Genomic DNA, 72,089 nt, shown 5'->3' on the forward strand with positions numbered 1-72,089 from the left:
ACACCAAATCTCCATAATATGGGCTGCCTATAAGAATCTCAAAAAATGTAATTTCTGTTCAAAATGGAAGAGATGGGGATTTGGGGGGAAATTGATTCGAATTTTGGTGGTTGCAAGTGGTGGCGCAATGGGGGTGAGATTGAGACTAGGTGGGGCGACAAATCGAGGAGGGAGTTGGTTGGAGGGGGGGGGTTTAGGTTACGACAAGGGAGGTGGTTGTGCGCGGTGGGTTCAACGTGGCATGAGAGAGAATGAGAAGCAGGGGAATTGGGGGAAAATTGGTTAATTTTTGGTGGTTGCAGGTGGCGGCGCAACGGGGGTGAGAAATTTGGGGCTAGGTGGGGCGGCATATCGAAGAGGGAGTTGGCTGCTGGAGGGTGGTTTTAGGTTGTGGCAAGGGAGGTTGTGGTGGTCGGGTTCAATGTGGTAGGAGATAGAATGAGAAGCAGAAAGGGGGAGTGGGTGGGTGGTTGCTTGTGATGGCTTCAGTGTTCGGCGTTTGTGGCTGCGGGGTAATTGTTGATGGTTGCAGGTGGCGATGCAGTGGTGGCTATGGTGGATTCTAGTGAGGAAGAGAGAGATTGTGAAGGGGAAGGAAGAAGGGAAGGGGAGTTTTTTAATACAATATAAAAATACATATCCAAACCTATAAGAAAGCGACATGTGGTATTTTTTAATCTTTTTTTAAAAAATTGACCTGCTACTAAGGTTGTAGGTAAAATGACCTGTTTTGGGAAGAAGCCCCATGAACGTTGGATTATTCATAAAATACTCATAACTGGGATTGTTTTTAGAAGAACGCTCAAAGGTTGGCTTACTTTTTACAAATTTTCCTAAATTTTTTAAAAATTTAACATGCTATTTTGAAATGTACTTATTTTACTTATTCATTGATTTTAAACTTTACTTATTTTTTATTATCACTTACAATATTTCTTCTATAATATACATACATTTTTCTCTTATTTTACTTTCATGGATTCTACTTTCTCTTCCTTGTTTTTTTCTTTTTACTTCCTGCTCCTTTCTGGTTTGATTGGTGACAATGACGATCTCCTACGACTATTCATGTTAGCCGACCCAAATCATTTTGGGACTAAGGCTTTGTTGTTGTTGTTGTTGTTGTTGTTGTTGTTGTTGCAAATGCACGGGTACTATGGTAGTAGCTCAGTAAATATGTCTCCTTTATTTATATATATTGGATTTTCGCTTTCATGTTATTTTTTACAAAGCTAATGTTACTTTTTTCATAAAAAACGAACATGACTTTATTTTAACGCGCAAGAGTATCTTCCTCCCGATTCACTCGAGTGTACCTAACAATTTGCGAGAAAAGAGAAGATGGCATACCGGATAAGCGATGGTGTTTTATGACATCGGTGAAGGAGCAGGAGGAGTCGGCGAGGATAAATCGGGAATTTCCTGAAAGAGAAAAGTAGTTGGGATATTGAAACGCGCGAGCATGCGAAGGAGGTAATAGTTAACACGCGTGTGGGAGACTGAAGCGTGCTAAGGAGGAATATTGTCACGGGTTTAGCATTAGCACATGGGAAGGGAAAGGCCCTTGGAGACTTGGAGTAAGGAGTGTACTAACAGTATAACACTATCCCTGAACCAAAGTCCAAATGGACCGAATATAACATGCCTTTTGCCCATAACCTCCCTCTTGTTTCCGAGTATTTTTTTTTTTTGGTGCAAATGGGTCATAATGGCGGGGATGAGAATCAATCCGAAGATCACCTGAAACCGGGAGGGAAGCTCTAACCAACTGAGCTATCACATACTCTTTGTTCCCGAGTATTCAAAGTGGCTCATTTGGTAGCGGGTAATAAATGACCCGAATGAGAATAAATCCAAATGACGGGAGTAGTTGGGTACACCAACATTTGTTGAATGAGGTAGTAATGAAGCCCAAATAGAAGGCCCAATCGAACAAAGTAGCAGCCAGCAATAGCCAACAAAATCAGCCTAGGATCATGTGATCTTTTGTCATCTAGTGTAGTTGTCTTTTCTAGGAATTAGTGTAAGCTTCCTATTGGTTGCCTAGTTTACCTAATTTTGGGTGACTCCATATATAAAGGAGCACTTGTATTAAGCAACACACAATTTTCAGAAAATCAAATGAATGAAAGAAAATACGGCTGGTTGCTCCATTCCTCTTGCTGATTGAATGCAAAAAGTCTTCATGGTATCAGAGCAGGTTCGAATAAATCAGCTCTATTTCTTATTTATCTCATTGTTTTCAGCATGATATGTGGAGCAACTAGTATAAAGCTTCAATTTTTTATATAAAGCATTGATTTTTAGAACTGTTAAGAACTTCTGTTTGCACAATGGTTACAAAAATAGAACCAACTAGTCCCCTATATCTGCATCCATCAGATGGTAGTAATGCTATTGCTGTAGAAAAATTAGTAGGATCAGCTAACTTTAGATCTTGGCAAAGAACCATGGAGATTAGTCTAGCATCTAAAAGAAAGTTAGGCTTTGTGACTGGGTTAGTAAAAAGAGATCCTACAGATGAAGTAAAGCAGGAAGCTTGGGATACGTGCAATAGTATGGTGATATCTTGGATAATGGGAAATGTTTCTGAGTCAATAAAGAAGTCTATCATGTTTGTCAATAGCTGTGAGCAAATATGGAAACAACTGCAACAGAGATACACTGTGACAAATGGATCCAGAAAATATAAGTTGAACAAGGAAATATATGAAACAAAACAAAAAGGGAAGCTTATTTCTGATTATTATACTGATCTCAAAGTAATGTGGGAAGAGCTGGAGAATTTGAACTCTCTTCCACCAATTACAAGCCTCACAACAGAGATCAATGCCTTTGTACAAGCTCTTCAACAACAACAAGAGGAGCAGAAATTGTTCCAATTTCTGAATGGTGTAGATGAAGTGTTTGGACCTCAAAGAAGTAACATACTGATGATGAGTACCTTGCCTACAGTTGAGATAGCATGCAGCATTTTGCAACAAGAAGAGTCACAGAGAGAAGTCCTAAATCCTGTAGCAATGAGAGAAGAAACTGATGTAACTGCACTGTTTAGCAAAAGCACAGAGATAAATTGCACAGCTTGTGGTAAAGCAGGACATGTCAAGGAGAAGTGTTGGACAGTAGTAGGCTATCCTAGCTGGCATCCAAAGGGTCAAGGAGATCAAAAAGGAAAGGCAAAAGCATTTAGTCCATACAACACAAGAGGTGGAAGATGGACAAGAGGTGCAGGAAGAAATGGAAGAGGAGGAAGAATGGCTGCACAGGCACAAGGGGGGAGTGAATCCAGTTCTCAATCTGTGAATTCACCTTTCTCAGTTCAGCAACTTGAAGCTCTCATGAAGATGCTTCCATCTCCTTCACAGAAGAATGACAATGGGGGATCAGCCACAGATGAAGAGTTGGATACAAGCTATGATTGCATGGTGAGTTGCCATTATGCAGATACAACAAGAAATGAATGGATAATAGATTCAGGAGCATCAGATCATATGACTGGAAGTCATGAAAACTTAACTGAAGCTGTGAGAATGGGAAATGAGGCACAAATCAACTTACCTACTGGACAGACATCCACAATATCACACAGTGGGGTAGTATGTTTGAGAAACAATATGAAACTCAAGAATGTATTGTATGTGCCAGAGTTTAAGCACAATCTGCTCTCAGTTCAGAAATTGGCTCAAGATGATGGATGCAAAGTAGATTTTTACTCTGCTTATTGTGTGATTCAAGATGTGAGCAGTCAGACAGTGAAAGGAATTGGGAAAGCTGTGAATGGTCTCTATTATTTGGTGAATGAACCTATGGAAACTGTTGTGAGTGAACTGAAAAAGAAAGTAAAGGAAGAAAAGAAAGAAAAAAGGAGTGCAAACACAACAGAAATCATGAAGATTCCCTCACTAGTGAGTGAAGCTCCTGTGTTGAAAGAAACAACTGTGTGGCACCAAAGACTGGGGCATGCTCCAATTGACAAAATTCAGAGAATCAACAATTTGAAAGGGTTCAACAAACTTCAAACTGACATTTGTTTGACATGTCCTCTTGCTAAGTTCACTAAGCTTCCTTACACTGTGAGCAAGAATAGGGCAAGGGAAGTGTTTGATCTTGTTCACATTGATATTTGGGGACCCTACAAGGTCAGTACAAAGGGTAATCACAGATACTTTCTTACTGTTGTGGATGATCACTCAAGAACCACTTGGGTTCATCTACTCAAGTTTAAATCAGATGCATTTGAAGCAATTGAAATGTTCTCAAATATGTGCAAGAACCAATTCAGCAAGCAGATAAAGGTGTTAAGATCAGACAATGCCTTGGAATTTGATGATGAGAAATGCAGACCTTTCTTCTCCAAACTTGGGATCATACATCAGACATCTTGTGTGAATAGGGCTCAGCAAAATGGAAGAGTGGAAAGAAAACACAGAAACATACTGGAAATGGCTAGATCTTTGAGGTTTCAAGCTGGTTTGCCACTGCAATTTTGGGGTGAATGTGTTCTTACAGCAGTATACATCACCAACAGATTGCCTATACCCCTTCTGAATCACAAGTCACCTTTTGAGGTATTATTCAAAACTAAACCTGAGTATTCTCATATGAAAGTGTTTGGTTGTTTAGCAATGGCAAGTAATCCAAGTAGAATAACTGATAAATTTAGTGAAAGAGGTGTACCATGTGTCTTTCTTGGATATCCTCATACACAAAAAGGTTACAAACTTCTAAATTTGCTAACCAGTGTGCAGTTTGTGAGCAGAGATGTCAGATTCTATGAAAACATAATACCTTACAAATGTTTCAAGCCTGATTCTGCACCTTGTCATAAAAAACCTAGTGATCAAACCCCTCACACTGTCTTTGACAACTGTGAAGACACTGATAGCACAGGTGAAGTAAATGACAGAGAAGAAGAAACTCACCAAGTTGAACCTGTAGTAGAACCTCAACCTCAAACTATATCACAACCTGATATTAGAAAATCCTCCAGAACCCACAAAACTCCCTCTTGGCACAAAGACTACCATACATCAAACAATGTGTTTGTTTTCCAGCCACACAAAATTCAACAAGCCACCTATACCAATCTCACTTCTAAATTCTTCTGTTTTTTAGCCAAAATCACAGCCAACCCTGACCCAGTTCACTTCAAACAAGCCACAAAAAATCCCAATTGGGTGACAGCCATGAATGAAGAGCTTGATGCTCTTGAGGAGAATCAAACCTGGAAAATCACTGATCTTCCACCTGGAAAGACAGCCATAGGGTCTAAATGGGTGTATAGAACTAAATATGATAAGGATGGAAATCTTGACAAATATAAGTCTAGACTTGTTGCTCTTGGAAACAGACAGACTTATGGGATTGATTATGAGCAAACTTTTGCACCAGTGGCAAAAATGACTACTGTCATGTCTTTACTTGCTGTGGCATCTATTGAAAACTGGTATGTGCAACAAATGGATGTTAAAAATGCCTTTTTGCATGGTGATTTACAGGAAAGTGTGTATATGAAGATGCTGTTAGGTTATGATACATATGACATTTACATAGATCATGCGGAAACAACCATTAACCCAGGAAACATATTATTTACACATAATCATATAGCATAATTAGATGCATACTCTTTGTTGCGTGCCTTCCCTAGCTGCGCCCGAACCGAACAAGAACAAGTCTTTTAGGACTCCAAGTGTCGTCCCTCCGTAGAAAGTCCACAGCACGTCCGGATCCGCCTTAAGATTGACCAACTAGAATCGCCCTTAAGGTACTCAGAAAATTCGGCACTTTTGGGGCAAGATGGGTGTTAGAATTTTCTCTCAAAAACTCACTTTTGAATACTTTAAAACTTGTGTATAAATTATGACCCCTAGGCCTTTATTTATAGAGTTATGGAAAAGGAATCGTAATCCTAGTAGGATGCGAATTAATTGGAATTAGAATTCTACATGAATTCTACTTAATCAATTTATCCAATAGGAATAGACATTTAATCATACACTGACTCTTGCAGATTCAGGAATCTCGCATGAGCTCAAACTCACACACACACGGCAGCCACAAGGGCTGCCCACGCATGCGAGCAGCAGCCCACGCAGCGCGGCCCACGCATGCGCGGCCTTGTGCGCGCTGGGCTGTGGCGTGCGTGCTTGCTGGGCGATGGCCTGGCTTCGTGCTGGGCCTTCGTCCGGCAGGCCTCGTCCGATGCTAATTCGTACGATACGCTTCCGATTAAATTTCCATTTCCGGAATCTATTTCCGATACGAACAATATTTAATATTTCCGATTCCGGAATTAATTTCCGTTTCGAACAAATATTTAATATTTCCGTTTCCGGAATTATTTTCCGATTCCGGTAATATTTCCGATTCTGACAATATTTCCGTTTCCGGCAATATTTCCGATTCTGGTAATATTTCCATTTCCAACAATATTTTCCGATACGTACCATGTTTCCGTTTCCGGCAACATCTACGACTTGGATAATATTCATATTTCCGATACGATCCATATTTCCGTTTCCGGCAATATCATCGTTTCCGGAGTATTCATTTCTTGCCTGTGACGATCTTAGCTCCCACTGAAACCAAGATCCGTCGGTTCCGAATATTCATAGATGGAGTATTTAATGCCTTTAAATACTTGATCCGTTTACGTACTATTTGTGTGACCCTACGGGTTCAGTCAAGAGTAAGCTGTGGATTAATATCATTAATTCCACTTGAACTGAAGCGGCCTCTAGCTAGGCATTCAGCTCACTTGATCTCACTGAATTTATTAACTTGTTAATTAATACTGAACCGCATTTATTAGACTTAACATAGAATGCATACTTGGACCAAGGGCATTATTTCCTTCAGTCTCCCACTTGTCCTTAGGGACAAGTGTGCATTTCCTAATTCCTTTGTCGCTCGATGCTTGCTCTTGAACATAAGGTAAGAGTTGTCATCCTTATTATGTCCAGAGGTGTTCCTCGGTTTCAGAGTTCAACTGATCAAATAAACAGATAATCATAGCCTATGATTCATCCGAGCACGGCCATGCATTTCACAGTTTCTAGCTCTCCGAGTGGCCTTGTACAACTTTTAAGCATCTCATCCCGATTTATGGGAGGACAATCCCAATCTTGCGATCTTGAGATTAGACTTCGTTTGATAGGTGATTACCTGAGCGTTGCCTTTATAGCCTCCTTTTACGGTGCGACGGTTGGTCAACGTCAAAGCAACCAGTTCTCAAACAAGTAATCTCAAATCACTCAGGTATTGAGGATTTAGTGTCTAATAATTTAATGAAATTTACTTATGACAGATTTTCATCTCTTACAGTAAAGTTTCATAGGTCTTGTCCGATACTAGTCTTCCCAAAGTAAGTATCTATGCAAATGATTATGACATTGCCATGTCCACATAGTTCAAGAAACAGAACTACTAGTCATCTTGCATTCTAATCGTCTAACGTTTTCTATGCGTCCAATTTTATAGAAAACTCCGATTAGGGACCATTTTCAACCTTTGACATTCAAGTTCACTTGATAGACATTTCTTAGTCACAGGACTGGTCCTGACAGTCTATCTTGAATATATCGTCAAGTTGAAGGGACTCATCATTTAATAAACCACAAATTAAATGGAAAAATGAATTCCTTTCATTTATTGTGAATGATTAACCAATAATGTTTTACAAAGATTTAAACTCTAAAACTTTAAAACATTAAACAGAGACATCAAAGCCATTCTCCAATATGCTTGATTCCCATAGCTGCAGTGTGCGAGTTGTGCTTCGCTTGCGGCAGAGGTTTAGTTAATGGATCTGATATGTTGTCATCAGTTCCAATTTTGCTTATCTCGACTTCTTTTCTTTCAACGAACTCTCGTAGAAGGTGAAATCTACGAAGTACATGCTTGACTCTCTGGTGGTGTCTAGGCTCTTTTGCCTGTGCAATAGCTCCGTTATTATCACAATACAGGGCTATTGGTCCTTTAATGGAGGGGACTACACCAAGTTCTCCTATGAACTTCCTTAGCCATATAGCTTCCTTTGCTGCTTCATGTGCAGCAATGTACTCCGCTTCAGTTGTAGAATCCGCAATGGTGCTTTGCTTAGCACTTTTCCAGCTTACTGCTCCTCCGTTGAGGCAGAAGACAAACCCAGACTGTGATCTGAAATCATCTTTGTCGGTTTGGAAACTTGCGTCCGTATAGCCTTTAACAATTAATTCATCATCTCCACCATAGACCAGGAAGTCATCTTTGTGCCTTTTCAGGTACTTCAGAATGTTCTTGGCAGCAGTCCAATGCGCCTCTCCTGGGTCTGACTGGTATCTGCTCGTAGCACTGAGTGCGTACGCAACATCCGGGCGTGTACATATCATAGCATACATTATTGAACCAATCAATGATGCATATGGAATCCCATTCATTCGTCTACGCTCATCAAGTGTTTTTGGGCACTGAGTCTTGCTTAGAGTCATTCCATGAGACATGGGTAGGTAGCCTCGCTTGGAGTCCGCCATCTTGAACCTATCAAGCACCTTATTGATATAAGTGCTTTGACTAAGTCCAATCATCTTTTTAGATCTATCTCTGTAAATCTTGATGCCCAATATGTACTGTGCTTCCCCTAGATCCTTCATCGAAAAACATTTCCCAAGCCAAATCTTGACAGAGTTCAACATAGGAATGTCATTTCCGATAAGCAATATGTCGTCGACATATAATACTAGGAAAGCAATTTTGCTCCCACTGACCTTCTTGTATACACAAGATTCGTCCGCGTTCTTGATGAAACCAAAGTCACTGACTGCTTCATCAAAACGTATATTCCAGCTCCTGGATGCCTGCTTCAATCCGTAGATTGACTTCTTTAGCTTGCATACCTTTTTAGCATTCTTTGGATCCTCAAAACCTTCAGGCTGTGTCATAAACACAGTTTCTGTTAAAACGCCGTTTAAGAAAGCAGTTTTGACATCCATCTGCCATATTTCGTAATCGTAATATGCAGCGATTGCTAACATTATTCGAATAGACTTTAGCATTGCAACTGGTGAAAAGGTTTCATCGTAATCCACACCGTGGACTTGCCTGTAACCTTTCGCAACCAATCTAGCTTTGAAAACTTCAAGTTTTCCATCCTTGTCCTTTTTCAGTTTGAAAACCCATTTGCTTCCAATGGCTTGGTAGCCATCTGGCAAATCGACCAAATCCCATACTTGGTTTTCAGACATGGAGTCTAATTCAGATTGCATGGCTTCTTGCCATTGCTTGGAGCTAGGGCTCGTCATAGCTTGCTTGTAAGTCGCAGGTTCATCACTTTCAAGTAATAGAACGTCATAGCTCTCGTTCGTCAAAATACCTAAGTACCTTTCCGGTTGAGATCTATATCTTTGCGATCTACGCGGGGTAACATTTCTAGATTGACCATGATTCTCACCAGATTCTTCTAAAGATCTCTGAGTTTCATCCTGAATGTCATCTTGAGCATTCTCTAGAGTTTGTTGTTCGACTCGAATTTCTTCGAGGTCTACTTTTCTCCCACTTGTCATTTTGGAAATGTGATCTTTCTCCAAAAAGACACCATCTCGAGCAACAAACACTTTGTTCTCAGATGTATTGTAGAAGTAATACCCCTTTGTTTCCTTTGGATAGCCCACAAGGATACATTTGTCAGATTTTGGATGAAGTTTGTCTGAAATTAATCGTTTGACGTATACTTCACATCCCCAAATCTTAAGAAAAGACACATTTGGAGGCTTTCCAAACCATAATTCGTATGGAGTCTTTTCGACAGCTTTAGACGGAGCTCTATTTATAGTGAGTGCAGCTGTATTTAGTGCATGTCCCCAAAATTCTAATGGAAGTTCGGCCTGACCCATCATTGACCTGACCATGTCTAGCAAGGTTCTGTTCCTCCGTTCTGACACACCGTTCCATTGTGGTGTTCCAGGAGGAGTCAATTCTGATAGAATTCCACATTCTTTCAGATGGTCATCAAATTCATAGCTCAGATATTCACCGCCTCTATCAGACCGCAGTGCCTTGATCTTCTTGCCTAATTGATTCTCTACTTCACTCTGAAATTCCTTGAATTTGTCAAAGGATTCAGACTTATGCTTCATTAGGTAGACATAACCATACCTACTGAAGTCATCAGTGAAAGTGATAAAGTAGCTGAAACCACCTCTAGCATTTGTACTCATTGGTCCACATACATCTGTATGGATTAAACCTAATAGTTCATTTGCTCTTTCTCCAGCTTTAGAGAAAGGTTGCTTTGTCATTTTGCCAAGTAAACATGATTCGCATTTACCATAATCCTCTAAGTCAAATGGTTCTAGAATTCCTTCCCTTTGAAGTCTTTCTAAGCGTTTCAAGTTTATATGGCCTAATCGACAATGCCACAGATAGGTGAGATCTGAATCATCCTTTTTGGCCTTTTTGGTATTTATGTTATATACTTGTTTGTCGTGATCTAATAAATAAAGTCCATTGACTAATCTAGCAGATCCATAAAACATCTCTTTAAAATAAAACGAACAACTATTGTCTTTTATTATAAAGGAAAATCCCTTAGCATCTAAGCAAGAAACTGAAATGATGTTTTTAGTAAGACTTGGAACATGGAAACATTCTTCCAGTTCCAAAACTAGCCCGGAGGGCAACGACAAATAGTAAGTTCCTACAGCTAATGCAGCAATCCGTGCTCCATTTCCCACTCGTAGGTCGACTTCTCCCTTGCTTAACTTTCTACTTCTTCTTAGTCCCTGTGGATTGGAACATAAGTGTGAGCCACAACCTGTATCTAATACCCAAGAAGTTGAATTAGCAAGTATACAGTCTATAACGAAAATACCTGAAGATGGAACGACTGTTCCGTTCTTCTGATCTTCCTTTAGCTTTGGACATTCTCTTTTGTAATGGCCTATTCCATCACAATAAAGACAGCTTGATGTGGACTTGTCCTGCTTTGATTTAGCATTGCCCTTGGACTTTCCACCTTTCTTGAATGGTCTCTTTCTAGCCTTGAGTAAATCTTTGGCTTCACAGTCCAGTACTATTTCAGCCTTTCTGACAAGGTGAATAAATTCTGCAACTGTTTCTTCTCTTGGTTCACTTAGGTATTGTTGCTTGAAGCGACCAAACCCACTGTGTAGTGAATTGAGCAAGACAGAGACTGCCATCCTTTCGCTTATTGGTGTTCCTAGTAGACTTAGGCGATCAAAATATGAACACATAAGATCCACATGGAACCTCAGTGGGACGCCTACCCTCTGTTTAGTGCGAAGGAGCTGAACATGTGTTTCTTGGACCTCCATCCTATAACACCTGTTGGGAGAACTAACCTTTAGCCCAGACATTGATTCAATCAACTCATGGACGTTCAGGTCCCTGTCCTCCGTACTTCCACGACAGATATCCCTCAGATTCTTGATGAGCGTAAAAGGTTCATAGGCTACAAACCTTCTAGCCCAATCATCAGGGATATTGTTCAGCATGAGACTCATAACCTTTTTGAGATCCGCATCCCAGGCGTAAAATCTCTCAGGGGTCATGTCTCTGGCATAGTAGCTTGGCATGGGATGTGATAGTACATACTCAAGTCCATTGAGTTTGACTATTTCAACTAGCTTAGCTTCCCATTCAAGAAAATTTGTCAGGTTCAGCTTGACCATAAGCTCAGAACCCATGATGATGTTTTGATTGTTGTTTGCCATATTAAAAACTACAATTGAAAAGAATAAACAAATAAATAACCATTCACAGTTTCTCTTAATAAACTTAAATTCTAGCATACATGCATAATTCAATGTTTATTAAGCATTTTATTCAAGTTATGTGTTCCGGCAGGTGTGAATAAAATGATTCCAAGATCCTAAAATCATTGAAGAACTAAGCACAGTTTGTCGACTTAATCCTAGAACATCTTAGGTAAGCAAAAGCCTTTTGCTAATAGTCTAGAAACTATTCTTGGTTGATAGGTACGTCTAAGAACTTATTAGGTAAACCTATCGAATTTGCCACGACATAAAAGGACTCCTTACTTATATCGTTGAGTTTCACCAAAACTAACATGTACTCACAATTATTTGTGTACCTTGCCCCTTTAGGACCAATAAGTAACACCTCGCTGAGCGAAAACTATTACTAGATTGATGTAAAGGATATCCAAGCAAGTGTATATTTTGGCATGGCACCTTTTAACTCAATTTTTAAGTTTGGAACTTAAGGCTCTTACTATGTTGGTTAGATTTTAAGTGAACTAAAATCCTTAATCATGCAACATAATCAAGCTTTTGATCTCATGCATTTTAAGACATATTTAAAGCAATAAATAACTTAAAACATGCATAAGATATTTGTGATCTAGTATGGCCCGACTTCATCTTGAAGCTTTGACTTCAAAGTCCGTCTTGAAAATCTCCGTGGGAGGCACCATTTTCTTCAAATAGGATAAGTTATAACTAATTACAACTATTTGATGGTACGCAGACCATATTTGAATTGAAAAACAACTTTGGTACTTTAGACCAATTACATTCAAATTAATGGTACGCAGACCATATTTTCTATCCTATTTGGGCCATACTAGTCACTTCATAACCTGCAAAACAGTACATATACAATATATACCATTCACCCATTCATTATCATGAATGGCCCACATAGCTGGTTAGTTAAACACATTATGCATCACGTAAACATTTGCAGCAATTAATCAAGGGCACCAATAATCTACCAATTATTCAGTCCTTATTAATTCTAATCGAGTTGTTTTAACCTTAAGGATTTGTAGACCTAATCAAGAGTTTATGACTAAAAAGTGCTCCCACTCAAACCAATAAATTCATATGCTTTACTAATTTTAAACATAAAATTGTATTTCTAGTCTAACCGGAAACATACAAATTTAATTAAAATTTAAAGCTCATATAAATCTATAATTGAATCCAAAATTTAATTTAATTTCAGTCGCATTTAAATTAATTCATGATTTTAATTTTAGTAAAATAATTAGAATAAATTCCATTTATTATAATTATAATATTCAAAATTAAAATCCAAGAAATTAATTTAAATTATTAATTTTAAAATTAATTAAAATTACATGAACTGAAATTTTCAAATTAAACATTCAAAACGATCTAATCGAAACGCAAACACCCTACGCGTTGCACGCCCATGGGCTGTACGCACACAGCCATTGCTGGCCATGTGCGCGCAGCCCATGCGCTCGTTGCATAGCTGCTGCTGTCCCATACGCAAGCCTCCGCACAGCGCCCACCGCACGCGAGCTATCGCTCGCAGCGCGCGCGCGTTACCGCGCTCGCTGGTGCGCTAGATCGCTCGCTGGTGCGCGCGAGCCATCGCTCGCTGGGGCGCTGCATCGCTCGCTGGCGCGCGAGATCGCTCGCTGGTGCGCGCGAGCCATCGCTCGCTGGTGCGCGCGAGCCATCGCTCGCTGGCGCGCGAGATCGCTCGCTGGTGCGCGCGAGTGATGCTGTGCGCAGCGCTCGTGGCACGCGAGCTTGCGCTCGCTGCGCACGAGGCTGCGCGCTGTTGTGCGAGGCAGCGCGCGCTGTGGCGCAGCTCGCTTGCTGCCCACACGCGACTGCCTTGGCTCGCCCCTCGCCCATGCCCATCCGTTCATTTCTCGTGGCACACGACACAAGGCAGGGCTGCTGCCTTGTGCTCGTGCACTACGCCCTTGCTCATTGCATTCGTGCCGCACGGGCGACGAGCTCCCTTGCTCGTCGTCGCATGCCCGCATTATACAACACCCCTTAAGGGTAACACGAAGCGTCCATTGCTTCGTGCGTGCAAGTTATTTGAACGAATCGCATAAAAATTTAAAATTTATATTTAAAATTAATGACAAATTAATAAATATTATTAATTTCATAATTTTAGGGCGAAAAATCGAAAATTTATTATCCAATTGATTTCCGATTGATATGGATTCAAGTCTAGGTCATAAAAATTTAAAATTTATCGTAAATTTACAATTTTTATGGTGGTTTTTAATCATAGGTTTCTAATTAAATTACAATTAATTATGAAAATCAAATTAATTCTAAATTATTCTAATTTTCAACAAATTAATCATAATTACAAATTAGATTGCATAATTAACAAGACTAGGCATTCAAACTTGTTAAACATATGCAGTAGGTCAATCAAAAATTCAAGATTTATCAACAGGAATCGCAAATATTTAATTTAACATCTTAAATTTACGAAATTTTGCATCCGAAAAACTAAAACCTTCGAAAAGTCATAGTTAGGCTTCGAATTTGAGAATTCTGGGTTCGGCAGAAAAATACTATTTTTGTCAAAATTTTAGAATGCCTTTTACATGCGGAATTGACACAAAAATCACTCAATTCGGATGAGTAATGAAGAAACTGCCGAAAAACTGCGTACATATAATTAAATAAACGCAATTTGCAATTAATTAACAATTACGAAAATTAATCACCCCTTTTAATTCTTGCAAATTTGTATTATTTAACCATGTTCATGCAATTTAGATTATGAAAATAATAAGGGGCTCGTGATACCACTGTTAGGTTATGATACATATGACATTTACATAGATCATGCGGAAACAACCATTAACCCAGGAAACATATTATTTACACATAATCATATAGCATAATTAGATGCATACTCTTTGTTGCGTGCCTTCCCTAGCTGCGCCCGAACCGAACAAGAACAAGTCTTTTAGGACTCCAAGTGTCGTCCCTCCGTAGAAAGTCCACAGCACGTCCGGATCCGCCTTAAGATTGACCAACTAGAATCGCCCTTAAGGTACTCAGAAAATTCGGCACTTTTGGGGCAAGATGGGTGTTAGAATTTTCTCTCAAAAACTCACTTTTGAATACTTTAAAACTTGTGTATAAATTATGACCCCTAGGCCTTTATTTATAGAGTTATGGAAAAGGAATCGTAATCCTAGTAGGATGCGAATTAATTGGAATTAGAATTCTACATGAATTCTACTTAATCAATTTATCCAATAGGAATAGACATTTAATCATACACTGACTCTTGCAGATTCAGGAATCTCGCATGAGCTCAAACTCACACACACACGGCAGCCACAAGGGCTGCCCACGCATGCGAGCAGCAGCCCACGCAGCGCGGCCCACGCATGCGCGGCCTTGTGCGCGCTGGGCTGTGGCGTGCGTGCTTGCTGGGCGATGGCCTGGCTTCGTGCTGGGCCTTCGTCCGGCAGGCCTCGTCCGATGCTAATTCGTACGATACGCTTCCGATTAAATTTCCATTTCCGGAATCTATTTCCGATACGAACAATATTTAATATTTCCGATTCCGGAATTAATTTCCGTTTCGAACAAATATTTAATATTTCCGTTTCCGGAATTATTTTCCGATTCCGGTAATATTTCCGATTCTGACAATATTTCCGTTTCCGGCAATATTTCCGATTCTGGTAATATTTCCATTTCCAACAATATTTTCCGATACGTACCATGTTTCCGTTTCCGGCAACATCTACGACTTGGATAATATTCATATTTCCGATACGATCCATATTTCCGTTTCCGGCAATATCATCGTTTCCGGAGTATTCATTTCTTGCCTGTGACGATCTTAGCTCCCACTGAAACCAAGATCCGTCGGTTCCGAATATTCATAGATGGAGTATTTAATGCCTTTAAATACTTGATCCGTTTACGTACTATTTGTGTGACCCTACGGGTTCAGTCAAGAGTAAGCTGTGGATTAATATCATTAATTCCACTTGAACTGAAGCGGCCTCTAGCTAGGCATTCAGCTCACTTGATCTCACTGAATTTATTAACTTGTTAATTAATACTGAACCGCATTTATTAGACTTAACATAGAATGCATACTTGGACCAAGGGCATTATTTCCTTCAGATGCCACCTGGCTATGTTGGACCAGGAAGCAGAATTAAAGTAAGAAAAGAGGGGGAGATCATCACTGAAACACAAAAATCAAAGAAAGTTTGTAAACTTCTCAAGTCTCTCTATGGACTCAAACAAGCACCTAGGCAATGGTTTGCCAAACTTAGCTCTGCTCTGAAAACATATGGTTTCACTCAGTCCAGGTCTGACTACTCCTTGTTCACCAAAGAAACTGAATCAGACTTGACAGTCATTCTTGTGTATGTGGATGATCTAATTGTTGCTGGCACCAATCTCAATGAAATCAATGCAGCAAAAGCATTTCTTTCAAGTCAGTTTCATATGAAAGACATGGGAGAGCTGAGATATTTTCTGGGAATAGAAGTTGACAGAACAGATGATGGAATCTTTCTGTCACAAAAGAAGTACACACTTGATCTGTTGGAAGAATATGGGTTGTCTCAATGCAAAGCTCTAAAATTGCCAATGGACAGCCATCAAAAACTTGCTGCTGATATTGGTGAATCTCTTCCTCACCCTGAAGTGTATCAACAATTGGTTGGGAAACTCATCTATCTCACCATTACTAGACCTGATATTGCTTATACTGTGCATGTTTTAAGCAAATTCATGCATGCTCCAACATCTATTCACCTTCAAGCAGCCAAAAGGGTTCTTAGATATCTATTAGGTGCACCTGGTCAAGGGATTTTGCTTGCTAGCAAGTCCAGTGCTCATCTAACAGCATTCTGTGACAGTGACTGGGCAGGATGTCAAAATACAAGAAGGTCCACTTCAGGTTTCTGCATTCTAGTGGGTGAATCTCCTATATCCTGGAAATCAAAAAGACAAAGTGTTGTGTCTAGAAGCAGTGCTGAAGCTGAATATAGGGCAATGGCTCTAACTGTGTGTGAAGTAATGTGGCTGCAACAACTTCTACAAGATCTTGGCATTAAGAACATGGGGAATACACCAATCATGTGTGACAATCAAGCAGCTCTTGCCATTGCAGCTAACCCAGTGCATCATGAAAGAACAAAGCATGTTGATATTGATTGCCACTTCATCAGAGAAAAGACTGTAGAGGGCACTATCAATCCATGCTATGTCACTTCCTCTGAACAAGTTGCAGATGTGTTTACTAAGGTGTTGCCTACCACACAGCACACTCATCTTCTGTCCAAGCTTGGAGTTCGATCCACCTCACTCTCAGCTTGAGGGGGAGTGTTGAATGAGGTAGTAATGAAGCCCAAATAGAAGGCCCAATCGAACAAAGAACAAAGTAGCAGCCAGCAATAGCCAACAAAATCAGCCTAAGATCATGTGATCTTTTGTCATCTAGTGTAGTTGTCTTTTCTAGGAATTAGTGTAAGCTTCCTATTGGTTGCCTAGTTTACCTAATTTTGGGTGACTCCATATATAAAGGAGCACTTGTATTAAGCAACACACAATTTTCAGAAAATCAAATGAATGAAAGAAAATACGGCTAGTTGCTCCATTCCTCTTGCTGATTGAATGCAAAAAGTCTTCAACATTAAATTTGGCTAAGCCGAATTTTGTTTAGCCAACTGGATTGACTTAGGGGAAAAAATCGTGAAAATGTAGTTCAAACAACCAATTTGAAACAATAAAATGCAATTACCAAGTAATGGCACAAATTGGATTTTTACTTGGATACGAATGTGTCCTATAAAGAAGGATTTCCATCTACAAAACTGTTACCTGTGTATGTGACAAATCAATGTACAAGTTTGGCACATTAGTACGTACTGCACTATACTTCAAATGGAAATATGAAGTATAAAGGCTTAGGGATAAAATCAACTAGTGTAACTACATAACACCAAGGATTTATTTACTACCAAGTATGTTGTAGTAGCGTTTTTACTTTTTAGTCACTCCCAGAACTGGTTTGAGGTTCCGGCTCCTGACTTTCAGGCAACGGTATTCGGCAGTCAAGATCTGGGACTGACTCACCTATGAAAAAAAAAAAATTGATTTTTTAGAAATTCTTATTTGATCATTTGGTAAAGCAAGATCAGTGCATACGAGCGTGAATATATTGATGAAATTGCACAGGAAGGATTAGTACTGTACCATGCATTCTTTTAACAAATCTTACAAACTCTGTGAAGTTAGATTCTTCCATTAAATCAGGATTAAGCCTGAGATAAGTGAAAGCTGATAGATGTTTCCCGTCAAGATCGTTATGAGGCTTAGCATTTACTAGTGTTTTGTTATAGCCTTCTCTGTTATAACAAACAAGAGCATTCTCACTGGCTACTGGTATGCAAAAATCCCATGCAGCATTCAGGACCTGAAAGTCAACAGCAAGTGTAAAGGATCTACAAAATTTACAAACGTCTAAAACTTACAATTTTCACAATTTCTGCTTGGAAATTCGGAGGACTAAAACAAAAGGATCGAAAGTGGCTAGTTGAACTGTAATATTAGCTAACCTGCCAAACCAAGCCCTCGGGGTCTGCTAGTGCCTCTGGGTATACCTCATGCTGGTCCATTGTGCGCAATTCCACACATGTAAAGTTCAAACTTCAAAGCAGCTTCATGTTTCTTGAACATTGCTGCAATCGAAGCATAGCCATCACGATTGCAAGAGTTGTAGAACCCAGCGGTCAGCTCAGCAGCATGACTGGCTGTCTTGTACCACCAATGAATACCGCACCAATAACCAATTTTTTTGTTTTTTGAGAGAAGCACCAATAACCAATTAAGTCTTGACTTCAGTAATAAAGAGGACCTCCAACTTTCAACCATAGATTACCCTTTGAAATCAAAATTATATTGTCTGTATACTGGGCCTGAAACTTTGCTTCCTCACCTTTGAAGAAATGGGGAAGCCTTCAAAGGCTAGGTTGGCCAGGGAAAGTACGCGATCTCCATGATCAATCAGAACCTTTGAATACCAATTCAGGAAAAATCTGCCATAATAGCTGTCATAGTCACCACCATCACGAAAAAAACCTGTCTTGTGTGGCCAAGAATTATAAGAACCTGTATTCTCAGCTCTGCCCCAAGATAAATGTCCCCTCACTTCAGCTGCCTTCTCCAGACTCTTCATTAGATACTTGTCATGGCACTGCAGAAGGCATTGTCCTAAATCATGTCAAAGGTTTCTTCTGTACATATCATGAATCATACTATCCCATTTAAGAATATCCTACCAGCATCTCTTTTTGCGATAATAAGAGTATTCCCAGTTTTTTCTTTCTTTTGTTTAATTTTATATTCTTGCAGGAGTTCCAGCAGTTGAAGCATTCAGAAACTGTTGGGACGAGGGGTAATGGGAATCTATGAGAAAATATTTAACAAAATGCAGCTGTGTAGAAAACTTCTTACAGTATGCAGATATGTTTTTACCTGAAATTCACCGATGCCTGGATACTTGCAACCATGATTTGCAGGATAGGATGGATAACGTAGCTCCCCACATGCACCTAGCCCAACCTCAATCTCAGATATGGTTCCACCTTCAAAAAAAAAAAACGTTGAATTCCACTTGGAAGCTTCGCATATAATCAAAGTAAACCTGACTTGTCACCAGGATAAGATTCAGAAGTGTGGTTCACAAACCCATCCAAACTAGGGAGTTCACAGTAGACTACCGCATTTTCATGAACACGTTACTTTTGTGATGCAATTTCGGTGTAACTAAACTCGGCTATAAAAAGGATACCCACATATATTTTCCATCTACCCAACCCCACCCAAAAGAAGGGAATAAAAAAAACAGTACTTAGAAATGAAAAGAACCAGAAGCAAACTGAAATTGAAATATTCAGTAAAACATTATACCTCAACTGCTGTACGGCCTCTTAAAACACGCTCTTTGTCTATTCCCCAAGAGAGGCTTTCAGTATTGCGCCTACCATCTTGATCCGTGAAATATATATCGGGATTAGTTTCACCAATTTCTGTGATCCAATGTGGGAGGGGAATATGCACATCATCCCCAACATTTCCTGAACATGCATGGAAAGACATAACAACCTATGACAGAACAACCATTTCAGAGTTTGCCCGTTAAATTCACGATGAAGGTGAAATGATTGCCTGTTAAATTCACTATCAAGGTGAACTGATATGGACACAAATCCTTTCATGAAAAAAATATATAGACTCAGTCTAAAACCTACCGGTTTAATAATTTCTGTTAAGATCTGACCCATGAAACATCACGTGTGAGAGTCCCACATTGATAAAAGAGAAGAGAGTTAAACACTTAATAAGGCCAAGGGGCTACTCCCCTTATTGCCATATGGTTTTAAGGTGGAACCTCCTTTGGACTTGTTAAGTGGGCTCTCTCTCTTGGTGACGTGCGCGGCCCAGGCCCGTATTTAACAATTTCTCAATGTGGTTTTCTAGGTAGTAGCCTTCAATTTCATCAGGAGTAAGATTGCATGATACTGCAGGAAGCAGAGGAAGATAACCTCATGGAGATAAGCATCTCAGACAAAGTTTTTAATTCTCACTCAAATTTAGCTATAAAAAAAAGGTCATTTCACATGGATACATTTTAGTTAGAAACTAGCCAAATTAACTCGAGTCTGGTTTACTCGAGTATTCAATGGCATGAAAATAAATTCATGTTTCAATTCAAGACATAAAGTTGCTTATGATATGTATCTAAAGTGTATGAAGCTTATTAATGTCAAGCGGTTAGAATCCCACTAGTCTTAAATACCCCTGCAGTAAGTAAGTACCAAGAAATCAGACATGCAGCTTGAATAACAAGCCACATGTCCTTCATACTTTCATAGACAAGAGTATGGGAAATACCTGTAATTTAAGTCCAAGATTACGCACGACCTGAAACAGTTTCCTGTAACCACTCCAATTATATTTCTGTGGTCCACTGCTTCCACTATGCCCCACCAACAATCAACCATAACACCATCAACATTATTCAACTTCAAAATTTTGAGTTGCTCCGTGAGGTTGTGTGGATCCACTTCACAGTTCATATCAATGGTATTTGACTGTAACATAGAAAATATGAGCAAGAGATATTCAGCAAGTCAATGATAGGAAAAAGAGATAAAAAGAAAGAAAGTGGAAGCCTACATGCAGGTGCAATTAGGGACTAGGGAGACTATGAAAAACATCATTGGAAGTCATTGGCAGATTGATGCAAAGCGAGGAGGCATCGTGTATTAGGAGATACAACAACAACAACAAAGCCTTAGTCCCAAAATGATTTGGGGTCGGCTAACATGAATCGTCGTAGGAGATCGTCATTGTCACCAATAAAACCAGAAAGGAGCATGAAGTAAAAAGAAAAAGCAAGGAAGAGAAGGTGGAATTAATGAAAGTAAGATAAGAGAAAAATAAATATAAATAATATAGAAGAAATATTGTAAGACGATAATAAAAAATAAGTAAAGTTTAAAATAAATGAATAAGTAAAATAAGTAAATTTTAAAATAACATTTAAAAATAAAAAACTCAAAAGAATTTTAAAGATAAAATAAAAAATAAAATAAAAATAAAAATAAAAATAAAAATAAATTAAAAAAAAGAAAGAAACAGAAACATGAAAGTTGTATAAGTAGATACCCCAAGAGAGAGGGGCTATGTTTCTCTCTCTAGAAAAACCCTAGAAAAAACCCTAATGGCCATAGCCGCCACCCCTAACCTCTAACCAAAGGCATTCAAATCTAAGCAAATTCCAGTGAAGTTAGCTTATCTATTCCAAGAGTAAGGTTTTCTTTAGCCAAAAATTTATCAATTCTCGAAGAAGTTTGAGTTATTTTTTCGAAAGTCTATTGTGGGTTACTGGGTTCATTTGCCCCAATTTCTTTCGTTTATATCCAAAAATGCCGACCTTGGTTTCTCAGTCAATTCGATGCCGCCATGCCGGCGACCTTTGTTTGAAAGGCTTCCGGAAATTTCTGTGAGGCGTTTGTCGGCTAGAAGTATCCACTAGTAGCCAACTCTAGTGACGTTTCTCCGGCAACACTTTAGCTCCGTTCAAGTCTGCTAATTTCGTCAGTCGTCATTGACTCATCGCTTTAGCCCGATGATCCTAGGTGCCTCAATCGGCTTTAGCCTAAGATCCTTGAAGGTAAGCCGCTAGATCGAGATGGTGGATCCGAGCCTCTTGTTGTATCTTCTCCAACCAGTTATGTATATTGCTTGGGTCATTTAAATTTGTAAATCTGTGCTAATTCATTTCTTCTTTTGGTTTGTATTATTTCAATTTTTAATTTGTTTTTGGTAGGTTTTCTTTGATTAAGTTTAGGTATTGGGTTTGGACTTTCGAGTATCGGTGAGGTCGAAGAGTTTATCTTGTATCGCTCGACTTATCATTTGCCATTGTAGTCTATTCACCAAGTTTTCTTGGAACCGGGGCTGGGTAGTATGAGGTGGGTAGTATGAGGTTAGAGTGTAGTATCTTTGTTCTCTTCGATTTCGTTTCTTCTTCTCGGAGTCTGTATTTCATCCGAAAGGATGGGTCACCCGAAAGGGTGAGCTAGGCAGTCCGCCTAGTTTTATTTCCTTATCAAAATTAAATTTAAAAAAAAAAAAAAATGAAAGTTGTATAAGTCAAATGAAGTCATCAATATATATTCTCTCCCTCCACAATATCCTATCCAACGCCATATTTTCCTCAATCCCAAGAAAGCTCATATCGTGCTCAACCACCTTCCTCCAAATTTTCTTAGGTCTTCCCCTACCCCTTGCAATTCTATCATTTTGCCACCCTTCTATCCTCCTAACCGGGGCATCACTTGATCTTCTGCTTACATGTCCAAACCATCTTAAACGATTTTCCATCATCTTAAACTCAATCGGTGCAACCCCTACTTTCTTCCTAATAATCTCATTCCTCAAACGATCCTTTCTTGTATGCCCACACATCCAACGTAACATGCGCATCTCCGCCACATTCATCTTGTGCACGTGACAATGTTTCACTGCCCAACATTCCGTGCCGTATAACAAAGCCGGTCGAATTGCCGTGCGGTAAAATTTTCACTTCAATCTTTGGGGCATGCCTGAATCACATAGGAACCCTGTGGCACTTTTCCACTTCAACCAACCTGCTTTGATTCTATGGGCCACATCGCCATCCAATTCTCCATCCTTTTGGATAATAGATCCTTAATAACGGAACATTTCAGAGCCTTGGACAATTTTCCCATCTAAGGTAATCCCCCCTGTCTCTCTATCTTGGACTCCACTAAACTTACACTGCATATATTCCGTCTTGTTTCTACTCAGCCTAAAACCCCGAGATTCCAAAGTTTGTCTCCATAACTCCAACTTACTTTCCACTCCTTCTTTTGTTTCATCAATCAACACAATATCATCTGCAAACATCATGCACCAGGGTATACCATCTTGGATTGACCTCGTCAATTCGTCCATGACTATAGCAAAAAGAAACGGGCTAAGTGCGGAACCTTGATGCACTCCAATCGTAATGGGGAATTTTTCGGTCTTACCAACACTAGTTCTCACACTTGTGCTAACTCCCTCATACATGTCCTTGATGATATCAATATACTTCCTCGGAATTCCTTTCCTACTTAATGCCCACCAAAGAATTTCCCTTGGTACCTTATCATACGCCTTCTCCAAATCAATGAAAACCATATGTAAATCCTTCTTCTTATCTCGATAATTTTCCATTAGTTGCCTTATAAGATGAATGGCCTCCATAGTCGATCTCCCAGGCATAAATCCAAACTAGTTCTCCGAAATTTTCACAATTCTCCTCAGTCTTTGCTCAATAATCCGCTCCCTAAGTTTCATAGTATGACTCATTAGTTTGATTCCTCGATAGTTGGCACAATCCTGGACATCACCCTTATTCTTGTACAAGGGGATGATAGTACTTTTCCTCCACTCTACTGGCATCCTATTACTTCCCCAAATCTTGTTGAAAAGAGTTGTTAACCATACAACCCCTCTCTCTCTCTCCCGTGTATTAGGAGATATAAAAATAAAAAAAATTAATCTTACTAACATCACATAAATAGGGACATAAGGTGTTCCAGCATAATCATGTTCCGGAAGCTTTGGGATTGTCTGTACAACCTGAAAGCAGGAAATAAAAACATCAAGAATGCAACTAGAATTGAGAACCTCAAAACCATTTGAAAGAGTTGTTAGACTGTAATGTACTCCGTGTAAAACACAAAAGAACATTCTGCACGAGAGTTTAAAGCATAAACAGATACAATGATAATCTTACTGGAAACAAGCAAGCATGTTAGTTCTGATGAAGAGTTGCTAGGCTACAATCCTACTCAATGAAGTTAACCAACAAATCAAATCTCTTCTTACTGGGAACATGTTCAGTCCATTGTGAAGTGGGGTTCAAGTCGCATGGATACACTCTACGGCATCTTAAACTATAAGCAAATGAATCCAAAGATGACAAGCAACTGAAGCTTGAGGTCCTTGATCTTCAAAGTCGCACACTACTGACACAGTATCATAACAAAGAAAGTCGATTGCTTTGTTATCGCAAATGCTCATATATATCACTCTCTACTGTAAGCTATGTTCTATTACCTCGGTCATGCACAACAAAAACAAAGCCTTATTCCTAAATGGATAGGGTCGACTACATGAACCAAGCATATATCTCCTGTGGACATCCACATGATCTTTTCCTTCATTCATTCCAATCTAATATTACATGCTCTTGCAAATCCATTTACTTCATGTCATTTTTTAACTCCCTCCATCAACTCTCAAATACTGTTACTGAGATTATCCAAAAATTACAACACCTCATTTGTGAACCCGGCCCTACATCCAGGAAAGTGAAACTTTCCTACTGAACCCCATTAATCATACTCCCTCCCTACCAATTTAATTCATATTACTAGTTCAAGTTACACTATTAACACGGCTATTAAATCCGAATAACAGGAATACTTGTTTTGATCTACTTATGAAGATATTCAAAATATTAGGAACAAAATTCACAAATGATCTCAAAGAACTCCCCAGTTAATTATTTCCAATAACAATTTGAAACCAATTTCAAGCATTGAACTAACTAGATTTCAATATGATTCAATGGAAAATAATCCCACACTTCAAACAACAATAACATAAAATAAGGCTAAATAACATTATCAAAACCATCGGTACTTGTATATAGTTATATACTCTCTCCGGATTCGGTTGCGTATTACTGGTTTAAATTTCGTCGACCGGCTTGACAATTAATTCCAGTCGGAGGAAATAACAAGTAATTCCATTCGGAGAAAATATAAAAAAAGAAACAAAGGAATCAATGGGAGCTTGTTCATCATCATCATAAAAAAACTAGGAATTACCTCATTTTCATCCAAAGAATCAACGGGAGAATGTTCATCATCATTGTCATTGTCTAAATAGCATCATCAACATTATCTACAACAAACCTAGAACCAGCATCCAAACTCTCTCCTGTGTCCCCAACCACAGCCCATCTCCGTGTCTTAGAACTCGGTGACCAGCCGGAATCCTGTTTGTACATAACTCATAAATATGACCGGTAGACATCTGTATTAAAAACAAACATGCTACCTCTTTATATAAAAATTTTGCTCTTGATATTCCATATAATTTTATTTAGTTGATTCTGTAAAAACACTTGTAATTCTCTGACAAAATCATAACAATTCTCTTATATGAGAAATTAAGTCAATGAATACTATATAAAGATCAAAAATATCCCTCAAGTAACACAGTGTCTCGTGTAATCCTAGCTGATAAGTTCTTCAACCTCTTACTTTGGGTGAGACTCATCATTGTTGAGGAAGAAAGATTAACATCATTCCCTACCCAAAGAGGTAGTACCTCCACTACCACCTTTTGTACTGAATTCGTTAGAAAACCTTTCTCCAAAATGTCTTCCCAAACGCTTAGTTTCCCCCTCAAATCTACCAATACATTACACATTCCTTGTCTACTACAATACTCCAAAACAGCATCCAAACTGATGTCGTCCATAACAACTGTTTCAAAACCCTTCCGAGACATTTCCTGTGATAGTGTTACTTCCTTGTCCACAAATATAATTGGTTTACAGTCTGCTTCTACAAGTAGTTCCAAATTCCAGTTAAGGATATCAGACTTCTTAGCCATAAATATTTGTTGAGGTTGACGGGCATTTGATTCTTGTGATTTAAGGAATGACATCTCTTTGTCCATCTTGGTGGTTGCTGCATGTATTACTGCATCATATTCTTGTAGCAATTGAGAGTAATATCCTCCACTCTCTGCAACTTTATCCCCCAGTTGATCTGAAAGCACGGCATTAACGGAGATGGAATATCTGCAAGTCGATTAGTAGTAACCATTAGCTACATGCAAAACATATACAAACCCCGAAGAAAGCTTCCAAAATTTGTGTCATGTACAAAGAAATTCAAATGGAATAGTAATAAGAAAGCGCCAGTGAACCAACTTTTAGATGGCAACACTACTAAAATAATGTTGATTTGCTGCGCCCAAAAAAGGCTCATTTGGGTAGCGGCAATATTAAGGGCTGCAATTTAAGAATTGTTATTTGCTGATTCTTTTAGCAAATCATAATATTTTGGGAACCAGTAAAGAGTGTGTTTCTGAACAAGACAAACCAGAAAGGCTTTGTAGTCTAAAATCAAACGACCTATTCCTCCATCACTTACATGCCTGTTATTCTTTATCTATCCTCTAATGTGAATATCTATTACACAAACAACTAAAACTATATGTGGTGAGCTCTGAGGCATCACTCCTTTGACCTTAACCTATTTTATGATCTGGAATAGGGATCAAATTATAGCCAAACAAGTGTATTATCTATATATCGGGTTGGTAAAATTCCATGATGCATAATACCTGCCAAAACAGTGTATCAGAAACATCTGCCAAAAATGCAGGTTTACTAACCGAAAGTATATTAAACCAAATCAAGCCATATTAGACAAACTCAGAACGTCAATATAAATACGACCAAGATTAACGCAGAGGAAAGCCATAAAGTATATGTTGAAAGTACTATAGCTTACTCATACATCAAACATCAAAGAATTCAAACAACGAAGAGACACCAGTTCTAAAACAACTCATGGGTGACAAATATCAGACAACAAAAATTACTGACCATTGAGCTAAACTTAATTTCTATCCTAAAGAACTTCACAAAGCGACTAACTCTAATTTACAAACAATACTAGACACCCGTATGGTACTCAACAAATTCACAACATAATCTTGCCTGTAATGTCACACTTACAAACACACAATTCGACAGTCTCACATACCCTCACACACCTGCACCATACACAGCAAGTACTCATGAAACCAGCATACACCAAAAACAAAATGTACAAACCCAAGATAACCTGCAAACACCCAACATGACCTACAGTACGTCCTGCACACACCCAAAACATGACCCACACACACTACACCTTACCATGCTCTTACACTGCTAGTCCACTGCACTACGAGCTGCTAACCACTACTGCCAGCAGGACAGTATTATCACGCCTTACCATGCTTTTGTGGAAGTAAAAAGAGTCTCATTTGCTTAGCTTTATTTAAAAAAGCATCAAATTAGACAAATTGCATTATTTGATGTGTTTCAAGCTCACGAACGCAGCAGATGATATATCAAAATTTCAAAACCTGTAATCATTTAATGAGTAGAGAAAAACACAGTAAATTTGACGCGTCGATTCAAGTTTCTCAACACCGAAGGAGACACATAGTGCTTAACCTGTCCTTTCCACAACTTCTCCTTACATAACAAAAATTAACTCATGGATTCATGTTCTTATCATACTCAGTACAAATCATCACTATTAAATAAGCTTTACCTGAGAGTAACAAAAGGCTTCCCAGAAATCATTTTGTGAATAAATGCTTCATTGAGCTTGTTGCATAAATCTTCCTCAACTCCAACAACTACTTCAATGCCTGCTTCTTGAAGCCTATTAATCCCCCTAGATGAAACAATGGGGTTTGGATCCACCATGCCAACCACAACTCTCTTCACTTTGGCTTTGATCAAAGCCTCAGAACAGGGAGGAGTTTTTCCATAATGATTGCAGGGTTCCAAAGTCACATAAGCAGTTGCATTCTCAGCCTGCTCCCCAGCATCCCTCAAAGCAAAAACCTTGAAAGTTTCACCTTTACATCATCAATAACGGAACTAAACGAGGCGAATACCGTATAAGATAAACTAAGATCCAAGATATACCATGAATCAATCTACAAACAAAATTGACCACCAAAACAAGCATTGCAAGAGTACTCTAATGAACACATAAAACATTACACCACATTCTAATTACAAATTGAGATATTCACCATAAACTGTGAATAAGAACTTCTGTGTATTTGCTTCTAAAGCGCCCGACAAACATGTATTCTCCCATTAAAAACACGACTCTAACTAGATCTCCAAACAAAATTTGACCATCGATCCATCAAAACAAGCACTTCAGGAGAATACTTTCTATAGAACACAACAACTATTACACCACATTGTTGGAAGTATAGGTAGTGATGCTTCAAAAGAATGAAAATTGTGCTTGTCCCACATTGACAAAAAATAAGAGTTTTACCCACTTTATATATTCTCACTCCACTAATAGGTTTGTTAGAAGACTTGAGAGGAGGCTCTAGGCCACCGCACACGCGTGCGCGCGCGGGCCGGGCCGGGCTCGGGCTCGGGCGAGTGGCGCGGCGCGTTCGCGGGTGTGGGTGGGGCCCTTTTTGCCGCCAATCAATCCCGTGTAACGGCTAGTTGTTGTATTTTGGTAACCGAATAATTTCCATAACGGTTACAGATTTTATTCCGGAAATTGAGTCATTGATTGATTCTAATTGATTACCGAATTTATTTCCTTCCCGAAATAATTCTTCAGCCTTCCGTTATTTATTTTGGCTTCCTCCTTCACAAAGAAAACACAGAAAAATTTGCTCTCCGAAAATTTTCCTCTCAAACACATACTCTCTGATTCATTTGGGCAACGCTCAATTTCGTTTTCAATCTATCTTTTTGTACTACACCAACGAGATAGATGTCATGTAACCCTGGAGGTTGATTGTCAAGAGGCCGTGTGTACGTAACGGGGCAAATTCAACTTTAGGGCAGTGTTCATACACGCCACGACTTGGTTAAAGATAAGTTTATTCGTTCATTACTAGTCATTGTTCCTACAATCTAAAGTTGAATTTTTTTTCTTCCGTGTTTTATTTTTACAATGGCTGGTCATATCCCTACTGCTATCCCTTTCACTTCTGCCATGCTTCCCAACCCTTTCATCCCTGATATGTCTAAGTTAGATCCTTTCGATGGGAAGAATTATAAGATGTGGTCTGGTAAGATGGAGTTTTTCTTGGGTCAAATTGGGGTAGATTATTGTCTTACTGTTATTGCTGCCCCTGCAAATTCCACTAGGGATTTTGAGAAAGATAACAAAACCTGTCGTGGGATGTTGTTGCACTACATGACTGCTTCTCTTTATATGATTTATAGTAAGTCTAAGAATGCTATGGAAATTTGGGATGCTCTGAAAACTAAGTATGGAACTGATGATTTTGGGACTAAGAAATATGCTTGTAGTCGTTGGTTAAATTTCCGTATGACTGATGATAAGCCTGTCCTTGATCAAGTTCATGAGTATGAACATTTATGTGCTGATATTGTTGCTGAGGGCATGAAAATCTGTGAGCTTTTCCAAGCCAACTGTCTCCTTGAGAAATTACCCCCTTCTTGGCAAACCTATGTCCATTCCATGAAACACAAACAAAAAGACTTTACCCTTCAAGAACTCGTTTCCTATATTAAGATTGAAGAGCAGAACCGTATCCAAACCAAGGGAAAAACTACTGACCATTCTTCCTCTACTGCTAATCTTGTTGAAACTAAAAGAAATGCAGGTTATAATAAGGGACCGAAAGGCAAGGGTCCAAATCAGTTCCATGGCACAAGGCAGAACAACAACAACAAGGAGAAAAGGCAGTTTAAAGGAAATTGCTATACTTGCGGTAAGTATGGTCATTCAGCTAGGGAATGCAGGCAAGGACATGGACCTGGGAACAAGCCAAAGGAGAACAAGCCTCAAGCTAATCTCACTGAAGACATCATTGTTGCTGTTGTGTCCGAGGTGAATCTGGTGAGCAACGTGACTGAATGGGTTGTTGATACTGGAGCAACTCGCCACATTTGTTCGAGCAAGGAAATGTTTCAAGACTATGAAAAAGTTTCTGAAGGAGAATGTGTCTTCATGGGCAACTCAAGCACTGTGAGTGTACTTGGCAAAGGAAAAGTTTTTCTAAAGCTTACTTCTGGAAAAACTATTGCTTTGCAAAATGTTTTGCATGTACCCGATATCCGCAGGAACCTCATTTCTGGTGCTTTACTTAACAAAGCAAGTATCAAGTTAACTTTTGAATCTGATAAACTCGTACTTACCAGAAATGGTGAATTTGTGGGTAAGGGATTTTGTAATGAGGGTTTATTTGTGCTTGATGTTGTGACTGATAATAATAATTCTTCTGCTTCTGTTTATATTGCTGAGTCAGTTTCTTTATGGCATTCTAGACTAGGTCATGTGAATGTTGCATCTGTCAAGAGACTCAAACAACTTAGTCTTATTCCAGATTTTAGTAATACCTCTTTTGACAAATGTGAAGTTTGTGTAGAAGCTAAGCACCCGAAAAAAGCCTTTAATAAGAATGTATGTCGATCTTCTACCCTACTAGAACTAATTCATAGTGACTTAGGTGACTTTAAGAATTCCATGAGTAGAGGAGGAAAACGTTATTATATTACCTTTGTAGATGATTTTTCTCGTTATTGTAAGGTCTATTTATTGAGTACTAAAGATGAGGCAGAAGAGAAATTCCATATTTATAAGGCTGAGGTTGAAAACCAATTAGACCTGAAAATAAAGAGAGTTAGATCAGATAGAGGTGGTGAATATGATGGAACTCCTTTAAAGAAATTTTGTGAAGCTAATGGGATTATTCATGAGGTTACAGCTCCTTATACCCCAGAACAAAATGGAATAGCTGAACGCAAAAATAGGACACTTAAGGATATGATGAATGCTATGCTTATAAGTTCTGGTATGCCTACTAACATGTGGGGTGAGGCAATTCTTTCTGCTTGCTATGTGCTTAACCGTGTTCCCCATAAGAAATTAGATAAAACCCCATATGAATTGTGGAAAGGGTTTAAGCCTAATTTGGGTTACCTTAAAGTGTGGGGGTGTTTGGGAAAAATAGGACTTCCTGATTTCCAAAGGAGTAAGATTGGACCTAAAACCGTAGATGGTATTTTTATAGGTTATGCGTCCAACAGTGCTGCATATAGATTCATTCTTAAGGATGCATCTGGTTTTGGACCAATTCGTGAGTCAAGGGATGTAGAGTTTTTTGAGCATATTTTTCCTATGAAAGTTAATGTTCAAGCATGCTTACCTGTTGCATCTCCACCTTCCATTGTGCATCATGACATTGCATCATCTAGTGAGACTCTAGAACCTAGAAGGAGTAAAAGAACTAGAACTGAGTCTAGCTTTGGACCCGATTTTATTACTGCCTTCCTAATTGAGAAAGAGTTATTAGACGAGCAAGAAGTTGATGCATTTCTCTTAGAAGAAAACCCTAGATCCTATGGAGAAGCTATGAGGTCAATTGATTCAACTTTTTGGTTAGAGGCCATAAATAGTGAAATTGAGTCTATCATGAGTAATAACACTTGGATTTTGTCTGATCTTCCTAGAGGTTGCAAGCCCTTATGTAGTAAGTGGATTTTTACTAAGAAACATACTCCAAAAGGATCTTTGATTAAGTATAAAGCTAGGCTTGTGGTAGGAGGTCATCGTCAAAAGCATGGTGTAGACTATTTTGATACATATTCTCCTGTCACTAAAGTTGCCACCATTAGAGTCTTAATTGCACTTGCATCCATTCATGATCTTGTTGTGCATCAAATGGATGTAAAAACTGCTTTTTTGAATGGTGATTTGAATGAAGAAATTTATATGAAGCAACCAGAGGGATGTGTTGTTCCTGGACAGGAAGATAAGGTATGCAGGCTCATTAGATCATTGTATGGATTAAAACAAGCACCTAAACAATGGTATAACAAATTTCATCACACTATTATTTCTAATGGCTTTCAGGTAAATGATTCTGATGCTTGTGTGTATTCCAAACTTTCAAAACTTGGTTGCGTTTTCATATGTCTATACGTGGATGACATGTTAATTTTTGGTACCAATATAGACATAGTGAACGAAACCAAGGCTTTCCTAAATTCTTGTTTTGAGATGAAGGATTTAGGAGAGACAGATGTGATTCTTGGCATAAAGATTACTAGAACTTCATATGGGATGTCTTTAAACCAATCTCATTATATTGAAAAGATTTTAAAGAAATTTGGTCAATTTGACTGCACTCCAGTGCAAACCCCATATGATTCTAGTATTCATTTGAAAAAGAACAAAGGTAATTCTGTATCACAGGAACAATATGCCAAGATTATTGGAAGTTTGATGTTTTTGATGAACTACACTAGACCTGATATAGCATATGCGGTTAGTAGATTGAGTAGATATACTCATAATCCTAATCAAGATCACTGGAATGCATTGATTAGATTATTGAAGTATTTGAAAGGCACTATCAATTGGGGTTTAAATTATCATAGAGCACCTTGTGTTCTTGAGGGATATTGTGATGCCAATTGGGTGTCGGATAGTGATGAAATTCAATCTACTAGTGGCTATGTTTTTACTCTTGCTGGAGGAGCTATATCATGGAAATCATCTAAACAAACTTGCATTGCCAAATCTACTATGGAATCTGAGTTTATTGCTTTAGAATTGGCAGGACAGGAAGCTGGATGGATAAGGAGTTTGCTTGCTGATATTCCATTGTGGGGGAAACCAGCTCCATCAGTTTCAATGCATTGTGACTCACAAGCTGCAATTGGGGTAGCGAAAAATCAAGCCTATAATGGAAAGAGAAGGCATATTCGCTTAAGGCATGCTATAGTTAGAGATCTGATCAGAAAAAATGTAATATCACTCGAGTATGTAAAGTCCGAGAGGAATATTGCAGATCCTCTCACCAAAGGCCTTTGTAGAAAAATGGTGCTTGAGTCAGCACAAGGAATGGGTTTAAAGCCTATTATGGAGTAAATTGTGGTGGACACCCATCTTAGGAAATCTAAGTTCAATGGGTCAAACGAAATCACAAAAGAACTCATGTTTGTTACTACTACCATTCCTAATAATAAAAGTGATGTAGTATTTTTCTAACTGTCATATGCGTAAGGTTGAGCTAAGGCTCTTAATAAGTTCATAGCCTTCAGAAGGTGGGTTGTGACAGTACAAACTTGATGAACTTACCTATGTGAATGTGGGGGTTACGCCCAATCCCCTATGAGAGTCCTTAAGGCTTAGGACCACTAGAGCATTCATGAAAATCCGGGTATTTTGTGGGGCACTAAAAAATTACAAATTGCGAAAACGAGTCTTGATTTGAGAAAAGTTGAAACGCGCAAAGTAGTTTACTAACTTCGTGATAGGTTCAAAGAGAAATCTACCTAAACCGACTGTAAGATACTTTTGTATGCGTTGGGTGTTAATTCAAGTCCAAAAGACATTGACACTTTCAAAACTAAAGTCTCCGTTGCCCAAAACGTTCCTTCCTAGTTTTTCCTGTTCTTTTGAATCATGTGGGGGATTGTTGGAAGTATAGGTAGTGATGCTTCAAAAGAATGAAAATTGTGCTTGTCCCACATTGACAAAAAATAAGAGTTTTACCCACTTTATATATTCTCACTCCACTAATAGGTTTGTTAGAAGACTTGAGAGGAGGCTCTAGGCCACCGCACACGCGCGCGCGCGCGCGGGTCGGGCCGGGCTCGGGCTCGGGCGAGTGGCGCGGCGCGTTCGCGGGTGTGGGTGTGGGTGGGGCCCTTTTTGCCGCCAATCAATCCCGTGTAACGGCTAGTTGTTGTATTTTGGTAACCGAATAATTTCCATAACGGTTACAGATTTTATTCCGGAAATTGAGTCATTGATTGATTCTAATTGATTACCGAATTTATTTCCTTCCCGAAATAATTCTTCAGCCTTCCGTTATTTATTTTGGCTTCCTCCTTCACAAAGAAAACACAGAAAAATTTGCTCTCCGAAAATTTTCCTCTCAAACACATACTCTCTGATTCATTTAGGCAACGCTCAATTTCGTTTTCAATCTATCTTTTTGTACTACACCAACGAGATAGATGTCGTGTAACCCTGGAGGTTGATTGTCAAGAGGCCGTGTGTACGTAACGGGGCAAATTCAACTTTAGGGCAGTGTTCATACACGCCACGACTTGGTTAAAGATAAGTTTATTCGTTCATTACTAGTCATTCCATATACAAAACATATTACTATAAACAATGAAAATATGGATTGTAAAAATCACTTTTGCAGTACAATAAAATATGAAAATGATCAAGATTGAGCACTTCACTAATCCAATCATCATTAGTACGAGTTGATTATTACCTCAGCATGAGGCTCACCTGCCTTGGGATGAAACCCTTGACCAACAATCTTACCATCTTTAACAATAACACAGCCAACCATAGGATTAGGACTAGTACACCCAATTGCCTGCTTAGCTAGCTCCACAGACTTTCTCATGTAAAATGCATCATCTTTACTTATACTCTCACACCTCACTTTCACAACATCACCCCCAATTCGGAAACTAAAACTTGCCCCGGATAACCTTTTTCCCATACTCCAATACCCATGATTGAATCTTGAATCAAATACGGGTTTTCTCAAATAAAACATGTTTTTATGTGGGTTTGGCACCAATTGGGACAAACTAAAAGACCCAGAAACAGATTTATATGTTGATTTCGTCAGGTGAGGTGAGACAATTGATGGATTGAAGATGGAATTTGGGTTTGAAAGAGTGAGAAAATTCATGTTTTTTTTTGGTAATTAGCAATTTGGGTTGATTGACAACTATGTAAATGCAAATTGGCTAAAAGCAATCAGAGTTATCAGCCATTAAATGAAAGTATAACTCAGTTTGAGCAAAATTACAGAGAGAAGTAAATAAATACGATAATAAAGAGAAGTGAGGTGGGCAATTTTACAAGAAATACCTGCAACAGCAAGAACCATGCTGCGGCCTGCGGGAGTGCGGCGAAACAGTAGTTGAAGATTGGAATTTGGAAGGCATTGAGAATTTCAGTTCAAAGAGGGCTCCAAATCGACGTCGTATTACTCCAAATTAATAAAACGCGCGTAATTTGTAAAACAAACACAAAGAATGTGTATCCGTAGTTCGTATTTCATAAACAGCCTTCTTAGCTCAGTGGTAGAGCGCGTGGCTTTTAACCACGTGGTCGTGGGTTCGATCCCCACAGACGGCGTTTTTATAAATTTTCAATTTTCTTTTTAAACTTTTGATCCATAGTAAATAATAAAGTTGATATTTTCTCTCTCTTAGTCTTTAACCTTTGAAAAGTGAGAAAGATTTTTCACTCTAGCTTATAAACACTGCTCTCAAGTTACCAATTATGTATCCAATATGTTTAGGCCGCATCAAGTAAAGATAACGCACCTTAGCTGAGAAAAATGCCAAAAGAAAAATATCTTTTCAATGAAATCTTATGTGAGTGAAGCTGAAGTAATTCCGATTGCGTGGTAAATATAATTACATGGTCACATAAAGAAAAAGGTACAAAAGCAGTAGCTATTTTCTTGAAGATCGAGTTGCGGCGTTTTGAGGTGTTTATAGGGGTATTTTTTGTTTTAGTGTTGTATCGGAGCTTCAGATTGAGTGTTGTATCAGAGATTCGGATGACAAACTTTCTCCCACAATAACATAATTTGTTTGGGACTCTTACATATGTGGACTCATTGGGTGTGGGTGATGATTTGAAAGAAAACCCATGACAAAAATTATATGAAATTGAAAAGGAAAAAAAAAGGAAAACTACAATAAACAGTCAGAAAAAGGGTTTTTATAAGCAAACAATAAGCAACGCCTACTTTTCAAACACGAAAAATAGTCGTTGAGCATCAAAATGGGTAATTTTAAGTTATGGGTATTTGGTGAATTAAGTTTCAGAATAAGGGTATTTGGTGATATAAGTATTCAAATAGGGGTATTTGGTGAATTTGAAAATTAAGTTAACGGAGGACTAACGACGTGTTATTAGTAAAGGTATTTTGGGTATTAAGTCATTTGTGAAGGACATTTGGTGAATTTCTGAAAGTCGAGGGACATTTGGTGAATTACGCCAAAATTCGGGGGTATTTCATGAAATATCCGTTTATTTTAAAGAATTAAATTTTTTTTGTCCCCAACAGGCCAATTCATCTCTTTCTCCTCTTATGCCCTATTTATTTAGTTCACCTTTGTAACACCCTAATAAATCCTTGCTTTTTATAAAACATTTTCCAACTTAAAACACAGGAATTACCAAGATATTACCGCCACCGTGATAACGGCTAAGGCTATTTACCAGAATTACGCAGCGGAATTAACTAACTTTCAAAACACATTAAATAAATAGTTAATGGTAATTAAAACAAGTTGGAACCGTTGAGGCCCAAATCCAAATTATTAAATCATTTAAAAATCCATTAACTGTAGATAGTATTAGTCATGACTATAAATAAAATATAGAGTTTATAATTACGGAAGAATAAAACTCTCCACTCGAATCCCATGATAACTTCTCCCGCAAGTTATCTCTACAACCTGCTTTATTAAAATTCTACTCCCCAACAACGCAAATGCAATTGATGGATCATCATAGGGTCATTAAGGCAAAGGTCATGACCAGAAGACATGAAGCACGAAGTCAGCGAAAGATGAGTACGAACAAGCTAGAATAATATTCTATCCTAACATGCTTCACTCGACAAATTAGATAATCCACATGCAAAAGCCATATAATAAACATATAAACGCGGAGACAAGACTCGACACTTGACACGACTCTTGACTCACAGATTAAATAAAAAGTAGCTTCGAATGGGTAAAGTAAAGTATCCTCAAAAGGAAAGAAAGGGTGATGGGAGCCAACCATACACCAAAATAAGTCGGACTACTACCGACAGTTGGGCCATACCGACAGGAATTCCAATGCACAACGGCATAAAAGAGAATGAAACAACGTCTTGTATCATTCTAGGAGTACAAGTTTTCCGGCAAGACTCCCCCCATTTTTCATACTCAAGGTATATACGTTCCAAGAGTTTTGAAGCTCTTTTGGGTTACACTTTACGTTAATTAGTATATTATGTTCAAGGCGACTCAAGACTCTATTCAAGACACAACATACAAACAATTAAACAATTCAACAATGACTCTTCTTATTTTACTTCTTTAGGACTTGTGATCAAACATAGACTCAAGTGAAATTACTCCCATTGTTCCTTCTCAAAAACACTGTTTGAGATAACCCGAGATTGCCTATTAACAAGCGGGGTGTGCCCTTAGCACGAATAGTCCTTAATTCAATTCACATACACTCCCTAACATATTCTACCCCTTGGTAGAATATATATTGCTCACTGGCAATATTCGGCCGGCTCAATAATTATGCTAGACATCCTGTACTATAGCATAATAATAACAACTTGCATGCGCACTACTCATACATGCAAACCAACTTGAACAACATGCTTGACATAATTCAACAATTATAAAAGTCCATAACATGATAGTTCAATAGAATCTACAAAGCATAATTCAATTAATAACATGCCCGTTCACATAGATTCAATAATAATAATAACATGCTCGTTCTCAATATCAAACATGCACTAGAGGAAAAAACCTCAAGTGCGGGCTCATTTTAAGGGGTTTAGTGCGGGCTTTTACATGTGCAGCACATGGACTGCCCGCACTTGATGTTTCTCAAGTGCTGCCAAAATATTGGCAGCACTTGATGTTTCAAGTGCTGCCAATTTGAAAAATGAGCCCGCACTTGACTAATTTATTGCTGCCAATTTTGGAATATGAGCCCGCATTTGACAAATTTGGTGCTGCCAATTTTGAAAATGAGCCCGCACTTGACAAATTTGGTGCATCCAATTTTGGAATTAAACCCGCACTTGACTTAGAAATGGGCAGCACAAGTATTAAAATGAGCCGCACATGGCATATAAATGAGCCGCACGTACTTGATCTAGATTTGTTATATAACCAATTCTCGGCTACATATATTATACAATTGGACCACGCCACTAATGAACCTCCATACATCACATTAAAAAGTATCCAATTATATATATAATTAAATTGAATAGTATATAATTGTAAATATAAAAGTCGATTACATTACAATTATACCAAAAATAAGCTTCAATATCAACTAACATTGGCAAGCCATATCATTCTCAACAATGCCGATGCAAAAAACGTCAGCTAAATAGATACAAGTAGTTGATTTCCGACCAATTAAAAAGAAAATCAACAAAAGTCCTTACTTCCACCTATAGTTCACATTGTCAAGAAAATAACTTAAAAGTTCCATAAACCAGAAGACTCTGATCATTCTCTACCTGCACTCTCCCACAATAACCATGATAATACAGCATACTATACTTCAAAACTCCGAGTCCTAGCTCTACTCATGATCTCATAACGGCCGCATAAAAGTTCAATTGAGCCTCGGAGCAGCTGCATCAGCAAGAAAAATTCGAGAGGGATGTTCAGTTAGAAATAATGTCTACTCCGTAGTACGTAGTACAAGTTTATTCAGCATATGTACCTTATATTACTTCTTACATAACCAAATTTCCAGCTCCCAGTGCACTTCAAGGCATTCATCAGTTCAGGTTTCAAAGACAACAATCTCCAATTAGCTTCCCTTCGCTCAGTGTAGTATGCATCACAGTGAGTCACAACAGACAAAGGAATGGCCAGGAAGTTGCGAGCCATCCAAGAAAGCTGAGGATACTTGAACCCGTTTTCTTCCCACCAGTGCAACACACTGAAGTTCTACATCTGTGGTAAGACCGGCTCTTCAAGATACAAATCCAAATCTGACCATTGAGATTCATCATTCTTATATTGCACTGACCGGAAATACTACATTCAGGCACTGACTGGAAATACATTTCACTATCGTGAAGGATTCCTGCAATAATACCTGTACAGAATCAGAGGAGGGAAAGGTTTACAATACAAGCTCAGGAAAAAACACAGCTGACTGCAAGAAAGAGGAACTGGGAATGGATTTAGAGAGACATACACGTAAATCTTAATGCCATATATCGAGGAATATTTTCGCAAAAGACGCTCAATAGAATACCAAATTGCTCGATCTGATCGACTGATCCATCTTGATACCCGACACGTGGCATTTGGATTGAGGCTGCTCAAGTAGTTTACAGAAGTATTCGTAGTTAGTCACAGATTATAACAGAAAATAATCAGGACTTCAAGTGGACTCAGAACCTCAGGCTAGCAGACATACTAAACTTAACTAAGTGCATAAATGAGGCTTTGCCGACGCTCATCAACGGAATAAATATAATTCAAAAAAGAAATTTCCTGACAGGAGAACGATTAATCACAAATGACAAACACTATGAATCAGAACGATGGAAGGGGAAAGTTATAGATATGATCAGAAGATTATAACAAATAAACTAGTTGCTTACTGGCTACAAGTGAGCTCTAGGACTCCAGATAACGAATACTAAAAGGTTTCATCTCATCCAAAGATAATTAACACAACATTCAGCTGGTTTTGAGTAACTGAAGTAACAAAGTCACGGTGCCATTCAACTAGTGGTGGTGAGTCAGTGATATTAGCACGACAGTAAAGTAGGATAGATTACAATGTTGATTTCATTGCGACAAAGATCTAGAGTGTTGACAGTAAACGTGATAGCCAATGCACTAAGACGAGGGTGCAGATCTTTTAATCTCAAGATCATATCATAGCCATCATAAAATGGTCATATATTACTAATAATATGATTAATAACATCAACAATGAATGTGGTTTCTAATTCCGAAAAATGCTACTATACTGCTGATCCGGCAATCCCGAATAGCTCTCACAGGTTGAAATATATTACCAGAGTTTTGAGCAGCAGCAATGCTTTGGATAAGCAAAGGTCCAAATCACTTATTGAGATACTGCTATGCGGAACTTTAGGTCTGGGATTGTATGACTGAACCACAACCAAGGCATCCCACTATCTTTGATCTGCTCACTCTCGACATCTGCATGCCAATTAGAAATTATATCCCTAATTATCATTTCTGGTGAGATTAGACTAGAAATGTATAGTTAGAGATAGATTTGGGGCTAATAGTAACCATTCAACTGAACTTTAAAGAAGCCTAACAACCTGCTATTGACATATTGCGTCACCAATTTACCAAGGAAAACATAATTTACACTTATATTACCCCCCCCCCCCCCTTTGAAAATAAAACTACAATTCCAACGCAACCCAAACTTCCTTGACCAAGAAGAACCATTTTGCATCACAACTAAGCAGAATATGATTGATATGTTGCAACAGGACTAGCCAACAAACAATCTGTCAGGTTCACTGATGAACTATAGTCTCACATAACATTATTGTCATAGGCAACTTTCTGATCAACTCTCAAGATATAAACTACTTGTGCATATAATAAATCACAAAAGTACCCACTGTAGCACTGTGTAATATTATTGCTTGAACAGACCATCAGTTATCCCCTGATGAGTATTGAGCCTTACAGAAAAGTAGGCTGGCAGCTCACCGAGACCTTCAGAAATTTGTTCCAATGTCACTTGTTGTGCAATCCCTTTCTTCATACTAGATGAGAACATGTTAAAGGGTTCTCCTGTCAAATTGTGAAGAAATAGTCAATTACAATATATATTTGCTAACCAGAAACTAGTTAATCCACTCCTAATTGTTAAAACCAACATGGATAGAAGAAATCACATTATTTAGAAAGTTTGCCGCATTGAAGGTCTATCATCAATGATGATGAGTAGTGACAGTTGTCAAAGCTCTATGGTGAGGGAGCCACATCATTATTTTCACTAACAGAAATTCCGTTCCAGCAACTAATATGTTGTAGGTCACAACATCAGCATCTAAACCTTTGCTGGAAGCCAACAACCTTAATTTATCAGCATCAACAGGTCTTCCCACACGAGTATCAAATAGACCCCTAAATTCGACGTGAAAGGAACACACACAACACATAATTATATTCTGAGTATTGACTCCAACCCTTAGCCTAAGCCTCTCGCTGCAAAACTGTTCACGCGTTCTGTCGCAATCGATCCATAAATCAAACAGAACGTATCCTGTCCCATAATTTGAGATTCGTTAAATAAAAAGGAGAAATATCAAAGTCAAAGTGGTTAGTTTTCTGAGAACCATGACGCACCTCTCAAGGGTGTGTCGTAATGTGTCCCTTTTCGATGATTTAACTGCTTTCCTCGCCCTTTTTATGAACTGTTAAACTAACTAAATCTGATTGTTCTATCACGCCTAACAAATATGATATTTTTGGGAAATCGGATTATCATGCTAGGTCCCTTAATGCTATTTAAATCAGATAATCACGATCGAATTAGTATTATATGTTGCATATTGCTAAAATCAACTCAGATTAGTTTAATAGTTAACGCATGTCCCTTCAATTATTTATGCTGAGCTAGTAAGGATATCCTGCCTCTGGAGTTATCGACGAGCGAAGTAATCCTCTCGGTAGTTACAATCCCCCGAACCCTCAATCTCTACCTTGCGGGTGTATGTTGAGAGATCCCCACACCAGAGATCACAAGGGAATCTACGGCCGTCGTGGTCAAACATAATTGCACTCCCTTTATGTCACGATAACCGGGTTTTGTCAGTTTTTCTCATTGTCGTTAAAAACTGAATGGCGACTCCTATATTACTAGTCAATTGGGTGTATACTCACAGGAAATCCAATTACACTTGATTGAATAAAAAGAATCGTCACACCCACGAGGGACGAGGTCACGCATTAGCCTCGTGCTTTTTCGACCCCCTCACACAGTCAGACCCAGGAGAGGCACATTGGACTGCTGCCAAGAACATTCTGAAGTACCTGAAAAGGCACAAAGATGACTTCCTGGTCTATGGTGGAGATGATGAATTAATTGTTAAAGGCTATACGGACGCAAGCTTCCAAACCGACAAGGATGATTTCAGATCACAGTCTGGGTTTGTCTTCTGCCTCAACGGAGGTGCAGTAAGCTGGAAAAGTGCTAAGCAAAGCACCATTGCGGATTCTACAACTGAAGCGGAGTACATTGCTGCACATGAAGCAGCAAAGGAAGCTATATGGCTAAGGAAGTTCATAGGTAAACTTGGTGTAGTCCCCTCCATTAAGGACCAATAGCCCTATATTGTGATAATAACGGAGCTATTGCACAGGCAAAGGAGCTTAGACACCACCAAAGAGTCAAGCATGTACTTCGTAGATTTCACCTTCTACGAGAGTTCGTTGAAAGAAAAGAAGTCGAGATAAGCAAAATTGGAACTGATGACAACATCTCAGATCCATTGACTAAACCTCTGCCACAGGCGAAGCACAACTTGCACACTACAGCTATGGGAATCAAGCATATTGGAGAATGGCTTTAATGTCCTCGTTTAATGTTTTAAAGTTTTAGAGTTTAATTCTTTGTAAAACAGTAATGGTTAATCATTCACATAAATGAATAGAATTCATTTTTCCATTTAATTTGTGGTTTATTAAATGATGAGTCCCTTCAATTTGACGATATATTCAAGATAGACTGTCAGGACCAGTCCTGTGACTAAGAAATGTCTATCAAGTGAACTTGAATGTCAAAGTTGAAAAAGGTCCCTGGTCGGAGTTTTCTATAAAATTGGACGCATAGAAAACGTTAGACGACTGGAATGCAAGATGACTAGTAGTTATGTTTCTTGAACTATGTGGACATGGCAATGTAGTAATCATTTGCATAGATACTTATTTTGGGAAGACTAGTATCAGACAGGCCTATGAAACTTTACTGTAAGAGATGAAAATCTGTCATAAGTAAATTTCATTAAAATTATTAGACACTAAATCCTCAATACCTGAGTGATTTGAGATTACTTGTTTGAGAACTGGTTACTTTGACGTTGACCAACCGTCGCACCGTAAAAGGAGGCTATAAAGGCAACGCTCAAGTAATCACCTATCAAACAAAGTCTAATCTCAAGATCGCAAGATTGGGATTGTCCTCCCATAAATCGGGATGAGATGCTAAAAGTTGTACAAGGCCGCTCGGAGAGCTAGAAACTGTGAAATGCATGGCCGTGCTCAGATGAATCATAGGCTATGATTATCTGTTTATTTGATCAGTTGAACTCTGAAACCGAGAAACACCTCTGGACATAATAAGGATGACAACTCTTACCTTATGTTCAAGAGAAAGCATCGAGCGACAAAGGAGTTAGGAAATGCACACTTGTCCCTAAGGACAAGTGGGAGACTGAAGGAAATAATGCCCTTGGTCCAAGTATGCATTTAATGTTAAGTCTAATAAATGCGGTTCAGTATTGATTAACAAGTTAATAATTCAGTGAGATCAAGTGAGCTGAATGCCTAGCTAGAGGCCGCTTCAGTTCAAGTGGAATTAATGATATTAATCCACAACTTACTCTTGACTGAACCCGTAGGGTCACACAAATAGTACGTAAACGGATCAAGTATTTAATGGCATTAAATACTCTATCTATGGATATTCGGAATCGACGGATCTTGGTTTCAGTGGGAGCTGAGATCGTCAAAGGCAAGTAAGTGAATACTCCGGAAACGATGATATTGCCAGAAACGGAAATATGGATCGTATCGGAAATATAAATATTATCCAAGTCGTAAATGTTGCCGAAAACGGAAACATGGTACGTATTGGAAAATATTATTGGAAATGGAAATATTACCGGAATCGGAAATATTGCCGGAAACGAAATATTGTCAGAATCGGAAATATTATCGGAATCGGAAAATAATTCCGGAAACGGAAATATTAAATATTTGTTCGAAACGGAAATTAATTCCGGAATCGGAAATATTAAATATTGTTCGTATCGGAAATGAATTCCGAAATCGGGAATTTAATCGGAAGCGCATCGTACGAATTAGCATCGGACGAGGCTTGCTAGAAGAAGGCCCAACACGAAGCCAGGCCCGCGCCCAGCAAGGCAAGCGCCCAAACACGGAGCTGCCAGAGCCTCGCCAGGCCCAGCAGAGCCATGGTACGCGCGCGGGCTGGTGCTCGTGGGCTGCGAGCAGCGACTGCTCGTGTGGGCCGTAAGGCCTGCGCGGGTGGTGTGATGCTCGTGGTCGTGCAACACTCGTGTTCGTAACGAATCCTAATCCTATCGGAATTCGTGCATTGATTTAATCCTAATCCTAATAGATTAAATTTATTATTTAGAGTTCTAAAAGGATTCTAATTAATAAATCCATATCCTAGTAGGATTACAAATCCTTTTCCATATCTCTATAAATAGGTGCCTAGGGTCACAATTTATAGATACAACAATTCAAGTATTCAAAGTGATTTTTGAGAGCAAAAATTCAGTCACATCATTGCCTACAATAGCTGAAAATTTATAGTACCTTAAGGGCGATTCTAGTTGGTCAAGCTTAAGGCGGATCCGGACGTGCTGTGGACTATCTACGGAGGGACGACACTTGGAGTCCTAAAGACTTGTTCTTGTTCGGTTCGGGCGCAGCTAGGGAGGGCACGCTACAAAGTGTATGCATCTAAATTATGCTAAATGATTATGTGTTAATAATATGTTTCCTGGCTTTATGGTTTTTCCGCATGATTTATGTTTATTCATATGTATCATAACATAACATATACATGGTATAAAATTTAAATGTTATTTAAAGGTATGGTACTAATGAAATACCAACCTACGTCAAAAGGTAGTTCTAAGGTACTAAATTACAAAAGTAGTATCACATTGAACGAATATTTTCACTCATAGATAATATTGTCTTACTTCCTCTGTATTTATTTAAGGGATACACTTGGCCGGGCGCCCGGGCATGAGTATTAAGAATAAGAATTAAATGAAATAAAATAATAAAGCAAGTGGGGGTTGGGTAAATATTTTATTAAGTAAACAAGTGGGGACCATGTCATTTTGGGGTGTGGGAGATGGGGTGGGTTTCTGAAATTATTTGTTTACTAAGATGGTGAGTCATAGGTAAATTAGATGTATTATTTAATTAGATGGTGGGGTTCATAAGTTACTAAAAATGACAAGTGTATCTCTTAAATAAATATGACCGAAAAAAACAAGTGTATCCCTTAAATAAATACGGAGTAAGTCAGTGGTACACATACAATATCAACTTTTGTTTCTTTTAAGCCATTGGTACTTGTGAAGTGCCAATTTAATATATTTTGTATTAAATAAATCGATAACTTTCCAATTATGAATAAATTGTTATATTTGAATTAGTACTCTATGAATTTCCAATTATATTTCTATGAAGTACTAATTTCATTTCTATTAATGTTCTAGAATTGAACAGAAACATCAATCTACCTAGTAACTCCAAATAAATTTGTCAAACTATCGGAAATTCAGTACAAACATCAATTATAAAAATTTACAAAATTTTCAATAAATTAAATATTCCGGGACTACTACCGACGAATTCAAGCAGTTATGGGATAGTTCGTACCAACCCTTCTTCTTGTTCTTCTTGTTTTCTTTCTCTCTCTTGCCGAAGAACCCTGATCTTGCTTTCTTTCTCTCTCCTCTCCAGGAACCGCAATTCTGAAACGCCTAACATTTCGCTCCAACTTTCCCTCCAACTTTTCTGTGTTTTTTCACCAACAAATTGGCGAAACTTTCCCATCAATCACTAGTACAGAAATGACATTTAATAGCGTTCTTTTAATAGCGTTTTTTCCTCTTTCCCTATTAAAAACATTAAATACAACATATTATAGAGCTTATAAGATAAGCGTTGTCATATCCTATAATTATTATAGTGCTTCGCAATAAACCGCTATTAAAATCTATTAAAAATAAAAATTAAGTTAAAACATAAGAAAAATTGAAAACAAAAAAACTGGGTTCTCTTTCTCCCGTTTTCTTCTACGCCCCCCACCCAAACCCTTTTATGTACTCTCAAGCCTCAACCTCTCAAGATTTCCAATCGGAGTAACTATTTGAACGCCCTACAATGCCGACAACACGCTTCATCTCAAGTGGTTTTTTTTATTGGTATAACCACAATATCTCTCTTGTATTAACCACATTTTCATGGCCGATCCATGCTTAACCTAAGTTTATATCTCGCATTTTTTGTTTGATTTAATTAATTACGTCTCCCTTTCCTTGATTTTGTTGATTATTTTTCGATTTGATTATGAATTTTTTCGTTTTCTGGATTTCAATTGCAGGAGAATTTGCTTGATGTTTTTCTAGGGTTTTTGTAGGTGTTTGATTGATTATCGAATTGATTATGATTATTTTATAAAGCTCCTTTTAATCGGCGACAGTTTTAATGTAATTGTTTTTTTATTGTTTGATTGAAAATACAGTTTTTTTTTTTGTTTTTTTTTTTGTAGATCTTCGACTGTTTTTCTGTATTGATCGATTTTTTCAATTCGCGATATTCTTGGCATTATGCGTGTTTAGATGGCATCCATCCAAACTCATGCTCACAGTCCACCACCGAAGAGATATGCTGTGATGTAGATATTGACATGAGTGAGAAAACTAAGATTGGATCGAGCCATCAATGCATCCATACCAGTGGAATTTGACACAGTCTCCTGGAAGGGGGAGAGTCCATGATGCTTTTAGTCTCTTGCAGGCTGAGCCTAGTGATCAGGTAATCTCGAGTATAAATCTTGTTGACTAAACATGGTGTAGAAGCCAAATTGTGATGATTTTCTTCCGTGTACCGAGTTTTGATCATGCTTTTAATTACACCAAAATCTGGTTAACTGCCAATAATCTGGTTAACTGCCAATAATCTGGTTTATGAATAATGAAACAAGCAGTGCTGTTTTGGATAGAAAGCCAGGACATTTCCAGTTCTGTACTGTTTTTTTTTTTTTTTTGGCAAATAATAATGAGCTTTATTTACCAAGTAATCAGAGTGTTAACAAACTCTGAAAACACCAACTGTCCAACAGACACAACCAAGCACCTAGCTAACCAACACAAGCTAGCAAATGAGCACAGAGGCTACTACTGACATCTACACTCAACATTAAACATAATGTTGCTAACAACAGTCTTAACTGGATCAACATGATCCCTAAAGACCTTAGCATTTCTTTGCAACCAAATACAATAAACAGACTCAATGAAAGCTATACTATACTTGCAAGCTTGCTTCTGTGTGCTTCTGCTTTTCTTCACTGCAATCTGAACTTCCTCATGCCAAGGCAACACAGTTCTATTCACACCTAAAGAAAGCAGAACCTGCTTCCAAATCTCCTGAGAATAGGAGCAAGAGAAGAAAAGGTGCTCCAAGTTTTCATTTTCCACCTGACACAGACCACAAATACCATCAATATTCAGCTGCCATCTTATCAATCTGTCTTTTGTAGCAAGTCTGTTCTGCACTGCTAGCCACACAATGAAGGTGCTCTTTGGACTAGCATGGCTATTACAAATCAATCTCTTCCATCCCACCTGAGCTCCAACTGAATGAAGAAACTTGTACATTTTCTGAATTCTGAATTTACCAGCTTGCACAAACTGATCCACTCCATTTGCCTGCAGAAATACTTCTCTATTATGCCAAATTTTCCTTAATGACCAAGTTAAACCATTAGGAATTGGCATAGTCCAGAAGTCTCTATGCTGAATGTAATAAGCATGAATCCACCTCACCCAAAGCCTATCCTGCTTCAAAGCTAAAGCCCAACAGTGTTTCAAAACTGCTGCTTTATTCCACACAGTTAGATCCTTAAGATTCCACCCTCCACAACTCTTAGGGAAACACAATTGCTCCCAAGAGATAGAAGCTTTCCTAGAATCTGCATCAGCACCAGTCCACAAGAAACATCTACAAATTCTCTGAATCTCCTTCATCACCTTTTTAGGCATAACAAAAATCTGACACCAGTAGAGCTGAATACCAAAAAGTACAGATTTCACCAGTTGCAGCCTACCTGCATAGGAAAGGAACTTAGAAGTCCAGCTCTTGATTCTAGCAACAGTTCTATCAATGAGAGGCTTACAGTCTGTGAAGGAGAGCTTCCTAGTTGTAAGAGGGACACCCAAGTATCTGAAAGGGAAAGAACCCTTAGGAACCCCAATTGAGCTAACAATACTGGAAGCAACTTGATCAGAAACACCTGCCAAATAAACTTCACTTTTGTTCAAATTAGCTTCCAAACCAGAAGCCAAAGAAAACTTGGTAAAAGCATCAAAAAGAGCTTTCACAGCACCCTCATCAGCTCTGGAGAACATCAACAAATCATCAGCAAACATCATATGAGTGAGATCCAACTTTTTGCATCTAGGATGATAAGAGAAGTTAGTATCTTCAGCAAGAGCAGCAAGACACCTTGACAGATATTCCATACCCAAAGCAAACAAATAAGGTGAAATGGGATCACCTTGTCTCAACCCTTTCTTTGCAGGAATTGGTTTAGTGGGACAACCATTTATCAGAATGGAATAAGAAACAGAATAGAGGCACTGCATCACCCAATTCACAAACTTCATAGGGAATCCTAGCTCTGAAAGCATGGTTTTCAAGAAAGGCCACTCTAAAGAATCATAGGCTTTTTTCAGATCCACCTTGATCATACACCTAGGAGAAACATGTTTTCTAGAATAGCACTTCACCAACTCACAAGCCAGCAAAATATTATCAGAAATGGATCTACCAGGGATGAAACCAGATTGAGAACAATTTACCACTGTACCAATAACACCTTGCATTCTAGCAGTAAGAATTTTGGAGATAATTTTGTAAACAACTGAGCAGCAAGCAATTGGCCTAAAATCCTTCACACAAGAGGCATTCTGAATCTTAGGAACCAAAGTAACTGAAGTGTTGTTCACTTGCTTTAACATCACCCCAGTTCTGAAAAACTCTCTTACTGCTTCATAAACATCTGCTTTCACAATCTCTCAAGCTTTAAGAAAGAACAAACTATTGAAACCATCAAGCCCAGGGGCTTTATTGATATCAATGCCTTTGATAGCTGCATCAATTTCTGCATCTGAAACAGGAACCACCAACATTTCTGCATCAGCAGCAGATAGCTGCTTCCCTTTCCTAACCACTCCAACATCCACACCCATCAATGAGCTAGCTGCAGTACCAATCAACTTCTTATAAAAAGAGCTAACTTCTTCCTGAATTTCCTGAGTAGTGCTGAGCTTCTTCCCAGAATCATCATACAAAATATCAATGCTATTCCTAGCTATCCTCTCCTTCATTGCACTAAAAAAGAATTTAGAGTTAGAATCTCCTACTTGCAACCACTGAATTCTTACTTTCTGTCTATATGCACTCTCCTGAATATGCAAAAACTTCTTAAGAGTCTCACTACAATCCCTCTCACTTTGTTGCACATTACTATCAGTAGGGCAAGAAGCTAACTGGATCTGAATTTGACCCAAATCAGCCCTTAACCCCTCAATTCTCTCATCAAGCTTAGCAAAATCTTTATGATGTAACTCCTTCAATCCTTGTTTTACTGCTTTCAGCTTAGTCCACACCTTGAACATGGCTCCACCCCTTGGACAGGACACATCCCATCCCTTTTTAACTACATCAAGGAACAGAACATGATCAGCCATATAGTTAAAAAATTTAAAGGGTCTACTCCCCCCCTCCCATATGAATATTGCAAGACATAACCAGAGGTGAGTGATCAGATATTCCTGGAGGCAAATAATCCACCACAGCATCAACAAACTTAGAATGCCACAAAGCATTAGCAATGGCCCTATCTATTCTGGAACAGATTCTCAAGTTACCTTGCCCCTTATTGCTCCAAGAATAGTAACTCCCACAACTCTTAAGCTCAGCCAACCCTGCAGCATCCATACAACTATCAAAATCCTTAGTTTCCCCTTCTGTAACTGCATTGCCATTTACTCTATCAGCAGCTAATAAAACTGCATTGAAATCCCCCATGACAAGCCAAGGACAATTAACAGTACTACTGAAAGCAGTGATCTCTCTCCACATTGGTCTTCTAGTATCAACAGAGTGCAAACCATACACAGCTGAAAATAAAGCATCAAACAATCCATTCTTAGTAGCAACATGACAGTGAACACAAAATTTAGTTTTTTGGATAAGCTGAACTGACACCAATGCATGCTTCCAACCAATCCATATCCTTCCCCTAGGAGAGTGCTCATAATTCATAATCCACTGCCACCCAACCCCTATTTTCTTCTGAATTTTACAACTATTCTTCTCCTGAACTTTAGTTTCTAACAAAGCTACAACACTAATGTTATTACTAGCTAAAAACTTTTTTATTTCAACTACTTTAATGGGATCATTCAATCCCCTCACATTCCAGGTACTAATATTCATGGTGGATCAATTGGGAATTCCACTCCATCACTACCAGCAACCAATTCCTCCCCATTCAAATCGACTTCAGCAAGCCCCACAGTCTGAGCTGGAGTTCTAATATCTCTTCTTCTCCTTGAAACAACTCTCCACCCTTCATCAAGCACTGGAGCAATTGGAGTAAAAGGCTTATCATAAACAGATAACTCTCCATTCTCCCCATCATCCTCTTGTATAGCATCATTAGCAGTCAACTCATCAGTAGTTTGTGGTTCAACATTTGGTTGCACTGCTTTAGGTTTCCACACCTTCACAACCTTCTTTCTCTGAACAGCAGCTGGCCTAAATCTTGTGGTATTGACTCTTGTCTGAGTACAGTCATGCCCCACAATCTTACACTTCTGGCAATAAGGAGGTAGCCATTCAAACTCAACCACCTGTTTAACAATGTTACCCATAGGGTCCTGAATCTGCACAGATTTAGGCAAGTCACCAGTTACATCCACCTCAATAAGAATTCGAGCAAATGAAATTCTTTGCTGTTTAGAAGTACATTCATCAGCATATAGAGGATCTCCAAGCAAACTCCCTATTCTGCTCAATGAATCACCCCCCCAACAGCTCAATGGTAAGTTAGGCAACCTAATCCACACTGGTACTACCCTCAATATTTCCTCCTGGAAATTAAAACTTGCTGTCCAAGGTTTAACAATCATAGGTTTGCCAAAGAACATATGAGGACCAGCCACCAGAACTGATTTCTCCAGTTCTGTACTGTATTCGCTCTGTTTGAAAATACTTGTCCCAGTTACAAAAAGAACAAATGTAGCAGTAACAGATTTTATAGGAGTTCTTGTAGTAATTATGATTATATCAGGAAATCTTGTTAATCACATGCACATTGCTTTAATAATTGCAGAGGTGGAATTGTGACTTTAAAATCTAGAAGAACAGTGCCATCAGTCTCCAAGTATATGTACTTAATTTTCTGTTATCAATATGCGTAAAAAGGTCCTCACACATGAATGAAATCATGAACTGGCTGCAATTATTTAATTAGCCAGGCCCTAGGAAGAGTAGGAACCTTAGAGTCGTAATAATATCACATCTGCAACAGGCCCGGCCTAAATGGATTTCTTCTTATCAATCTTTAAATGCATTAGGTCCTTAGGCTTCTGAATTGAATACGTCAATATTGCTTGTTTGAAACCTTTTGTGAAGTGAAATTTAAGCCTACACACAACTCTAAGAACCTCATTACAACTCTCATTGAATGAAAAGTACCTCGCCCTAGATTTTTTCTTCCTCACTCTCTACTCAGCATCTTCTTTTGCTTCATCTGAATTTTAATAGTCTTTCTTCATTAGGGGGTTCTAATCTGGTTCCTCAAATATCGTCAACAATCTGTTCCATTTATTTCTTTAGGTCCCTCAATTTCTAGGGTACTTTTCTATTGAACTTGGTGAGAATATGCAGGTTCGTGTCTAACAAGATTTCCTTCTGTCAAGCATTGACTGCCTGTAGCGCTATGTGCTCATGCCATTCTAACCTCGATAAGTTCCTAGTCATCATACTCTATCTTTTCCCTCATAGTACCATTCACTCAATGAATTATCACACTCAGCATTGTGTTCAATTAACACCCATCCCACGAAACGATCCCTAACCTCAACAATCAAAACTTGCAAGCTTTTAGAGTGAGGTCTAATAAGAGTTCCAGGAACAATTCTTAAATATGAAAGATTTAACACCTAATTAGTGTGTTTAATGGAAACTTAAAAAAATGTTAACCAGCTTTGGATCTTGAAATCCCACATAACATGTAAATGCATTCCAATATTACTAGAATAATAATCAAATTTAAAGTGCCTGATATTAAGTTGAACCTCAATTACAGTGACAGATTATACAACTGTGAGCTTCTCTTTCTCTTCTTTAAAGACATGTAACATAAATCTGAATTCAATATCATCAAAGTTCTATAAGGTGTTTGTATGTCGCACATCGTGTCATGGGAGTTGTACAGGAATTGTACTACTCTAGTATAAAGGATCTTGTATTGAACATACTCGTAACAATGAAAACTTGTACATGATCCTGTGGCATTATCCCCACATGGTGTTATTGAGGGATAATGATCTATATATCAAGTACCAGCCCTAAATAAAGTCTGCACTAACATAATTTAGTTTAAAGTGCTCTCTAATTTTATATGATAATTAATTAATTAATGGTATTGTCTTATTTTTTGTTTCTCTTTAGAGCACTTTTCCAATTTCCAACAGCATCATAAACTATTCCTATAATGTGAAGTTCAATTTTTTTTCTTCATGTATGGCACTTATTGTTTATGGTAATACTAATTCTTTTGGTTTTTTCCCTTATATATATGTATGAATTCTTATACCCCGTTGTTTTACTTTTCAGATTGTCAGTTTCCAAGTTATGACAAAGAGCAAATTGACGAAGTAAGAACCGAATGGTGCACCATGTTGTTCAACAATTTTATAATAGCTAGGTTATGTTGAATGAACCAATAAACATAAGACTATTAATTAATGTATTTTACGTAGTTTAATGTTTAGAATTTTATTTTAGATCTATGTAATCGGTTTTATTAGGGTGACAATTGCAAAATTTCTTTTAATTGAGGTTTGGAAATTAATTCTCAACTATTTACTATTCTTCAATATATGGTGTTATTTTATGGCAAAAAATGAAATATTTTTCCGGTATATTATAAATATATATAAAAAATTAGAAAATAATAACTTTGATAGCGCTTCATATACATCTGCTATTAGAAAATAATTTAAAAATTGGCGTTAAACCTTTAACAGCGTTTCTTTAATAGCGCTTATAAAGTACTATGAAAAAAACATTTGAATTATCCTAATATTACATATGACAGCGCTTTTCAAAAGCGCTATTAAAAGTACCTTTTACTTTTAATAGTGGAGCCATCAACAACGCTTCAAGAAGCGCTGTTAAAAGCATTATTAAGCGCTATTAAAAGCAATTTTCTGTCGTAGTGAATGTTCCCCCCCTCTTTTTTCCCCACACCCCGTTCCCCGTTACGGTGAAAAAGTACATTTTCAGACTTTCTTTTACACTTCTCCTTTATATTTAATCAGTTTATATTATTTAAATGTTACTTGTGTCCAAATTTTCCGCAAGCCATTATGACGAAAGACTTTCTATGAATGGTAGGGATTATAGTTTGTTTTACCACTATATTGTTGTTTTATTTTCTTTTGATCGATACAATTTGGTTACTTTAGGGTTGAGGAAAACTGAAAATTATTAGGTGCACCCAGGTGCATGGTATACCCAAGGTATTTTTATGTCTGTGGTGTCCTTCTCACATTTTCTCTTCACATGTAAGGGGAAATGTGATAGGGTGCACCTAATACGTTATAGAGGAATACCCGTGCTTTTATTTCCCGTCATACAAGTTTTCATAGGAGCCTTCCCGGACCTCTTCGGTACATGATTAAGTTTTTATAGGATCCTTCCCGGACCTCTCCGGTACACTTAAATCATGTACGTACATAAGCATGTTTTTTAGAGAGAAAAGTACTATACTTCCTATGTTCCGGAAATATCGCACCATGGTTTACTTTTAGTCGTTTAACCATTACTTTGACTCTTCATATCTCAAATCGTGTCTAAGTAAAAATTATAAAAATTAATATTTAGAAAATATATATCGATACGAATCTAACATGGCCCCACATGAATAAAATTTCATTACGTACAAATCACAAAAAATGGCCAAAGTCGTAGTGCGAATATGTAAAAAATAAATGGTGCGATATTTCCGGATTGGAGGAAGTATATAAAGATGGTTGTGGGTGTCAAGTTGTGTTTCGGGTCAAGCCCGGATGCCTTGAGCTTAACTGGCCCAACCTACGTCAAGCCTTTTTTTTTAAGCTAGCATGTTTTCTAGAGAGAAAAATACTATCTATAAAGATGGTTGTGGGTGTCAAGTGTTTTGGTTCAAGCCTGCATGCCTTGAGCTTAACATTCCCAACCTAAGTCAAGCCTACTTGTTTCATGTCGGGCCAAAATTTTCAAATTGTCGGCCCTGGCACGAAGCAAGCACATATGACCTACCCGGCCTTCCCATAATTTGATCCAAAAAAAGTAGTAATTCCTTTCTATTTAGTTTAGTTATAATTTAACATAAACTATATTGTAACGTGCATAACTCTATATTTCTTTCGTCACCCTTATAAATTTTTCACCTAATTTGATTAATTATAACGCCTAATAAGATAATCTCTGGACAAATATGATATTGCTAGGTACCTTAAATCAATCTAAAGAACCTATTAGGCCTATTGTTTAGTCTTATTTAATTTTATCTGTGCATTAAAATTAATTCAGACTAGCAATGTAGTGTAACACATGTCCATAAGTTAATATGTGACACAAGTATCGGACTTGTAAAGACCACCAGAGTTGATACTGGACATTCCCCGTATTAGTAACTTTACCCCCGAAGCCAAGCTCTACTCTATCTATGGATGTATGTTGGGCGATTTCCATTCAAGATCACAAGGGAAACAATTGTTATTGTGATCAAATACTTGAGCCTCTGTAGATCAAGCATCTATGGTACTCTTGTATCACAAAGGAAGAGTTTTATCATTTTTTTTCCTATACATAGGCTAAAACTGCTTGATGGCTCCATTAACCAGTAAAGGCAGGATAATCTACCTTCCTTTAATCGATTGCAGCGACATATGAGAGAATAGATGAGAATCAACTACAGTACGGATTCTTGATAAAAGAATGGTTGTGCATCTGGATATTGCACCACTTTTCGACCCCCTCGTAGATACCAAACACAATCATACTCTAAGGTAGTAAATTTGAAAAAAAGACTTTCATAAGATGATTAATACAAAAGTGGTGTATTTTTACGGTAGTAAACACCAAAAATTTCAGTAAACTGAAAATAAAAATATACATTTAGATACCACAAAAAAGTAGTTTATAGTTTTTTTTTGTTAGTTTTCTAATTTTGGATGATTTTACAATAGCCACAATAAAATGGTGGCCACCATAATCCAATCAATCTTAACCATTGAATAAAATTGACTAATCAAAACCATTGATTTTTCTGACTTTTTAATTTAATATTAATAATTTATAATTAAATAATTTTTTCAAAAAATAAATAAATGAAATCTATGATCTACATCGGTTCCCAAAAAATGAACAAAATTAATGAAACTCTTTAATTCCTTTGTTGATGTTCTTGAGAGAATCAAATTGAGAAAAAATAATTCATGTTACGGTTGTGGATTACAAATTTGAGTGGATTCATTTGAACAAGTTCCTGAAAATCTTGGGTTTCATTGATTTTTTGTTGATAATTTGAGGATTTTTATTTCATAGCTTTAACAACATGTAATACCCCGGATTTTTAAAACTCGATTAATTATGCTTAATTTTTTTTATTTAGTTAAAATCTTTTAAAATCCTAATCTCGAACCTTATTTTAATTAACGAAATCTTATTCCGCTTGAATTTTTAAATATTGTTACACGATTTATTATTTTTCAGATTCTATGATTTGATTCCAAATTTACGAGCTTAAACTACTTTTTAAATATTAGTTATTTCGTAATTGATTTCGGATTTTTAGTAATTTCGAAACGCTCTTATTTTATTCGGAAACTAAATTTGTTTTCGTTGATGATATTTTATAAAGGATGATTTTAAGCTTGGTTTTAATTATACATTTTTATTTAATTCAATTTCTAAAATAGAAACCAATTTTCAGAAATATTGCCTAATCTTGTGAAATGACCAAAATACCCTCAAGAACAAAATCCCATTTTCTTTTCCTTTCCTGCTCCTCACGTGAACCAGAAGAAGAAGTTAAATTCTTCCTTCCTTCCTTCTTCCTTTCCCTGAATTTAGTTCACGTACAAAGCAAAATCAAAATTTTGCTCCTCCTCTTCTTCATCTACAAAGTCCATTTCAAATTCAGTAAATTGAATCACCAAAAATCAGAATAAAAACCAATTTCAAATTATCCTTCCCTTGTTTCTCTGATTCGGACCATCACCCACCACCACCACAGCGACCACCGTGACCACCATCGATTACCACCACTGCTCGACCACCACCATAAACACCTTCGATCACCACCACACACCCTCACCCTCTCCCTTCCACCGCACGCATCCCCTGCCCCCTTCCCCTGTCTTCCCTTCCTCTTTGTTGTGCTGCACCACCCACGACACGTCCCACCACCGATCACCAACGCCACCGATCACCAACACCACCATCGGCGCAACCCTTCTGCGCCGCCCATCCAACCTCCACCGCCCTGCCTCCGCCCAAAACAACCAAAGACGCCTCTTAACCTCCCCCGCTTCCTCCCTCGATTCGCACCCCACTCTCTCTTCCTTTGACCACCGTGCCGCCGCCCAGCCTCCACTCTCACCATCGCATTAACTGACGCAACCCAGCCCAACCGCCACCTCCCTCCTCCCTTCTTCTCGTGCCTTGTTCCTCGTGCTCTCCTCCCTCCCCTGTCGTGTCTCCCTTCCAGAAACCAAAACCAAATTTTGGTTGGTTTTTATTTCATTTCAAAACCCATAATAAGTTGGGCCATATTCCAATTGGGCTAGTTAAAAGCTAATTGTATTTTCAGATTTTCTAATTTATTATTTTGTATGTTTAATATTCTTATTATATAATTATTTACTAATAAAATGGTTTATTATTTTCAGGTTTAATTATCGATTTTAATAAAATAAATTACTAGCTTGATTTAGCAAAAACCGAAGTTATATAATATTTTCATGTAAATTGATTTATGAAATATATAAATATATTTCAATTAAAATTTCGTTTAATAATAATATTTTCATTAAAATTCGAAATTATACTTTTTATTAAAATTCGTTAATTATAAATTCGTTACTTATAAAATTTATTATTTATAAAATATTGATTTTAGATTATTTATCGTTGTAGTACTAATTCAATAATTTAATATTCTGAAAGAAATCGGATTGGAGCTCAGGAAGAACGACCCATCAGACGAGAAGTATAAAACTACGGTTGAGGTAACGGCTATTGCTAGTACCCGAAATTCCCTTCTGAATGTGTTTGTGAAATTATGACGATATGATTAAATTTATGAACTGAATGTTTTGCCATGTTTTATTGAATTGCGGGAAATGAATTATGTTTTGACTGTATTATTTCTTATTATATGATTCGATTGTATTTTCTCATAAAATGATATTTATGCGATGCCATGAAGGAAATGATATTTTATCGATCCTAGGATCAAAATGGCGTTTTATGATATGAAAGAATTATGTTATTTCAACTGAATATAAAAGCCAAGGCTTAATAAAGATACATAAAACATGATAAATGAAAGTGAAAGACCTGGTTTGTCTGGCGGTATATAAACTACCATCTTCCTATCTAACGGTCATGCATGCACCACGGACACCTGTCCACCCATGGATTACGAGCCCAGGCTCCCATGGTTTATGAGCCCAGGCTCAGGGCCCAGGCCCCATGTTATAATGATGAGCCCAGGCTCTTATGGGCCCAGACCCAGTGGAGAATTCCTTCACGGTTCGTACTTGCCGACAACTAGCATGTTAATTAAAACTTTATGAATGACGTTTTCAGTAAAAGTTTATGAATGAATTAAATATGATGTTTTATTAAATGTTTTACTTATTCTATTCTCCCTGTGTTATTAAATAAAATGAATTGAAATGAATTTACGTTGCTAGGGTAGTCGTTACTGAGTCTTCGGCTCACCGTTTTGTTTTCCATTTTAGGTACTGCGGGGAACGATGAAAACGAGTAGTGGCGAGCAATTTCACTTTAATATTATTCACCTATTTTATGTTTAATGATTTGATAGTTTAACTAAAGACTTTTAGTAAGTTATGTACTTTTATTTTGGGAGTGTAAAGGATTATTATATTAAATTGGAGGATTTAATGGCTTATGTTATGATGTTGCCTTGTAATTCCCAAGAGGGAGTTACGGCGGTAATGTCCCGACCGAATTAGGTTAATTCCGCTGCTTAATTTCTTGAATTAGAGGTCGGGGCGTTACACAGCATTAGGAAGCAATAAACGTTGTCTAGCAAGTATTAAACAGGAGGACCATCATTTTCATTGTGACTTGATAAAATCCTACAAAGTAAAACCATGAAAGTGATCGAGAAAGGTGAATTCATTGTTAATGTTCTTGGCAGAATCAAACTAGAAAAATAGATGAAGAGAGATATAACAACAACAAAAATGAACGTTGGAATCAAATTAGGAAAATTTAGTTGTAGCATAATCGAATTAGGAAGAGCGGTATATGAACTTTTTTAATTTTTTTTACCAGGAACAAAAAGAAACTGATCAAGAGAGAGAAAATACTAAAAAAATGAACGTGGAGGATAAAAGTGGATTTTTTAATTTTTAATTTTTGCCATAAATTATTAGTAATATAGTCAACATAACCAATGGTCTTGATGAGTCAATAATAATGAATGGCTCAGATTTAAAGTATTGTGGTGGCTACCACTTTATCGTGGTCACTCAAAAACCTTCCTCTAATTCTATATCCGTAGGATTACTATTGGCGTTATAACTTTTAAGTTTATAATTCAACCTAAATCATAACTTCTAAAATCATAAAATCAAAAATTAAAAGACAATGATGATGTTTGGATTTATGAAAACAACGAGTGGATTTATGTAAAATTGGTTCGTTGGTAAATTTGTTTGCGACATCACAACGAATATCAATTTTTCGAGTAATTTAAGATGAATCGAGTAGAAATCATTCTCGTGGCTACAACAAATTGTTAGACCCCCTTTCTGAAAAGGCGGCATGTTCCAGCGTTATATTCGGAAGACGCTCTACAATTCAAGATTTATTCAACAACAGTAGTTTTGATGAAGGAAACATTTATTTGATTCAATTTATCATGTATTCATAAATTGGCTAGTTGTTTGGTTGACATAAAAAAGTAAAAATAGAGAAAGTTGAAATTCATGGGAATTTACAAAACATGAGAAGTAAACTACCTAGTCCCGTTGGTCAATCAAAGTTCATGGAAATTTCTAATTCACATGTTGTCAACCAAAAAATTTTAAAAAATTCCCATAAATTGAACATAAGAACAAATTACCGTTGAATTACAACTTCCTATGAAAATTTAATTCCCATGTCAACCAAACAAGCCCTAATTTTTCCTTTAAAAACAAAAAGTTGCTCTAAGAAAGGGAATAGTCTTGCCACATTGGTTGGTTCATAAGGCGTGATTTGGACCTTGCGCCATGCTAACCTCACTGTGTCTCCATAGTCCATTGAAATTTCCTCTTTTTCTATCAACCAAATATTCAGCCCACAGTTTTGAGTCCTCAAACGTAACGAATCCCTCCTCAATATAAATTCTCTAACTTCATCGTGAATTCATACCATCCCTGCATGAATGAAAGCATATTCGGCAGTGACACCGGTACAGTACTCACCACATTTCTAATAAGAATATTTCCATTCTACAATCTACCTTTGCGCATTGATTTATACAAGGCTTCTGTACTCACCAAAAACTAAAATTAAAATTGAAAAAAATGCAGTCACTTCAGCAGAAGGCTGCCGGTTACAGTGGGGTTAACACTAACGACGCTTTTGCAATTGATGAAACTAATCTTTTTGACAAATTTGGACTTCAAACTTTCATTGATCTTTCAACCAACTTCTATACCAGGTCAGTTTTCACTTCGTAGTCATGTTTTTGGGGAAATTTGCAACTGATTTGAGGTGGGTTTTTTTATTGTTCATATGTTCTTGTTGATTGATTTTCTATTTCTTGACAAATGGCCACTTTTTTGAATTGGGTTTTTGATTTGTTATAGTTTCTGGAAAACTGGGAACTAATTTGAAATGGGTTTTTGATTGAATGATGATAGGGTTTATGATGATGAGGAAGAATGGTTTAGGTCGATATTTGCAGATTCGAAGAAAGAGGATGCAATTCAGAATCAATACGAGTTCTTTGTGCAGAGAATGGGAGGCCCACCTCTGTTTTCTCAGAGAAGAGGTACTATAACGCCGTCTTAATTACTTGTTTTATGGTAATTTGTTCTCTGTTGTGTTCATTTTAATCTTTGTCGGTGTAAAGTCTTGGTCTTTGATTGTTGTTTCCATCTGAATTGTCTGCTTAACATATGATATGGGATAAAATTGGCTATTCCACACTGTAACATTGGATATGATACCATCTTAGCTTTGATGTATTAGCTGTGTAATGAGTTTATTCTGCTATTTGTATTAAGCTAATGGATGCAAGAGAAAGGCAAAGAGAAAGGCTGCTGGCATTTTAGACTTTTAGTGTACTAGCAAATCCATAGGAAGTTATGCCGTCTCCGAAATTGCAATTCGATAGAATCTCATTTCATGTTTGGTTCACTGGAGGATAAGTGCCTAGGATGTTAAGGTAAACAATTATCTGTATTTGGTGGAAAGTAAAACTACTTCCTAATTTCGTAGCAAGTTGCACATCCTATGTTTTTGTCTAACAATCAATTGCACCCTTGGTTTGAGGAATTGAGGGTGAACCCTTGACTACAATTTTGTTAATGTTGATTGCTTGGGGGAGGGGGATGTTTGAAGCCTGCGAAACTGTTCCGTGGAGCTATTGTTATGTTTTCTGATAGAGAAGGCTAAGCGTCTGTGTTTATTAAGGTGAGACTGAGAACATTGTTGGGCTTAGTTTGAAGGGGAATCACTTGTTAAGCTTCAGAACTTTAACTACTAAAGATAGGTAGGATGTTTAATATTGGATGATAAGGTGCCAAGAGATTTTTTGTCTGTGTTGCTTCCACATTATAACAAAACAATCCGGCTAACACAGAGAGATACAGGCTGATTGGCTGAATGGGGGATAATAAACTTTACATAGATCATTTGATATGAGCGTGATGCTTGTACCACTGATGAGTAAAATTGTACTCCCTCCATTCCTATACCTTTGAATGTCAAACTTTTTTCTGTCCATTTCTTAAAGGTCATGTTGATAAATATTATAACTAAAATTTGAAAGTGCTTCTCTAATTCGAATCGAATAGCCTATAAGTTGAAAAAAAGAATGCCAATCAAAGTTCAACCTCAGTGTTGAAAGTGGTGGTTATTTCGGAATGGAGAGAGTATTACAAATTGTCCTGTTTTTGTGCTACTTAGGCTCTGTTTTCTTCACCTTATTTTAGGTCTAATAAGATAAGATAAGCTAAGATAAGACAAAATAAGGATGAATAAGTATAAATAATATAATATAATATAATATAATATAAGATAAGATAAGATAAAAATAATAATAAGATAAAATAAGATAAGGGTCAATAAAGTTCAAATGACATCTTTTTATAACTTCTAATAAGGGCCTATAAAATAAGATAAGAGAATGGGTAATAAGATAAGTTAAGATAAGATAATATAAGTGAAGTTCAGTTGAAGAGAACGGTACCTTAGTATTGCAAATTCTCCTGTTTAGTGCTACTTGAAATATATACTCTTCCCCTAAAAAAGTATATCCACTCATAGGCTGCATGAGTCTGCATTCTTTTAGGCACGTGCTAAACAGAATTGGCTAGAACTTTTTAGGTCTTGGTTTGTGCTGTATATCTGTGATGTTTGTAGTGTTATGCACTTATGCTTCTTTCCTTTGAATATTTGAAACTTCTTACCAGAAGTCCGTTTCCTTTACCATAACCTTTCTTTGATATCAATTACCCTTCCCTTCCTGAGAAAGTGACAATAATCAGTAGTACTTGCATCAGTTTCTAGGATGAAACTTGAAACTTGATCTTCAGTCATTAGCAGTTCCCTTGATAATGAATTCAATGCCCTGTCGATGCGCTAGTTAGTCATGTCTCATGATCTTTATTATCTGTGATTTATTGATTCCGAAATTGGTGTGCAAGATGCGTTTTGGCTGGGTCACGCTTTTTTAGTAAGACTTAGACATTAGTGGATAATTAGAACTAGCAGTCTTCAGGGATGTATAGATGTGTCTTTATGGTCTACCATGATTAGATCTATCTTGTGATGGTCTATGGAAATGGAGGGAATGGTGTTCTCCTTTGCAGAGGCGGCTAACTGCATTATGTGAATATTTTTATACCCTTGTGATCTTCATCTCTGGACAGGTGGACAGGTTGCTAATTTGTCAAAGTGATCTAATACAAGAGTATCACTAATGTGAAGGAATTGTTAACCATCGTTAGTGGATATCGTGTAATTACATACTTTTGTTGTACTTCATCTAAAACTACTTGAATTGGCATAATGTGTTGTGGAGACATTGATCTTTTCCCAGTTGCCACCAGACGTTAGTCGTCAAAGTCCCTGTGCATTTCTAGCAAGTATCTTTGGTTCCATCACTTCTCCTCCTATTTAGAATACAAATTATCACATTTTCCCTTTGTAAGACTGTAACTGCTAGTTTAACAAATTTTCTATCTAAAATGACTGTTTTCGGGTGCATTTTTAACAATGTTCAGATGTTGGGCAAGACAACATACATGTGGACTTCCCCAGACCCGTCCATGTCAGGGGGATTCAAACTGGGTCACTGTTTTTTTCTCGGCATTCACTGATGTTTTGGACTCTGCTAGCGTTTTCTCTTCTGATATGTGAACCAAAAAGTGTGCACAAGATCAAATTGGCTGTTTTCTGATGTCATGGTCTCCTACTTGTTTAGGTTTATTATTGAAGTTTACCGGTAGCCTGTATTTGCTAAAACTAGAGGCTTTTGGTTTCAGGTCATCCAGCGCTGATTGCACGTCACAGGCCATTTCCAGTGACTCACCAAGCGGCAGAAAGATGGCTGCAGCACATGCAACAAGCCGTGGACACTACTCCTGACATTGATCCTGATTCAAAAACTAAGATGATGAACTTCTTCAGGTAACAGAAAATAATTTCTAGGATGTCAAAACACCTCTTTTTTTTCCCTCGTCCCTCACTGATGATTTACCTTTTTTGTCTCAGGCACACAGCTTTTTTTCTCGTTGCCGGAGATGAGTTGAAACCTCAAAACCAGCAAGTTCCTTGCAAGCATGCAGCTAATAAACCTTCTGAGGAGTGACATTTTTATGATTCAACATTTTTATGCTGGCAATCTGGAATTCTTCATGCCGTTGCCAGTTATTTGGAAAGCATCACACAAGTGTAAAGGAGTTGTGGTTAATGGTGTTCCTATGAGAAGCAGTCATCACTATTTTAGTTTCGCTTAAAGTTCTTTTGAGTCCATAATGAATAGATTTTTTTTCTTCATATTTTCAAGTTTTGTATTTACCACCTTATAAAATGAAATTTCATGTTTACCACCTTAATTTTATGAAACATTTGTATTCACCATTTTTTAACGGATTCCATTTAATTTTCCGTCCATGTGTGGCCTAATTAACCAATTTTATTTAATTTTCTTCCTCTTTTATTTGGTTTCCAATTAATTATGTTAGGTAAATAAGGTTTGTATTGATGGAAATTTGGAAAAAATCGTCAACATGTGATAAATATAAAACCTTTCATAAATTTAAGGTAGTAAATACTATATGAAATTACATTTTATAAAGTGATAAATATAAAATTTCATTTTATAAGGTGGTAAGTACAAAAAATTGAAAGTGAAAAGATGGTAAATATCAAAATATCCTAATGATTATTCCTAATATTTCGTATGTTTCTTCTCAAGTTAGAAACATGAGGATCTCAAACGCCTAACTCGCCCAATGAAAAATGTTGTAACTTAAGTGGTAATAAACTAATAATAACCTCCAAGGAGATGTTTAACAAAATGACAATTGACCTTAATGTTATTTAAACTTATTTCACTTGTTATAGGTAACAACATTCGTTCTAGAGGATTGTTCTAAACTTCATTTATACACAAACGAGAAAAACGGGGATCAAATCGTCACAATAAATGAATTGAAAGACCAACTAAAACATGTGCTCAACCGTGAACTTGGGTTCAATATAGAATAGGAAGACACTCCCAAGTTGAAACTGCTACTTATTGTTCTAAACTTGAAACCTTTTAAAATAGAATTGTCATATTATTATATTGTATTTATACTCCATAGTATACTCTCAAGTCACATAACTGAGTATGTTTTTTTGGTATTAGCATCCGGTTCACCCTTAAAATATAGCTGAGTATGTAGTGTGTGTGTGTAATCTAGTACGCCAAGGGAGAATGATATTCCGTGGCATAGGAAGAATCATGCCACTGATCGAGAATGTGAGATCTAAAGACAGTCAGAAAGACAAATCACTGTTCTTTTGGCATACCGTATACAGTAATTTTTTTTTTTAAAGGTAAGGAAAATAGTACATTAGGAGTCACTCCGCACGAGGAGTTCTCCTAAGTAATCACTATCTAAAATTGAATTTAACTGAGGACTATTACAAGTTTCAATACATATAGTGTTGCTAACTAGATGACCCACATTTGCTATCCAATTTGCTGCTCGATTAGCTTCTCTGTAGACATACCGTATACAGTAATTATGGTGCACATTACGGAGTCCATGTCCTCCACAGTCTAATACTCTAATTTACGAAGTACTACTATGTTATTGATGAATCTATTTTTAAACAGTAAAATTATTTGTTGGTTATTTTACGTTTTCAATGGAAAAAAGAGTTGGTTTTTCTCCCCTAACTGCTTGATATGGTCTTTAAAGATGCAAAAGTTTATAGCATAAAATTAAACTCTTAAATAAGCTTTTAAGTTGTTATTGATTATGATTTGAAGTACAAAGTGTCATAATAACCAGCGTGGGATCATGATTAGATTTAGAGAAACACAGAGATTATGGCCATATAACTACTCAACCACTCCTAATTGCTTAACTTAATTAACACTAATTAAAGTATTTTATTATCAACTTGTGTTCTTCACTCATAAGTGATGCATAGTATATGATTGTACTATGTCTCAGTCCCTTTTTTTTTTCACGCAATATCTTGAAGTAGCAGAATAGGTTCGGACGAATTAGAATTTCCTCAAAGTTCATAAGCAACATGTTAAGATATGTTAAGATATTAGATATTATTCTGTGAATATTCTGTAGAGTCCTAAATATGGTATGTTACCTAATATGAGTCCTACATATGGTATGTTACCTAATATGTAATCTAGGGTTTAGGTAATGAGTTGTACTATATATATACGTGTGTTATTAATGAGAAGGATACGAGATTGCACAATATTTGACATGGTATCATGAGCCTAGGTTAAAAACCCTAGATTTTTTTTTTCCGCAAGAAATTTGAGAGAGTGTTGTCGAGTATTGAGAACAGCGACTTTCTTCGCTTGTTGAATATTGAGATTAGGAGTTAACAATTCCTTAAGTATCACCATGAGTTCCGATGAGGAGGCACCACCAAAGGTCATCGCCGCCGCCGTCGACCTAGACTACTATCTCGGGTCAGGCGACGGCCCCGGTATTGTCATCCCCCCTATATTGAGGTTTGTGTTGGAGAAAAGACTCGTACTTGGAATCGCGTCCAATTCGAGTATTCATATTGAGATAATTGGTGAGTTCGAAAAGAAATGCGTTCTCATCAAGAGAGAAAAAAAAAAAAAAAGTGCAGGTTCGAAAAGAATGGCGTTCTTGCTCGATTTTTTTTAATTGAAGAATGGTGTTTCCAATCGCAACGTTCGTGAGACTGCCGTTACGATTGAGGGAGGGAGTAAAGGATAACGTAGTTATCCTAGAGGATAGAATATCATATGAGATAAAGTTATGTTATATGATATGAGATACTGAGGGAGTGTCGTCACCTACGGGTGATACCGAGGGAGTGTTGTCGCATACATGTGACAATGAGGACGTGTCGTTGACTAGTGGCGTCGACGAAGGGGTGGCGTCGACTGTGAGGGAGGAACAACAACATTATACACCCAGTCGAGTAGAATCAGACGTCGTCTCACCAACGACAGGTGTCGATGAGACGACGGGTAGTGATGAGAGCGAGACAAGGCAGTCATCAGCCCGTCGTATGTGTCAACGAAGGTTCAGTTAGCAGATATCTTCACTAAAGCGTTGGGGAAAGCGCAATTTGAGTTTTTTTTGAACAAGATGGGCATTCGAGATCTACATGCTCCACCTTGAGGGGGGATGTTAAGATATTAGATATTATTCTGTGAATATTCTGTAGAGTCCTAAATATGGTATGTTACCTAATATGAGTCCTACATATGGTATGTTACCTGCTAATATGTAATCTAGGGTTTAGGTAATGAGTTGTACTATATATATACGTGTGTTATTAATGAGAAGGATACGAGATTGCACAATATTTGACACAACACCTTATGACTCCACTTTGATCATTGCCTTAAACCAATCACCACACCTCTTCAAATTAACCTAACATACATACATTTTCTTATATGTCAAACCAAGTAAAGTTACGATAAACTATATTATTAACGGGGAAAATATAATGTTATATTGTGTTGTATGTTGTCATTATTCGTTGTCATACGCCTCTATTTATAATACAAACTAGATCTCATACTCTTTATAGGTTTCTTAATTCATATAGACCTCTATCTTATATCACATAGCTCAATTATAACACAACTTTACTACATATGATATTCTATCATACAGGATAACTACGCTATCCTCAATAAGTTAAGAAAAAACTCGATGCTGAATTTTAAAACATTAACTAGTTATTGCCACTTATTGGTCCGGGTGAAGCCCTGGGTCATTGCAGGTAAATAGGTAATATGATACGGAGTATTAATTTCCTTAAACAAATATAATTATTGATAAAAATTTAGATGAACGAGAGATGCATTAGTTATGTGATAAATAAAATTTAATTTTATTAATTGGTGTATATATATATATAGATTTACACTCAAATGAGAAGGGTACTTAAAATGAGAAGAATGAGAAGGAATCTCAAGCATTAATCGGGATCAGATCTAACGACCTAGCTTAAACTTCAATATCGTGAAACAAATAAAAAAAGGAAAATTTGGTATTTACTACCTCAAAAATACACCACTTTTGTATTTACTACCTTATGAAATTTTTATTTTAAATTACTACCTTAAAGTTCCAATTTTTTTTCATTTACTACCACTTTACAGTTTTTTCATTTTAAAACTGGGATATTTCTTTCGTTTCTTAACCGTTTAAAGTGATTCAAAGTTCATTATTTTCCTTTTTCTATAAGGATTTAATTGAGAACGACATTTCAAAATAATTCGTTTGGTGATTCATAAATATTTTAGAGTTTTAAAGATAATATTTAATATGTTTAACCTTTTACAAAATGTTAAAAGCAAGATCCCTATGGAATCGTTACACATAAACGAGAAGAATGGGCTTTGAATCACTTAAAATGATTAAGAAACGAATGAGATATCTAAATTTTAAAATGAGAAAATCGTAAAGTGGTAGTGATTGCAAAAAAAATCATACTTTAAGGTAGTAATTTATAATAAAAATTTCATAAGGTAGTAAATACAAAAGTGGTGTATTTTTAAGGTAGTAAATACCAAAAAATCCATAAAAAAAAGACCTGTTTAATCTAATTTTCCTACTCAAAATTCCAGAAGCAATCTTCTCTCTCCTCCTGAGTTCTTATCCACGCGGAAGTCGCGATACTCAATCTCATAAATCAACAAGAAATAATTTCACGATTTAATGTTTCTTGTTGATTTATGATGTTGCTCGGACAACTTAACCGAAGAACATCATAAAGTATCAAGAAGCAAAATAATCACATGAAAATTCCAAATAATATAGCAATTATTATCATCAATGGAGAAGGGGAAAGAAGATTAATATTTTGGTCGAATTTTCACATTTAGTACAAATAAACAAAAATAAGTTGCTCATTTTGTAAATGAGCAAAAAAAAAAAAAAAACTCATTTATGCAAATGAGCAAAAAAAATTACTCATTTGTTCAAATGAGCAAAAAAATAATACTCATTTGTGCAAATAAAAATACTCATTTGTGCAAATGAGCAAAAAAAATTACTCATGTGTCAAATGAGCAAAAAAAAAGTTACTCATTTGTCCAAATGAGCAGAAAAAGTTACTCATTTGTGCAAATGAGCAAAATCAAAATTTACTCTTTTTCTCCAAATTTTCGTATCATCCCTTTCAATACCATGTAATCTGTTGAAATTTCAAGGCTTTGTTCATCGCGATTTCCGAACTCAACAATTTCGAGTTAACAATAGTTCCATTGACGATGGCATTGATGCACCCATTTTTCATGTTCTTCAAACTTTACCCCAATTTTTGAAAAAAATCATTTTAATTTTAAAACACCACCAATTAATAAGAAAAAAAAAAAGAATTGGATGACTGGGCAAAGGAAAAAGAGGAAAGGAGAATTTTTCATAGCTGAAATTAAGTAACAAAAACAATAATTAGAACCCAAATATGAGGGTTGTGTCTTTCACATTTAACTTGGGCGTTTTTTTGCGTTGGTAGTTGAAGCATATGGAGTTTCCTTATTAGTATTCGAGTTACAGACGAAAATCGACAAATTAAAATAACACAGAGGACATTAAAACTGAAGAATGTGGAAAGGAAGATAATTGGAGGAGAGAGAAAATTGGGGTTGGGTGGTCTGTGATTTTTGTGTAGGTGGTACAGTAACAATGGAGGAGAGAGAAATCTAAGAGGTGGGTTGGGTACTTGGGTTTGCTTTTTCAGGTGGTCGGTTAGATCTTTTAATTCTCTTAATGTTATGGTTTACAGAATACACGGAAAGATTGTGAACAGTGAGATTATATCATTTGAACGGTTGAGATTGATTCTCATTCTTCCCATTATAAGGATCTTCTCATTGGAGGGGGACCCTATATATATATAAGGTCCCCCTCCCATGAGAAGTCCCTTAAAATGAGAAGAATAGGAAGCCATCCTAGCCGTCAATCTCGCGAAAACCTGAGCCGTTGATCTCGCGCGTGCAAAACAAACCAAAAAACCCCAAAACAAAGAAAACAACACGACAAAATTTCCCCCCAAACCCCGACATTCTCTTTCTTCTTTCTAAAATCCTTCAATGGCGGAAACCTAGGAAATCCAAGAAACAAGAATTAAAGAAATCATGAGCAATTCGTCCATGGCTGAAACCAAGAATTAATTCTTCCAACTCGTTTTTATCATCCTTCTTGCTAAGCTATTCAATTTCTGCTTCTCCTAAAACAAATTCGTCCTTAATGGAAGGTACTTTTTTTAATTTTTAGTTGAAATTAATTAGCTTTAATTTTAAAACTAAACTTTCGAAATTATTGAACAAATTACAAATTGATTGTGAAAATGAATTGATTGATATTTTTGATTGAAAATTGCGTTAATTTTGAATGAATTTTGCATAAATTTTGATTGTGTCTTTGGTTATTCATGAGAAATCGAAAGAGAGAGTAAAAACCTATTTTTAATTGCGAAAATATTAAAATTAATGAAACAATAATTAATTTATAGTGAATAGAGTTGATTAGTAATTTTGAATAAAAATTGCGAAAATCAGGTATGTAAATTGCATAAATTTTTAATTATTCATGTTGAGCTTTAGGGGGGGTTTAAAGTCCCTGCTGTTCGGTTTTTGAAGAAACAAAAAAGAGAGTGAAACTGATAATCAATTGAGCAAATGAGCAAAATTGTTGCAACTGTTTAGGGTGTGAACCAATTGAGGAAATGAGCAAAATTGTTGCAACTATTTAGGGTGTGAACCAATTGAGCAAATGAGCAAAATTGTTGCAACTGTTTAGGGTGTGAACCCCCAATTGAGCAAATGAGCAAAGTTGTTACAACTATTTAGGGTGTGAATCAATTTTGCTCATTTATGCTAATTTTTGAGAATGAGCAAAATTACGGAAGCAGAACTGATTTTTTGGAAATTATTTGCTCATTTGTTCAAATGAACAAATATGGAAAAAATCAGTAAATCTGTGGAAGAAATTATTTTGCTCATTTGGTCAAATGAGCAAATTTTGGCACAAGCAGTAACTGTTTGGAATATTAAATTTTGCTCATTTGGTCAAATGAGCAAACTTTGCCACAAGCAGTAAAAGCCTGAAATATGTAAATTTGCTGATTTGGGAAAATGAGTAAATTTTGGCACAAGCAGTAACTTCCTGGAATATGAAATTTTGCTCATTTGGTCAAATGAGCAAATTTTAATAGAAGCAGTAACTTTCTGGTATAAATTATATTGCTCATTTATTCAAATGAGCAAAATAATTGTGCTCATATGTAATGCTGGAATTTGTTAGTTAATCTAGTTCTTGTTGTAAGTTCTATGTGTGATGCCTTATCAGAACGTACAAACAGGTAATCAGAACTGTCCGTTCATTTGGGGGAATTATTTTGCTTGTTTTGTTTTTGATTTGCTTGTGAATCAATTTTGCTCATTTATGCTAATTTTTGAAAATGAGCAAAATTGAACAGAAGCAGAACTGATTTTTTGGAAATTATTTACCCATTTGCTCAAATGAGCAAATATGGACAAAATCAGTAACTGTGTGGAAGAAATTATTTTTCTCATTTGGTCAAATGAGCAAATTTTGGTACAAGCAATAATTGCCTGGAATATGAAATTTTGCTCATTTGGTCAAATGAGCAAATTTAAATAGAAGTAGTAAAGTTCTGGTATAAGTTATTTTGCTCATTTATTCAAATGAGCAAAATAATTGTGCTCATATGTAATGCTGGAATTTGTTGGTTAATCTAGTTCTTGTTGTAAGTTCTATGTGTGATGCCTTATCAGCACGTACAAACGGGTAATCAGAACTATCCGTTCATTTGGGGGAATTATTTTGCTCGATTAGTTTTTTTTTGCTTGTGAATCAATTTTGCTCATTTATGCTAATTTTTTAAAATGAGCAAAATTGAACAGAAGAAGAACTGATTTTTTGGAAATTATTTACTCATTTGCTCAAATGAGCAAATATGGACAAAATCAGTAATTGTGTGGAAAAAAAATATTTTGCTCATTTGGTCAAATGAGCAAATTTTGGCACAAGCAGTAACTGCCTAGAATATGTAATTTTGCTCATTTGAGAAAAATGAGCAAATTTTGGCACAAGCAGTAACTGCCTGGAATATGAAATTTTGCTCATTTGGTCAAATGAGCAAAATAATTTTGCTCATTTGGTCAAATGAGCAAATTTAAATAGAAGCAGTAAAGTTCTGGTATAAGTTATTTTGCTCATTTATTCAAATGAGCAAAATAATTGTGCTCATAAGTAATGCTGGAATTTGTTGGTTAAACTAGTTCTTGTTGTAAGTTCTATGTGTGATGCCTTATCAGAACGTACAAACGGGTAATCAGAACTGTCCGTTCATTTGGGGGAATTAATTTGCTCGTTTTGTTTTTGTTTTGCTTGAATCTGATTGTAAATATAGCAATGTCATATATCTGTTCATTATTTCCCTTTCTTGTAACTTCCCATTTAGCATGCAAATACTCAGCAGAGGCTAAAGACCAACTAGCAGTACCACTCTCATTTAATGTATGTGATTATTTTTGGTTTGTGCAGTGCCTATTTCAGTTCCTACTGCAGTTCCTACAACAGGGCCTACAGAGCCTACAAAGGGGCCTG

At 37.2% G+C, this 72,089-nt stretch overlaps 4 protein-coding genes, 1 long non-coding RNA gene, 1 other non-coding gene and 1 pseudogene across 8 annotated transcripts; 3 read left to right on the forward strand and 4 right to left on the reverse strand.

Moving 5' to 3' along the window:
* Positions 1-15,899: 15,899 nt before the first annotated feature.
* LOC130465487 (uncharacterized mitochondrial protein AtMg00810-like) lies at positions 15,900-17,105 on the forward strand. The gene has a single exon (XM_056834262.1). It carries the CDS (start codon positions 15,900-15,902, stop codon positions 17,103-17,105), a length of 1,206 nt encoding a protein of 401 aa, XP_056690240.1.
* Positions 17,106-17,436: 331 nt separating this feature from the next.
* On the reverse strand, positions 17,437-25,386 carry LOC110775366 (beta-amylase 2, chloroplastic-like; annotated as a pseudogene).
* A 53-nt stretch (positions 25,387-25,439) lies between these two features.
* Positions 25,440-35,077, reverse strand: LOC110775358 (riboflavin biosynthesis protein PYRD, chloroplastic-like). The gene is made up of 3 exons (XM_021979970.2): positions 34,425-35,077; positions 27,719-28,017; positions 25,440-26,187 (listed from the first exon to the last, which is right to left on the reverse strand). The coding sequence occupies exons 1-3, from the start codon at positions 34,854-34,856 to the stop codon at positions 25,575-25,577; spliced, it is 1,344 nt and encodes a 447-aa protein (XP_021835662.1). The 5' UTR covers positions 34,857-35,077; the 3' UTR covers positions 25,440-25,574.
* Positions 35,078-35,236: 159 nt separating this feature from the next.
* TRNAK-UUU (transfer RNA lysine (anticodon UUU)) lies at positions 35,237-35,308 on the forward strand. The gene has a single exon. It is a non-coding gene; the product is annotated as a tRNA-Lys (tRNA).
* Positions 35,309-38,191: 2,883 nt separating this feature from the next.
* On the reverse strand, positions 38,192-41,021 carry LOC110787111 (uncharacterized). 2 transcript variants are annotated; one of them, XR_002533027.2, is made up of 6 exons: positions 40,851-41,021; positions 40,640-40,746; positions 39,984-40,131; positions 39,149-39,271; positions 38,666-39,046; positions 38,192-38,574 (listed from the first exon to the last, which is right to left on the reverse strand). It is a non-coding gene; the product is annotated as an uncharacterized lncRNA (long non-coding RNA). The 2 variants fall into 2 exon arrangements; XR_008926000.1 differs by lacking the exons at positions 39,984-40,131; positions 40,640-40,746; positions 40,851-41,021 and having other exon boundaries at positions 38,194-38,574; positions 39,149-39,372.
* Positions 41,022-49,031: 8,010 nt separating this feature from the next.
* Positions 49,032-49,706, reverse strand: LOC130465488 (uncharacterized). The gene has a single exon (XM_056834263.1). It carries the CDS (start codon positions 49,704-49,706, stop codon positions 49,032-49,034), a length of 675 nt encoding a protein of 224 aa, XP_056690241.1.
* Positions 49,707-59,784: 10,078 nt separating this feature from the next.
* Positions 59,785-63,879, forward strand: LOC110775370 (two-on-two hemoglobin-3). Of its 2 annotated transcripts, XM_056835318.1 has the most exons (5): positions 59,785-59,950; positions 60,072-60,202; positions 60,405-60,535; positions 63,255-63,399; positions 63,484-63,879. In XM_056835318.1, exons 1-5 carry the CDS (start codon positions 59,924-59,926, stop codon positions 63,578-63,580), a joined length of 531 nt encoding a protein of 176 aa, XP_056691296.1. In that variant the 5' UTR covers positions 59,785-59,923; the 3' UTR covers positions 63,581-63,879. The 2 variants fall into 2 exon arrangements, with proteins under 2 accessions (XP_056691296.1, XP_021835671.1); XM_021979979.2 differs by having other exon boundaries at positions 59,824-60,202.
* The last annotated feature ends 8,210 nt before the right edge of the window (positions 63,880-72,089 follow it).

This window comes from Spinacia oleracea, chromosome 1 (genome assembly GCF_020520425.1).
Source record: "Spinacia oleracea cultivar Varoflay chromosome 1, BTI_SOV_V1, whole genome shotgun sequence".
Taxonomy (NCBI): domain Eukaryota; kingdom Viridiplantae; phylum Streptophyta; class Magnoliopsida; order Caryophyllales; family Amaranthaceae; genus Spinacia; species Spinacia oleracea.

Excerpts from the sequence above, each read along its gene's own strand:
- LOC130465487 (XM_056834262.1), top strand. The coding sequence starts at position 15,900 with ATGCCACCTGGCTATGTTGGACCAGGAAGCAGAATTAAAGTAAGAAAA.
- LOC110775358 (XM_021979970.2), bottom strand. The coding sequence starts at position 34,856 with ATGAATTTTCTCACTCTTTCAAACCCAAATTCCATCTTCAATCCATCA. Across the intron at positions 28,018-34,424 it reads CAGGTGAGCCTCATGCTGAG|GTTTTTGCTTTGAGGGATGC; the intron begins GTAATAATCAAC and ends GAAACTTTCAAG. Across the intron at positions 26,188-27,718 it reads AAGCCTTTTGTTACTCTCAG|ATATTCCATCTCCGTTAATG; the intron begins GTAAAGCTTATT and ends ATCGACTTGCAG.
- LOC130465488 (XM_056834263.1), bottom strand. The coding sequence starts at position 49,706 with ATGGCTGATCATGTTCTGTTCCTTGATGTAGTTAAAAAGGGATGGGAT.
- LOC110775370 (XM_056835318.1), top strand. The coding sequence starts at position 59,924 with ATGAAAGCATATTCGGCAGTGACACCG. Across the intron at positions 60,536-63,254 it reads TCTGTTTTCTCAGAGAAGAG|GTCATCCAGCGCTGATTGCA; the intron begins GTACTATAACGC and ends TTTTGGTTTCAG. Across the intron at positions 63,400-63,483 it reads AAGATGATGAACTTCTTCAG|GCACACAGCTTTTTTTCTCG; the intron begins GTAACAGAAAAT and ends TTTTTGTCTCAG.